Here is a 72,089-nt window from a genome sequence, read left to right as displayed (position 1 = left end):
GGATGCTCAATATCACTAACCATCAGAGAGATGCAAATGAAAACCACAATGGGATACCACCTAACACCAGTCAGAATGGCCATCATCAACAAATCAACAAACAACAAATGCTGGCGAGGATGTGGGAAAAGGGAACCCTAGTGCACTGTTCATGGGAATGCTGACTGGTGCAGCCACTAAGGAAAACAGTATGGAATTTCCTCAGAAAACTAAAAATGGAACTGTCTTTTGATCCAGGAATTCCAAAGTATCCTGAAACACCAATTCAGAAGAACCTGTGCACCCCTATGTTCATAGCAGCACTATTCACAATAGCTAAGTGCTGAAAACAGCCTAAGTGCCCATCAGTGGATGAGTGGATCAAAAAATTGTGGTACATTTACACAGTGGAAAACTATGCAGCAGAAAGAAAGAACTCCTATCGTTTATGACAACATGGATTTACTGCAGTTTTATGCTTAGCGAAATATGCCAAACAATGAAAGATAAATACCATATTATCTCACCTAATACAGGAACCTAACGAACAAAACAAACAAATGAGCAAAATAGAACCAGAAGCATGTAAAAAAGGAACAGATTGACAGTGACCAAAGGGGAGAGGGGAAGGGGAGAAGGGGGAAAAGAAGGGGAAGGGTTTAGTCAAGGAACTAGTATAAATGACCCATGGGTGGGGATTGGCTGTGGAAGGGGGGCACAGGAAAGGAGAGAGTAATGGGGTAAAAATGGGAGAATTGTAGTAGAACAACAATAAGCATAATCAAAATAAAAATGAACTCAGGAAATAGTTTAAAAAACTAAAACTAAAAAAAAATCGTGGTGAAATTTGGCCACAATTTTTATCTTCTTTTTATTATTTTTTTATTTTTCCTCCTTTACAAGGCTTTTATCTGTGTCCTTGTTACATAGCTAGTGTTTTGATTCTTCTTTTGTATTGCTATTTTTGTCTTTGTATGAATGCACAACTGTGTACCTATTCTGTTCTTGATAGGTATTGGATTGCTTCCAGTTTTAGATATTATTATGAATAGTGCAGATATGAACAGGTCTACAATAGCACATAAACATTTGTCCAAAGAATGCACATAGGTATGGAATTGTTAAATTTAAGTTAGGCTTATCTTCATATTTACCAAATCAAAAAGATTTTACCACTTTATATTACTATAGACAATATATGAAAGTTGATAATTTTATTATAGTGTTTCAATATCTAAGTATGACATATAACTTTACTTTTTTATATCTCCTTTAATATCTTCCTAAAAAATTATAGTTAATTCTAATGTATTTGCTAATCTGTGTTCTCACATATTCTTCAATCTTTACCATGTTTAGCCCCAATTAGAGGATATGATAGGGAACTTTCAAGCCTATATCTACATTATTATTCCATTAATAATAAGGGTGTGAAAAGAAGTGAGGAGCCACTGTTTTATATATTTCCTGTAAGACACACTATGTATAGATGAAGGAAAGAAACTGTATTTATGTCTTTGGGACAGGTTGTGGACATAAAAATAACAATCTACCCATTAAATCGTATTATGCATACAAGTTATAAAACAATCCGGAAGGTAAAGTAGAAGAGTATAGAAAGGGGACAGGAAGGAAAACAAATAGTGGATTTGCTTCCACTCACATGACATAAAAGTAGTAACCATATTGAAGGACAACGCAATTAAAAAAATCACAGACAAACATCTCTGATTAATATAGATGGAAAAATTCTAAACAAAATACTAGCAAATCAAATAACAATACATTAAAAAGATAGTATATCCCTATCAAGTGGGGTTCATTCCAGGGATGCAAGGATGGTTCAGCACATACAAATCAATTTATGTGATACACCACATTCACAAAATAAAGGATAAAAAATCATATGATCAGATCAATGGATGCAGAAAAATCATTTTGACAAGATACAACATCTATTTATTATTGAAACACTCAATATAATAGGTAGAGAAAAAAAGTACCTTAACATAACAAAGGCCATACATATACAAACGCTTAGTTAATATGTTCAATGGTGAAAATCTAAAAGCTTTTTCCCTAGGATAAGAAACAAGACAATGATGCCTATTCTCACCACTGTTATTCAACACAATACTAGAGTGTTAGAGCAATCAGGCAAGATAAAGAAATAAAAAACATCCAAATTAGGAATGAAGAACTAAATTGTCGCTTTTTGCAGGTGACACGATTCTATATATGGAGAACCATAGACTCCACCCCAAAACCATTAGGAACAATAAGCAAATACAGTAAAGTTGCAGGTTAATCAACATACAAAAATCCATTGCATTTCTATATATTAATAATTAAATATTAGAAAAAAAAGAAGATAATTTCATTTATAATTGCAACAAAAAGAATAAAATACCTAGGAATAAACTTACCAAAATATGTGAAGGACCTATCCACTGAAAACTACAAGACATTGTTGAAAGAAATTGAAGAAGAAAAAATAGAAAGCTGTTTTGTTTTTAGGAATTAGAAGAATCAACATAGTTAAAATGGCCATATTACCTCAAGGAATATACAGATTTAATGCAATCTCCATTAAAATCCCAATGGCATTTTTCAAAGACATAGAAATGGGCAAAAGGGATGGGGTGTGACATCTGTAATAGTATAAACAATAAAAATAAAGTTAAATAAATCTTTAAAATGTAAATAAAATAAATAAATGATGGAGGAATAAAAATTTTTTTAAATATGGAGCCACAAAAGACTTAACAGTCAAAACAATGCTGAGTCAGCACAAAGCTGAGGTATCACACTCCCAATTTCAAATTATACTACAAAGCAATGATAATCAAAACAGTGTGGCACTGGCACAAAAACAAACACACAGAGCAATGAAACAGACTTGACAGCCCAGAAATAAAGCCATATATATATATATGGGCAATTAATTAGCAACAGAAGACCCCAAAACATACAAAGGACAAATGAAAGTCTCTTCAAAACGTGGTGTTGGGAAAATTCAAAAGTTACATGCTGAAGTGTGAATCTAGACTGCTATTTGATATTATAGTCAAACTTTGGTCTTGAACATTTCCCATCTTGAACAATTTGTTCTCAATCAAGTTGTTCACAGGAAAAATGTCTTCATTGTCAAACAAAACTTCAGTTCTTGACCCAACAACACTTTCATGCTGATACCTGTATTTCTGAAAGGAAAAGAAATGTTGCAACTTTTGAATAAATCAGTTCTGGAACTGCCTTCCAGAACAAATTAAATTCAAGAATCGAGGTTCCACTGTATATACAAAAATTAACCCCAACAAATTAAAGATAAATATAAGACCTGCAATAATAAAATAGAACAAAATATGACTACTTATACTTATCTTATGGACATTGGTCTCACAGAGGCTTTTACGAATTTGACCCCAAAAGGCAAGGAAAGTAAAAGCAAAAATAATTGAATGGGACTACATTAAACTAAAAAGCTTCTGAACAGCAAAAGAAACAATCAACAAAACAAAAAAGGCAACTAACCAACTGAGAAAAGATATTTAAAACAATACCTTGATAAGGGGCTAAGATACAAAATGCAGGATGGGGCAAAAGTAGATTTGCAATTTTGAGTATGTAAAACACAGATTTTATTCTTGTATTATTATTTACTAATTATTGTATTTTTTCCATATAAACAACTGTAAATCTTCCTTTGCTGTATGTAAGAAACTCATACAACTCAATAACAAAAACAAACAAATAATCCTATTAAAAAAATGGGTGGAGGACCTGAACAGACACTTTTTCCCAATAAATCATACAAGTGAATAACAGATATATTAAAATGTGCTCACGAGTTATAAGGGAAATACAAGTCAAAACCTAAATGTGACACCAACCCACACCATTTAGAATGGCTATTATCAATAAGACAAGAAATTACACATGTTGGAGACGATGTGAGAAAAAGGGGACCCTCATACACTGGTGGTGGGAATATAAACTGGTAAAACCACAATGGTAAACAATATGGAGTTTCAAAAAATTAAGAGTGGAGCTCCCATATGACTCAGCAATCCCTCTTCTGGATATCTACACAAAACTTTTGAAAACAGTTACTCCTGTGTTCACTGCAGTATTATTCATTATAGCCAAAACATGGAAACAACCTAAGTGTCCTTTGATAGATGATTGGATGAGGAAGATGTGGTACACATATACAATGAAATACTACTTATCCATAAGAAAGGATAAAATACTTATATTCATGACAGCATGGATGGCTTTTGAGTGAATCATGCTAAGCAAAATAACTAAGATGGAAAAGAACAAGAAACATATATCACTCATGTGTGGGTTATAAAACAGAAACCAACAAACAAAATAAACAAAACAAACAAACTCATACACACAGACAGCAGTATGGTTCCCAGAGGTGGTGGGAGGAGGTGGGGGAGAGGAAAGGGGATCAAATGTATGGTGACAAAGGGAGACTAGACCTTGGGTATTGAGCACACATTGCAGTATATAGATAATGTATTATAGAATTGTATATTTGAAACTTACATAATGTGATTAACCAATGTCACCCTAATAAATTTAATTAAAAAGTGATAGCCATCCAGTTACGTTACTAATTCAGAAGGATATTATATCAAGAAGTTTTGTCTGTATTACAGATCAGCATCTGTTCTTAGCACAGCTGTATTACTGGAAGGCTGTTTTTCTCTTTGGTCTAGTAAACACAATCATTTCTACAGTTCTACCTCAGCCTTCTAAAAGTTTCATGAGATGGAACCAATAGTGGATGTGCAAATACAAATCCTCTTCTATTCCAGCGCAACCCCAATGAATAAATAAGAGTGAGTCAATGCAGTTGTTAACTCTAAGTACATATAGTTAATCTTTAAAGGGCAATGTCTCCCACCATTGCATCTAGTTTGAAGTAGCAGTACATTAGGTAATAATTGGAAGCTCTAGTTTGAAACCTATTCATTTGGCAAATGTTCTAAACCTTATTCAGAGGATTTCCATAAAAACAGCTTTATGAAATATTGATTGTTGTTGGCTCCACTGGACCAAGGACCCTGAGCTCTCCTAATGTGCTATATGATTTGGTCAGACCATTTAGTTTCTGGGTGCCTCACTTTTCCTTGTCTATGAATAAGTGATAATATTTTCTCTAGCTAGAAAATAGAATTGCTACTAAAACTCAAGATTAAAATAATGTACATGAGAACCCTTCAAATATCATACATTATTTTATAAATTAAGTTGATAATTTATTGTACTTAAATTTTGTTATTATAAATAATCTATTGGTGAGTAAAATAATAGGGTATACATTCCAAATATTTTTTATTGGCCTGTAGTTTTTTTTCTTTGTTGTGTCTTGACCTGGTTTTGGAATTAGGGTAATACTGGCTTCATAGAATGAGTTTGGGAGTCTTCCCTCTTCTTGGATTTTTTGGAATAGTCTGAGGAGGAAAGGAGTTAGTTTTTTCCTAAATGTTTTGTAGAATTCACTTGTGAAGCCATCTGGTCCAGGGCTTTTGTGTGCCTTGAGTTTTTTGATTACTGCTTCAATTTCACTAGCTATTATTGGTCTATTCAGGCTTTCTGCTTCCTCTTGATTCAGTTTTGGAAGATTATATGCTTCCAGGAATTTGTCTATTTCCTCTGGGTTGTCAAATTTCTTGCCATACTGTTGTTTGTAATAATTTCTTACAATCCTTTGTATTTCTGTGGTCTCGGTTGTGATTTCTCCTCTTTCATTTCTGATTTTATTTATTTGGGTCCTCTCTCTTTTTTTCTTGATGAGCCTGGTTAAAGGCTTGTCAATTTTGTTTATCTTTTCAAAGAACCAGCTCCTACTTTTGTTGATCTTTTGAATTGTTAGTTTAGTCTCTACATCATTTAATTCTGCTCTGATCTTGATAATTTCCTTCCTTCTACTAGCTCTGGGCTTTGCTTGTTGTTATTTTTTAAAACATATGATTATATACACTAAAATTTGTAGATCCAAAATGTACTGTTGGATAAATGTTGATAAATGTGTACAATCCCTTAAAACCCCAATAAATATATTAAACATTTCTATCATTCTAGAATATTCTCTAAGACCCAGGAAATCTACTCTCCATTATATATCCAAGAGAAATGAAGCTATTTATCTGAAAAAAGCTCCACAAGAGTTTCATATAAGTGTTATTCATAATAGCTAAAACTATAAACAATCAAGTTTTCAATAACTAAATAATATATAATTCAATCATGGCATGTTTATATGATAAGCACTCTTCAGTAACTAAAAGGGATCTAAACACCAATACAGGTAACAACATGAATGAATCTCTTAAACGTTGAAAGAAACCAAACACACAGAAATGATTCATTACAGCTAAGTCTTGAGATTCTAAAAATTAAATAGTGATGATGTACAACACTACAGCAGAAATATTGATGCACAGAAATAAAAGTTCTGAATTTCAGAAAGAAAGGGAGAAGATATTCGAGCATTACTATTTCTGCTTATATTTTTCTCTAAACATAGAGGTCTTCTTCTCTGTTTTAATGTGTTGTATTTTATGACTTAGGTATACAGTGTTTTTCTTGTGATAATTATTAATATGCTTGAGACTATAAGATATAAGAAAAGTTGTGTTAAATGCATCTTGAAAGCAAAGAACAAATAATCTGCAAACAAAATGAATAAGTCAATTTATATCATCTGAACTTTTTCAAGTGTCTACAATATGCAATAAAAAAACTTATTTAGTGGCTGCTACATGAATTTTGAATATTAGTAATTTTATAGGGTTTTCAGTACACAACAGTCACCATTAAGATACAAGATATAAGGGTATCTTGGGAATAGTTTCCATATATACACACTTTCATTGTGACATGATACATATTTTGTTAGATTTTACTTGATACAGTGTCTGAAATTTCTTGGTAATTTTTATGGAATGTGATGTGCCAATAAATGTGGAGAAAACGTTGCTTATTATTAGCTTGGTAGATTAATGATTCCTCTCTCTAACTTCTATGCTCCATTTAATGCCAAAAGTTCATGAAGAGTCTCTGACAAAGATGGTGACCCTGGTAGGGAATTATTAAAAATGTTCTGAGCAAAATAAAAAGTTGTTACGCTGCTTCCACATTTAAAAAGTTGCAATTGCATTTGTGCAACTTTGTGGATTGTTTAATAAGTTGATAACGTTTGTACCTAACATACAAACAATGTTGCTGCTTGGCCATAATTTGGTTAACTGAATGAGCTCTGACTTGTTCAGTGGAGATCCCAGAATCTTTGTATTTGAAGGTATGCAAATGAAGATCACAAAACTGAAGGTTTGCAAAGGGTCATCTAAGAACCCTCTTATTGGAGAAACTTACATACATGGTACTACTGTTTTTCAGGTTAGAACCTGCTTCTCTCTCTGCTGTTCTTTCTTTTTAATTTTTATTATATTTTTTATTTTTATTGCTAGTCTTAGCAGAAGTGCAAGTAAATGCTGATGGTGGTAGCTGACATCGCCACTTTTATTTTTTACTGTGGAGACATTAAATGTAAGAGAAATCTTACACTGATATAAAGAGAGTGGTTTTGGTCCATCAATAGATGAGTAGATAAAACAACTATGAGACATTTACACAGTGGAATACTACTCATAGATAGACAACAGGATGAAAGCTATGGGCATCCTTGTGATGCTTGTGCTCAGTTTCAGAAGTTGAATTTCTCCATCTCCCTTAGATTTTCCCTCCTAGAATCTGAGGAGACCTTAGTGTTAGTAATGCAAGTTTTGGCTCCAAAGACAATGATGAGAGCTTTCCTTTCAAAGGTGGGATGATCTGAATGACATTTCTTATACTTTTCTGTAAATATTCCTTTGTTGATAATGAGCAATAAAAAATGAGAGTTTTTATGGAGGGATTTGCAGGATCTTATTACAGGCATCAAATATATAAAGTAATGCTGATAAAAAGTTTACAAAATTAACCCACACCAACATAGGATATTGTATGAATTTAAATAGTACTATCATAGTACTTAATATCATAACATGCTGAGGTGAATTATAGATGTTAGATCTTTGTGTTTCATAAGAGTCACAAATTCAAAAATAATAACATCAATATATTTACAGATTTCCCCATAAAGAATTATAGATAAAATATAATATATCAGTTAAATTTTAATTCTAGGAAACAACAAATATATGTTTTTAGTATAATTATATCCAAATACTTTGGGGATATCATTATACTAAAATAATTTTTATATGAAATCCATATTTAATTGGCTCTCCTGTGTTTTTATTTGTGAAACATAAGACTCTATATCCTTTCCTTCAAGTTCTCCTAGGCAGGCCTTTTTTTTCCTTTTGATGATCTATCTACTGATCCCTGGGATTTTATTATTCTGATTGGAATATTGGGTAAGAAGAGACTAAATAATTAGTGAAAGAGAATACATTCATTTAGAGTAGAAAAAACATGAGAATCCTTTCTGAAGGACCACACAGAGAAGTAAGAATAAGAGGAGCAGGTAGAGATGAAGTGCAATGATAGACTGAAGCTTTGTCAGAGAGAGAAGACAGTTTAAGTAGTAGGTGACATATTATGAAAGGGGTTTAAGATATAATTGGGTGAAATTTTTTAGAAACTTCTGTCCTTTGTTATACAGCATTATTCCTCTTTTGTTGTCTCATCAATAAGCTTCAGGAAATACATTCCTAGAGGTGTTTTTTCTTTTTGTTTTTGGTGGGGGAGGAGGGTTAGGGTATTGGTTTCAGTTTCTTAAAAGTTTTGACATCAAGCCAATTTAATTTAGATTACGTCAAAGTACAATTCACATTGATTATTCTCAGAACATGGGAAGTAGCTTGTCAAAGGCCAAAAATGCTTCCATACAGCTTTCAATAAAATTGGAAAATAGCAATTTAGTATTGATAAATGGTTTGAAGTAGTTTGTGAAGAAAAAAAATTCTGTTTAAGAGCCATAAAACAGACAAATGTCAATTTCTAAATGTAGGAAGTCATTTCACTGAAAGATCCTTTGGGGTGTGTTACATCTAGTTCTTACAGACATACATGTCAGTTCAATAGTTCTGCTTCAGAGAGTCCCATTAAGTTCTTGAGTTACAGGCTCACGTCTGACTACCCCTAATTATAACTAAAAAATTAGCAATAGATAACGACGTCATTTCATTCCCCACCAACATATATATCATTGCAATAGAGTTTTGAATTCCTGCTTTTGCGAGGACACTTAAAGTTTCAAAGAAGATTGTAAACTAAGAAAATGACCAACAGTAGAGCCACTCTTTTAAGGCTACGATTATAAATCAACATGTCATAGTGGATTAAACAAAAGTAGAATTTGTGAACAGTAAGAGTAAATTGATTTAACCATAAGAGGCTCAATTTTAAAAGAGATAAAAAAGTATCAAGAATAACAAAATATACATTCATACACCCACACATCCACAATTTTTTGAGGTTAACATTGCCACTTTAGATAGCTTTTTCATAAAATATGTAAACTATAATATTGAACAACCTTTGGCTATCATCCCCAGGGACTATTTCAATATTTTGCTATGTATCTTTCCAATCTACACTTTGCTTCCATATGTAACTGGCAAATTGGACAAGCATAAATATGTGGGATTTAATCATAAAGTAATGTAATGTGTCTCTCCTGTTCCTTTAAACTCTGACTCTTTACGAGCCAAAAATTTGTGTATCTCTGGCATTTCTTGCTTCCCTTGACTAATAATCATGTAGATATTTAGAGGCACTAAATATTGTCTTAATTTGGTAATTAATTATTTGAGTCCCATGGGATCATTAAAGTCCTGCTTAATAGTCAAAACCATAAACTATTTAATGTCAAACTTCAACCCACCTCTAGCTTGGGACAAGTGCGTGAATGAAGTCCAAGTTTGTAATGGAACAGGTGTGATCTTCTTCTTCTCTCTTTCTCTGCCTTGAATTTACACAGGGCTTTCTCCTTGGCTTCTTGACCTTGTTTCTGAGGCCTCCAGAGCTGAAGAAGTTCAGGTAGCGAAGATAGGTAACAGGATGAAGAAAGTTCTGACTTAACTGATAAAGTCCTGTGTCAGTCAAAGTCTTGGCAGGAAACAATTGTACATCCAAAGTAATGATTGCCAAGAGTTTAATGAAGAGAATGTTTTTGAAAAAAAGCTGCAACACACCATGACTGTTAAGGTGAAAGCCACTACTATTTCTGAGATTTCCCATCAGTAGCTTTCGCTTTAAGTGGAGGAACACAAGCACTGTTAACCCAAAGCTTAGCTTGGAGGACACCAGAGGATAAATAAACCAAGTTCTTTTTCTTCCTCCATGATGTAAATATGTACACTTACAACAATAATTCTTAAGGATTCCAGTGACTCTGCATATTTGCTGATATTGGTATTGTCATTCTTTTGGAATCTGAATTTTTAGGCAAATAATCTAATGATACCAAATTATGGTTTTAACTTGCATTTCCTTTGTAAGTATATTTGTTGAGAACACTGTCTTATTATTATTGGCCATTTGGATTTTCTCTTATGAAGTTCTTATCCATACACTTGCCCATTTTTATTTGTCATTTTTAAAAATTCATTTTAAGGTATGTTTTTTTGGGTTTTTTTTTTTAAGTATATTTTATTGATTATATTGTTACAATAGTTCCAATTATTTTCCCCTTTGCTCCCCTCCGCCCAACACCCCCCTTCCCCAACAATCCCCTCTCCAAGTCCATGCCCATGGGTCATACACACAAGCTCTCCTGCCTCACCCTTTCATATATTCTTCTTCTTCTTTTTTAAAAATAATTAATTAATTAGCTAAATATTTTAACAATAAAAAATAAGAATCCCTCCCTCTCAGACTTAAGACCCTTTACAATCTTATAAAGGACAATGGACGAAGGTCTCGAGCTCCTCTAGCTGCTTCAAGTTGGACATGGTCGTCGTCCTGCCTACCTGTGGGTCAAGAAATCCCTAATAAGAGTAGGGGTGTGGAAGGGAGGGTGGCCTTCCCACAAGGGGAAGGATCGTGCAGACTCCAGGTTGGTTGGCTGTCTCTGGACAACGGCATGCTTGGTTTAACAGGCCGGCATCCTTGTTGTATTCTGGGGGCAACAGGGTTAAAGGATATCATTCAATCCGTAACCACTAGATGACAAAAGACAGGTATTAATTTTTCAATGTCCCACATTAGGGACAAGAAGGGCTTCTTTGGAGGAAGGTATGCCAGGTACATCTCACCTGTCCAAAACCCTTTTGCCCATTACACTTAGTTTGGACTGAGGGAAATATTTTAGGTTTCCCCACTCTCAGGCCTCTGGGCTCTTTCTGTCCAAGCCATTAGGATAGAAAAGAGAAACCAGTTTTAAAATGAAGCCCACAGACCACCCCGTTCTTCACCAACCCAGCCACTTAGTTCAGCCAAACCATTGAGTCTCAGGAGGCAGCAATGCAGACAGGATTAAGTGAGGCCTATACGTAGAGACAATCACTCAGGTAATGAGATCGTAGGCTTATGCCCTTTGAAAACAGAAAACACATGTTAATTTACATAACATAACCCACATACAAGTCTCTAAATCTGTAGGACTGTCTTATCGGAAAGACATCCAGTTGCAAAGCATTTGACATTCTTCTTGCCTGTAAATTAAACATCTTTGATAATGCCACAGACATAGTTTAACTTTCAAATGAAAACAAATTTTAAATGAAAAGAAACTTTAAAGACGGTTAGTTGCACTACTTTATAGTCTACCACTGGGCATTGTGATCTTCTTTGAATCGTGATTTTTCTCCCTAAGATTACCCTCCTTGTTATTAAAGGGACGGCATTAAGTCCATTTTTAATTTATCCTGTTCATTTGCATAAACACAACAAGAGCAGAAAATGATCACTTATGATCTTTAGTTCTGCTTTGCTGGAACTTACGCAAGGAACATTTAGGGTGACCTTCAGTCTCCCCTTCAAGGCACAGAAGCAGATCCACATACCTGGCATTCAGCCTTGCCTGTAAACACCTGTCTTTTCCAGGTCCTCCTGGTTTTTCATTGTGCCTTAAGGTCCCTTCTAGTCATCTTTCAGGAAAACAACCTTCATTCCTTCCCTGGAAAGATTGCTATGGACCGCTCATCCATCCAAGGTACCAGGCCTTTTATCTCGTGGACTTTTATTACCTTTGAAAGTCAGTCCCAGTTGCTCAGGGCTTTTTGGTAACAACCAAAGCCCAAGCATGTCTCCTTTAGGCATGACATTCCATTCAAAGTCTTAGTTAAAAAAGAGAGAAAAAAAAAAACCTCTATTAACAACTGGTCTTATTAGTTTTATGCAAAGAAAGTTAGGTCATTACTTACTTCTTTAGAATGCCAAATTCTGGAGGGATCAGATAGGGAGAAAAATATACAGTGTGAAGGAAAATCCTTGTCTTTCTAATATTCACTGAACTTGCATTTCTATTCTTTATATTTTTATTTTTTCCCCCCACTAAAAAATTTTCTGTTTGTTTGTTTTTCCATTACAGTTCTCACTTTTTTCCCCCTCTTGCTTCCCTGCACTCTGCCCCACCCTTCTTCCACATTCAGTCTCCACCCAGTTGTCCATGTCCATGGGTCATTTATACATGTTCTTTGACTAGACCCTTCCCCTTCTTACCCCTTCTCTCCCTCCCATCTCCCCCTTTGGTACTGTTAGTTTGTTCCTTGTTTACATACCTGTGGTTCAATTTTGCTCATTTGTTTGTGTTGTTCATTAGTTTCCTGTAACAGGTGATAGCATAAGGTAATTTTCTTTTGTTGCCTGGCTTATTTCGTTAAGCATAATTCTCTCTAGTTCCAATCATGTTGTTGCAAATGGTAGAAGTTCCTTCTTTCTTTCAGTACTTATTCATTGTCATTTTCCCCCTTTGTACTCGTGTTCCTCTCTGTCTCTCTCTGTTTCTTCATCTTCTTAAAGCAGACCCTTTAGCATCTCTTGCAATGCCGGTTTGGTGGAGATGTATTCTTTTAGCCTTATTTTGTCTTGGAAACTCCTTATTTCACCTTCCATTTTGAATGAGAGCCTTGCTGGGTAGAGTATTCTTGGTTGTAGGCCTTTGTTTTTCATTACTTGGAATATATTTCGATATTCCCTTCTGGCTTGTAGTGTTTCTGCTGAGAAATCTGATGATAGCCTTATTGGAGCTCCCTTGTATGTTATTAGTTGTTTCTCTCTTGCTGCTTTTAGGCTTCTCTCTTTGTCTTTGAATGTTGGCATTTTAATTATGATGTGTCTTGAAGTGGGCCTGTTGGGGTTCATCTTCATTGGGACCCTCTGTGCTTCCTGGACTTGCGTGACTCTTTCTCTCCTCATGTTAGGGAAGTTTTCTGTCATTAGTTTTTCAAAGAGATTTTCTATTCCTTGCTCTTCTTCTTCTCCTTCTGGAATTCCTATGATACGGATATTATTACGTTTCATGTTGTCCTGCAGCTATCTTAGAGCCTCTTCAGTCTTGTTCAGTCTTTTTTCATTTTGTTGCACTGTCTGTGAGTTTTTGTCTACATTGTCCTCCAGCTCGCTGATCCAATCTTCTGCTTCCTCTAGCCTGTTTTTAATTCCTTCTACTGTGTTCTTCAATTCAGAGGTCGTATTCTTCATTTCCTCCTGGCCCTTATTGATAGCTTCCATGTCCTTTTTGATGCTGGTATAATTCTCAGTAAGTTCCTTATAGTTCTTCTGGAGTTCACTGTAGCTTTTCTGGAGTTCTTTGTAGTTTCTGCTGAGCTCATTGAGCTTCTCCATAATCCGTGCTTTCAATTCCATATCTGATAGTTGGCTCCCCTCTATTTCATTTAGCATTCTTTCTGGGGACTCTACCTTTCCTTTCGATGGGGGTTGTTTCTCTGTCTTCCCATTTTTGTGACTCCTATTGTTTGTTGGTGCTTCTTAGAATGATCTGCACTTCCTGGATCTGCCCCTGGTGGCGTCAGATCCTGTTCCAGTCTGGGCCTAGGCAGCCTGTTGCAGACTTCCAGGGATCTACTGCCTTTGTCTGACTCCTTTAGTTGTTAATCTGTTCAATCTGTGATTAGCTATCAGCTTAAGGACCGTGGGTGTGGCAGCTTAATTCCTGTAGGCAGGGCCTTTGCTTCCCCTCAGGCTGACGCCACTTGGCCGGGAATGGTCTGCCTGCAGTGTGGGGATGAGTCAGCACTGGGACCCGGCCGGCCGCTTCCCCAGCTCTCCCCTCATAGCCACCACACCAAACTCTCCCCAAGCATCTCCAGTCCTCTCTGTCTTCCCTCTGCTTGTGCCCAGGGTAAGTGGGGGAAGAATATTTTCATATGTGATCCACTTAAGAGCTCTTTTTCTCCAGCTGTTTCTCTCCGGCTAGTAAGAAATCCTGTGGCTTTTCGCTTTTCTCAGCTGGATACTATTTTACTTTCCACTCTGTTGCTGTAGGCTGGGAAGCTCAGCTGGGGGTTTAGACCCTGCCCTTCTCAGGGGTAACCCCCGGCTGCTGAGCTGTTTCTCAGTCCCTTCAGCTGCCACCCGTGTGAGCCCAGCCAGCCCTTCCGGGTCTCCGCACTCCCTACCGGTCACGTTGTGATGTAGTGGCCTTTTCTGTCTCTCCGTGGTTATAAGACTTCTCTCCAGCTGGTGTTCGGTTGGTTATTCCAGATGATTTCTCCAAAATTACATTGTAAATCCAGACTAGTTCTGGGAGGAAGTTAGTGTAGCTTCCACTTACTCCTCCGCCATCTTGTTTCTTGAGGTATGTTTTATATATTCCAGTTTGAGTCTTTTGTTGGATACGTGAATTACAGTATCTTCTCCCAGTTTGTGAACTATCTCCTCATTTAAGGATGTCTTTTGAGTGATTAAAAAGAAATTTTAATTTTAATAAAGACAAAGAATAATTTATTTTTTTTATGATTGGTTGTTTTGGGTATTGTTTATGAAACCTTTTGCCTACACTGAAATTATGAAAATATTATCCTAGTTTTTTCTAGAGGATTTATTATTTATGTATCACATCAAGGCCTCTATCCATCTTTTGCTGTTAGAACACACTTCTGGTTTTCTGACTAAACAGAACTTGGAGCTCTTTTGGTGCCTTTTGCAGATTTTGGGTTGGAGGCTGCTGTGGCACCTTGCTGGGATATATATATGAGAACCAAAAGGAAAACAAGGACCTCACTGCCCCTCTAGTCCTCAATTCCTAAGGTTTTACAATGCCTTGCCTTCTTTTCACTTTTCTGTGTCTTTCTGTGCTTGTGTGTTAGGTCGAGAGGTTTTAGTTGTAAGAGTCAGAGCCTAGGAAGAATGGGGCTACTTCATTACAGCCAGAACCAGAAGTCTTTTTCAAGGCTTTTTGTATTGGCCAAAACCTCTAGTATAATATCTAAAATAAATCAAGATAGTTGACATTCTTGTTTTGTTCCTGGACCTGGAGAAATTGTTCAATACATTATTAGTATGTTCTTTTTGTAGAAGTTTTTGTCTCACTGAGGAAATTTTCTTATATTCCACTTTGCTGGGAGTTTTTACAATAAACTGGTGTTAAAATCTATCCAATGATTTTTTTGCTTTCAATGAAAGAACCATATAGTTTTTATTCTTTATTTTACTAAGAAAGTGAATTACTTAGATTGATTTTCAAGTGCTAAATCAAACTTGCATTTTTGGAATAAAGCATATGTTGCCATGGTGTGTTATTCTTTTCTATAGAGTTGAGCTTTATATTATAATATTTCATTAAAGACTTTTGGTTTTATGATTATGAGAAAGATAGCTTCTTAAATGTATTCATTGGATTCTTAATTTTGTATCTGGTATTTTTTCTGTTTCAGAAGTTCTGTTTCCTTTCAAATCTAACTCCCTGCATATTATTACCATTTCTCTTTCAAAATTACCATATTCTTATTTTAAAATGTGTTATAATTTCAATATTTAGTGTTCCTGCTGTTCTGCTTATTTTATCTGTTGCTTCTTCTAGTTTTCATTCATGCAGTTTTATCTACTGTTGATCATTTTGATTTTGTAACTGACATTATATTATAAATTTATTTGTAGAAATAGTTTGAGAATAAAAAAGTTATAATCCTTTGTACAGGACTTATATTTACTTCTGCTAAGTGTGTAGGGACACCAGTATTCTGAGATTACTTCAATCAGTTCCCAGGAATTGAGACTATTTAAATCTTTTCTTTAAAAATAAAAAGTCTCTGTGAAAACCAATCTAGTTCTGTTTCTAGTTTAATCTTTTCCTGTATTGCAGTCCAGAAAGGTCCTGATCCATAGTGTTAGAGTTACCAAGACTTCCATGTATTTTGAACCCTGGAATCCAAGGATTTTTTTCATCCACCAAGAAATTATCAGAAGTGCTTCTCACATTCTCACCATGTCAGATACTGCCAGCAGAAAAGCTACCCCAGGTGCTGGTTTACCTTTTTGGATTTCTGTCTTCCATTGGATATGGCGTCAGTATAATAGTCGTTATCTTATTACTACTCAAGTATATTCATAGATCTTTCTACACTTATATCTATCTATCTTATATTACCCATCAACTATCTAATTATTATAGTTCTTAGTGGGAAGATTGATCCAAATTATTTAATCTACTATTAAATAGAAAACTTGATATTCTCATTTTGGTTCAATGGTTAATAATTTTTGAATGCAAGAAATATGTTTTTTTTTCTTTTTACCTCTTTTTTTACAATAAACAGTTATTACACATGTAATAAGAAATATTTAAAATATAAGTTGTAAAATATTAGAAGGGGAGAGATAATGTTTGAAAAGTAGGTTATATAAAAAGTAATGGAAAAAGTATAACATGAAAGTCATAGGACTCAGAGTAATTATAAGTCATATAAAAAAACTGAGGCCAGATTCATCATTTCCCATATACTGCAGTGTCCTGGTCTTAGAAATATTCACTTTAACTCAAGCAATAATTTTTTCTCAGTGTATTATTTATGAAATGTAATGTGCCCAGAAGACAGCAGAAAAGTCTTGAGTTAGCAGTTGTGATGAAGAAGACTTGGACAAAAAGGGAAAGCTTAACTGAGACCATCTGTGATTTAGAAAAGATATGATAATGGTCTCCAGATATTTGAAAATTTGTTATGCTGAAAAAGAGTTAATTTAGTGTATGTGGCTTAAAAAGGCAAAATACAGAAAGTTAAATAAAAATAGGTAGGGATGTTTTTCAAATAATCAAGAAGTTTACCAGTGCTATATAGTATGGATAGCCTTACAAAACATAGCATTACCTACCATTGGAAGTGTTAAACAAAAGGGTGGATGACTACTTCTCAAGCTTTCCTTAAATGAGTATACCCATTACAAATATAGTATATTGGTGTGTGTTTTCTTTTAATATCTAGGATTTTTCTGGCAGCAACATATTGTTGGAGTGAAAGTTTAAGATCAAATAAGCTAAATAATCTAAACACTAAATTATGTCATACTATAAAAATAGAGAGGACATGGAAACCAAAAGGACTTTCTGAAAAAGAGTCAAATTTGTTTGGTCATATTCTAGATGTAAAAGATGAAGTAGAAGTGTGTAATCAAAAATGCCTTTTTAATGTGTCTTAATACTAAGGAAAATGTAGGATTAAATGGAATGATATTATATGAAATCTCACATTATAAATTGTATACGATTTATATTACTGTTGCTCTTTTACAGTTGTCTCAATTTCCCCCCATTATTCTCCATTGCCCCGCCGGCCCTTGCTCCCACAGTCAATCCCCACACTGTTGTCTCTGTCCATAGGTCATTTATACATGCTCCTTGATTAGACTCTTCCCTTCCTTTCTCCCCTTCTCCCCCTCCCCCTTGTCCCCTGGTCACTGTTAGTCTTTCCTTGTTTCCATGCATCTGGTCCTATTTTGCTCATGTTCTGTTTTGTTTATTAGGCTCCTCTTATAGGTGAGATCATATGGTATTTGTCTTTTGCCACCTGGCTTATTTCAGTTAACATACCACCCTAGTCCCATCCATGCTGCCATGAAAGAGGAATTCCATCTTTCTTTCTCCTGAGTAGTATTTCATTGTGTAAGTGCACCACAGTTTTTTGATCCACTCATCTACAGATGGGCACTTAGGCTTTTTCCAGCTCTTGGCTATTGTAAATAGTGCTGCTATGAACATTGGGGTGCTTAGGTTCCTTTGTCTTGGTGTTTCAGGATTCTTCAGGTGCTAAATAATTCCAGTAATGGAATCACTGCATCAAAAGGCAGTTCCATTTTTAGTTTTTTAAGGAAATTCCATACTGTTTTCCACAGTGGCTGCACCAGTCTGCATTCCCACCAAGCGTGCACTAGGGTTCCTGTTTCTCCACATCCTTGCCAGCACTTATTGTTTGTTGGTTTGTTAGTGATGGCCATTCTGACTGGTCTGATGTGGTATCTCATTGTGGTATTTGCATCTCTCTGATGCCTGTGACGTTGAGCATCATTAAAAAAGATCATATATTATAATCAAGTGAGATTCATCCCAGGGATGCAATGATGGTATGATATTCATAAATCAAAAAATGTAATACACCATATAAACAAAATGAAACCAAAAATCACATGATAATATCAATAGAGGCTGAAAGGCATTTGATAGAGTGTAGCATCCATTTATGACAAAAACACTCAGCAAGTGGGAATAGAGGGATCATACCTCAGCATAATGAAGGCCATATACAAGGAACCAACAGCCAACATCCTACTCATTGGGCAAAAAGTAAAAGCTTTCCCCCTAATATCAGGAACAAGACAAGGATGTCCACTTTCACCAATTTTATTCAACATAGTATTGGAAGTTCTAGCCACAGCAATCAGACAAGGAAAAGAAATAAAAGGCATCCAAATTGGAAAGGAAGGAGTAAAACTGTCATTACTGTAAATGGCATGATAATGTATATACATAGAAAACCCTATAGGCTCCACCAAAAAACTACTTGACCTAAAAAGTGAGTTTGGCAAAATAGCAGATACAAAGTTAATATTCAGAAATCAAAGATATTTTTGTACATCAACAATGAAATATCAGAAACAGAAACTAGGAAAAAATTCCATTTACCATAGCAACAAGAAAAATAAAGTACCTAGGAATAAACTTAACCAAGGAGGTAAACTACCGGTACGCAGAAAGTGACAGAACACTGAAGAAATAAATTAAGGAAGATACAAATAAATAGAAGCACATACTGTGTTTATTTATGGATTGCACACAATATTTAAATATTTATTTGTTATTAGATAAGTTTTTGTATAAATTTCACTCTGTGCTTTCTAAAATTATTTTTTTCCCTGAGAAGTTATTTGTTCTTAAAAAGGTTTTTTACCTCTTATAATCTGTCTTGCTAAAAAATCGCAACAACCCATGTGTGAATAATAGAAATTTTTCACTATTTCTGCCTAATTCAATTTTCAGCCTCCCAAGTTTTAGGTAAATTCAGGCTCATTATCAGTCCTGGATTATTGCTGAGATAATAGTATTACTTTAGTATGGAATTCTTATAAAATGGTATAATACTCATGTTTTGTAAGATAGTTATTTTTTATTATAACTTGTATTATTTGTGTAACTCTATACAAGAAATTTGAGTTATACCAGGAAACAGGGTCATGTAATTCACAATTTGTTTGATTTCCTGCATGTTTTTGTGGTAGATACTCAAGGATGTTCACATTTGAATCACTAGAACCTTGAAATATTTATCTTACATGGCAAAAGGGACTCTGCACAGCTGATTAAGTAAAGGACCCAGATATGGGGTGATTATCTCAGATTATCCAGGTCCAGTACATCATGTGAGTCTAATATGGTCTTCTTCTCACATTTACCACAACCCTGGATTTTCTTACTCACTTTATTAGTTTGGGGTGTAGGGAAAAAATGGCACCAAGTTCAATGACCCCTGGCTTTTACAGAGAGTTTTCTTTTTCTCACAGAATAAGTCCAGAGTTAGGCATCCCAAGGTAGGTCCTGCTGCTCCAGTTAGTCATCTACCTACATTCGTATTAACTTTCTGTTCAGTCATTCTTAGCAGGTGTTCTTTATTCTTATTGCTGCAAGGTGGCTTCTTCTTCTCTGGATATTTGATCCTTATTCCAAGTAGAAAGGAGAGAAAGAGATAAGTGAGCAGACAACCAAATGGTATCTTTACAAAGCTTTGTCAGAGGCCCTACTCAGACTCTTTAGATTTTATGTCATTGCCCAGACAAGTTCATATGGCCTCCCTACTTGCAAGGCAGCTAAGAATATGAGATTCTTAGCCAGGTACATTGCTACCCTGAACAAATTTGGGACTCTGTTGGTAAGGAGCAAGGGCTGTGTGTTGGAACTTGTTAGTGCTTTTTGCTTCCACTGATACACATTTAGAAAGTGCCAAGCCTAAAGCTGGAGCTGAAAGGGCATTCCTATCCTGTGAAAGAGTAATAAAAAGCAAGCTATATATAGAGTAAGAGCATGAGATCTATGATTGGATACATGAATGCTAAGAATTAAAATGTAAAGAAAAATTGCTTGGCAAAGGGATCTATGATTAGGATTTTTTTCATCAGCATATTTTTCAAATCTGGTCAATCTCTAATTTTTCATTCCATTTATTCTTCCTGACCTTTCCTTATATAAATTTTCCAAAATTTAAGTTCATGACCATCTTTTGGTTCTTTGATGTAAGTTGTCTATGAAACTTTTACTGATAATTTCAAATACCTATAGATTAATGTTTAGTATATTGCCTAGGGTTAACATGGCCATGGTTGATCTAAATTCCCTCAGATGCTTTTCAAAACTCTTTGCTAAGTAGAAGTAATGTCCTTTAACCTTTTCTAAATAAGAGGTCAGTAACACTAGGCTTATAGGCCAAATTCAGCCCACCCCCTAATTTTGTGAATATAGTTTTATTAGAAAACTTATTTATAATCACCTGTTACAGCTTTTGTGATACATTGACAGATTTGAGCAGTTGCAAGAGACTTATGTCCCACAGAGCATTCTATCTAATTCTACAGAAAATGTTTTGGCTAACTCCTAACCTCAATTAATCATTGTTATTTTATAAGGGGTCAAAGTGAATAGATGATATATTATCATTAGAGATTGAAGTAACCCATCCACTATAAAATGTGGTTTCCTGGGTGTTTATTTCCCATCTTCTTGTGACTCTTCAACTAGGAACATTGCATCATTTAAGTTTTGTAGAAATGACTTGGTACTTTGATTTCTCCCTCTTACCAAGCATTAGTAGATCAGCAGATGAATACCTAGGATTATTAATCTTGAATAACAACTTGAAGAAAAGGTAAAAAAAAAATCTGAGACAGAGGAGTAGAGAGTATTACCAAATGTTTCTATTTAACAGAAACAAAAATTCAGGCAAGTATATTGACTAATCCTAGGATTGCTGTAACTTCAGAACTCTATAAGAAGTTGTTGAGTCCAAAATGTTTTCCCAATTGAATTGCCCTCATTCTAACAAAATAGTTTAAGCATGATGTTATACATTCCAAAAGAAGGGAGGGCATAAAGTACTTAGAGTAAAGAAGGCACTTTTCAGAAGATATTGAACTGAATCATGAAAGATGAGAGGAATCTTACCAGGGAGACAAAACAAGGAAAGGTATCTCAGGTAGGAGGAAGAGAACATTTATTAAATATTGTGTCAGGCACTTAAATGAATGCTATTTTACAGTGGTTTGCTGTGGCTGCCATACCAAGGTACTGCAGACTGGGTGGCTTATACAACAGCAATTTATTTTCTCACAATTCTGGAGATCAAGTTGCTGGCAGGATTAGTTTAATCTCATGCCTGTCTTGGCTTCTAGATGGCCGTCTTTTCACTGTGTCTCCCTATTGCCTTTCTCTCTGTACATCTCTGTCCTAATTTTCTCATCTAATAAAGGATACTAGCTCATATTGGATTAGAGACAATGCTAATTACCTCTTTAAACTTAATTACCTCTTAAAGTTCCTATTTCCAAATAGAGTCACATTCAGAGGTACTGGGGATTCGGACTTCAGCATATGAATTTCTGGGTAGCTCATTCAACTCATAACATGTATTGATAGATTTAGAAGTTTTTAATTCAACTGTAGGATAAAATGTTGCAACAGGAGGACTGGTGAGATATATGACTATAAACGGAGTCAGATTATCAGAGTTGCATTTTAGAAAAATAAGTGTTTTATGGTAGCAGAGAAGTCATTAAGTGGGTGGTATTAGATGTAGGAAGACCAGGAAGTTAACTTTGCAATAGCCCATGCCATTAAAGTTAGACATCTAAACAAAGACAGTTGAACATTATACAGAAGGGAGGGTGGCATATTTCTGGGATACTTTAACTTTTCTGACCCTGTGAAATGCAGTGAAGAGAGGAAAAAGGAAGCTCGGGCTGCGGAGTTGATCGTGGGCCCTATTAATGGAGACAGAAATAGAGATGATTTAAGTTTGGGAATGATTTAATTTGAGGTACTTGTGATGATTAAAGTTAGGTGTCAATGTGACTGGGTACAGGGACCTCAGATATTTGGTTAAAAATTATTTCAGGTGTGTCTGCAAGTGTATTTCTGGATGATGTTAACCTTTGACGTAGTAGGCTGAATAAAGCGGATTGCCCTTCCTGGTGTGGTCAGGCCTCATCCAACCCATTGAAGGCCTGAAAAGAACAAAATGCTGAGCATTAGATAATTCACTATTTCTGCCTGATGGTCTGTGAAGTGGGACATTGGTGTTCTTCTGCCTCCAGGTTCATACTGGAACTTACATCATTCACTTTCCTGTTGTCAGGCCTTCAAATTACAGCTCTTGGGACTTCTCAGCTTCCATAATTGCATGAGCCAATTTCTCATAAAGGAATACCTTGGAGATATTGTGGATTTGGTTCCAGATCACTGCAATAAAGCAAAACTTTCTATAAAGAAAATAACATGAATTTGTTGATTTTGCAGTGCATGTAAGTTATTTTTACACTATGCTATAGTCTATTAAGTGTGCAGCAAACAGCATTGTCTAAAATTTTACATACTTTAATTTTAAAAATGTTTTAGCAAAACTATGCTATTTATCTGATTCTTTCTTTTTTAATATTTTTTAAATATATATTTTTAATGTGTCTTATTGATTATAATGTTACATTTGTCCCAATTTCCCTTCCCTCTTCTCCCCTCCACCCATGGCCCCCCTCCCTCCAGTTGTCCCCCCCTTTTAGACCATGTCCATTAGTTGTGCAACCTCTCTCTGTCTATTCCATTCCCTCCTACCATGCTCCTTAATTCCTATATCATCTCCCCCCTCTTCCCCTTCCCCCTCCCTGCTGACCTCCCTCCAATATGCTCTCCATACCTATAGTTCTTTTTCCACTCTCGTTGCCTATTTAGTTTGCCTTTGTTTCAATTCCCTAGCTTCTGTTGTTGGTTCTTGTGATGCAGTTTTCATTTTACTGTTCATAGTTTTGATCCTCCTTTTTCTAAACCAGTCCCTTTAACATCTCATATAATAGTGGTTTGGATCTGATGAACTCCTTCAGTTTTATTTTGTCCTGGAAACACTTTCTCTGCCCTTCTATTCTGAATGACAAGTTCGCTGGATAAAGTATTCGTGGTTGTAGGTTTTGGATTTTCATTACTTTGAATATTTCTTGCCAGTCCCTTCTTGCCTGCAGGGTCTCCCTTGAGAAGTCAGCTGATAGTCTAATTGGGACCCCTTTGTACATGATTCTTTTCTTCTCTCTTGCTGCTTTTAAGGTTATCTCTTTATCTTTAACTTTTGACATTTTGATTATAATGTGTCTTGGAGTGGTTCTCTCTGGGTCCAGTTTTTTTGGAATTCTCTGTGCTTCCTGGACCTGTAAATCTATTTCCTTCCCCAAGTTTGGGAAGTTCTGCTTTATTATATTTTCACTTAATTTTTCAATTTCTATTTCATCTTCTTCACCCTCTGGCAAACCAATGATTCTTATGTTGGGCCTTTTATAGCTGTCCCAGAGGTTTCTGATCCTCTCATCCTTGCTTCCCGTTTCCTCTCTCTGCACTGGTTGACTGTTTGTTCCTTCTCTTTGTTCTGGTTTGTTGATTTGAACTCTGGATTTTATTTCCTCACCATCTGTCTCATATGTGGTTTTGTTCCTTTCAGTATGAGTGTTTTTCGATTCTTTCTCATCTTTTTCCAGATCTTTTGTTAATTCTGTAAGCCACCTTATAACAATGGCCCTGAACTGAGCCTCTGACAGGTTTCTTATTTGTTCATCTGTCAGGTTCTTCATCTGTTGCCTGGTGAGCTGCGCCACTGGGATTTCTATAGTTGTCTGCCTCATTTTGACAGATGGGTTTTGTTTTCTTGGGCCGGCTGTAGGGGGCAGTGCCTGTGTACTCATCAGAACCCAGCAACCAGCGTCAATCCACAACCTTTCTCGCCGGCGCTTTGTCGTCACTGCCCAGCGACCAGTGGCGATCCACAACCTATTTCGCCGCCCTGTGGCACTTTGTGTGGGGGCGGGGGTCCAAGATGGATTCACACGGTTATTCCGCTAGGAGACCGGGATCTGTCCTCCTGCCCCCTGGGCCTCACTGTTCAAGGTGATGTGGTGGTTGCTTCTCCCAGCGTTGGGGTCGCGAGCCACCGGGGTTTGACTGCAGCTGGGATTGTCCTCCCTGCCGCTGTCCCTGGTGCGACCGCAAACAGTACCGCCGGATTTCACTCTTCCTACCTGCCCAGATTGCGCTGCTGGTTTATAACTTCATATGTTGGGCTTTCGTGTAGCTTTATTTTCTGGAATTTCTAGTTATCTTTTGTTTTGAAGTAGTTGTATTCCTCTCTAGTTGTAGAGGGAGACCGAGCGTGTCCGTCTAAGCCTCCATCTTGGTCGGAAGTCTATTTATCTGATTCTTAAGTGAATCATAGTCTTTTAGTTGTTGGAGAGTCTTGCCTCAATGTTGATAGCTGCTGACTGGTCAGGGTTGTGGCTCTTAAAGATTGAGGTAGCTGTGGCAATTTAAAAAATGCAGCAATGAAGGGTCCTGCACCAATTAGCTCTTTCTTTTATGAATGATTTCTGTGTCGTATGAGATACTCTTTGATACCATTTTACCTGCAGTAAAACTTCTTCCAAAATCGGGATAAAACCTCTCATGTCCTGCCCTGCTTTTTTAACCAAGCTTATGTATAATTCTAAATCCTTTATTGTCATTTCAGCAATCTTCACAGCACCTGCACCAGGAATAGATTTTATATCAAGAAACTACTCTCTTTGCTCATCCATAAGAAACAACTTTTCATCCATTAAAGTTTTATCTAATTCTAGTTCTCTTGCTATTTCTGCCACATCTGCAGTTACCTCCTTTACTGAAATCTTGGACTCCTCTAAGTCATCAATGTAGGTTGGAATCAACTTCTTCCAAACTCTTTTAATGTTGATATTATTATCTCTTCCTATGAATCACAAAAGTTCTGAATGGCATCTGTAATGGTGAATTTTTTTTGCAAAGGTTTTCAATTTACTTTTCCCAGACGAGTCAGAGAAATCACTCTCTATGGTAGTTATAGCCTTATAAAATGTATTAAAAAAAAAAAAAGACTTGAAAGTTGAAATTACTACTTGATCCATGAGCTGCAGAATGAATATTGTGTTAAGCAGTTATAAAGGCATAAAAACAACATTAATCCCATTCTACATATCCATCCAAGCTAATGGGTGACCAGGTGCATTGCTACTTAGAAGTAATATTTGGAAAGGAATTGTTATTTTTCTGAGAAGTAGGTCTCAGTGGTGGGCTTAGAGTATTTAGTAAACCATGTTGTAAATAGATGTGCTGTTAGTTATGTTTTGTTCCATTTACAGAGCACAAGAAAAGTAGATTTAGAGTTATTCTTAAGGAACTTAGGATTATCAGAATGGTAAATAAACATTGTCTTCAACTTAAAGTCACCACTTTAATTAGCCCCTAACAAGAGAGTCACTCTGTCCTTTGAAGATTTTTTAAAATCTTTTATTTATTGATTTGAGAGAAAGAGAAAAACATCAATTTGTTGTTCCAGTTATTTATGCATTCATTGGTTGATTCTTGTTTGTGTCCCGACTGGAGATTGAACCTGCAACTTGTCATATCAGGACAATGCTCTAACCAACTGAGCTACCTGGTCAGGGCCTCCTTGAAGCTAGCTTTGAAACCAGGCATTCGTTGACTCTCCTCTCTAGCTGTGAACATCCTGGATAGAATCTTCTTTTACTATAAGGCTGTTTTTACTACACTGAAAATCTGTTGTTCAGCGTACCTACCTTCATTAATTATCTTAGCTAGATCTTTTGGATAACTTGCTGCAACTTCTACATTAATGTTTGTTGCTTCACTTTGCACTTTTATGTTATGGAGCCAGCTTCTTTCCTTAAACCTCATAAACCAACTCATGTTAGCTTCAGACTTCCCTTTGGCAGCTTCCTTACTTCTGTCAGCCTTTACAGAATTGAAGAGAGTCAGAGCTTTCATCGGGAGCAGGCTTTGTCTAAGGGAATATGTGGCTGGTTTGATCTTCTCTCCAGATTATTAAAACTTTCTCCATATCAGCATTAAGGATGTTTCATTTTCTTATCAGTTGTGTATTTATTGGTATAGCACTTCTAAATTTTTTAAGAAGGTTTTTTTGTTTTTGTTTGTTTTTCTGGACTCAAAAATTGGCCATTTGGCACAAGAGACCTAGCTTTCTGCCTTTCTCAGCTTTTCACATGGTTCTCTCACTAATCTCAATCATTTCTAGCTTTTGACTTAAAGTGAGAGATGCGTGACATTGCCTTTCACCTGAACACTTAGAGATCATTGTAGGGTTATTAATTGGCCTAATTTCAATAATTGTTTCACAGACAACAGGGAGGCCTTAGGACAGAAAGAGAAATCAGTGGAGCAGTCAGGACACACAGAACATTCATCCATTAAGTTCACCATCTTTTGTGGGCATGGTTCATGAATCACCCAAATAATTAAACTATCATTCAAAATAAGTAGTACTATAACAGTTCACTAATACAGAGCATTATAAGAACAATGAGAAAGTTTGAAATATTTCCAGAATTGCCAAAATGTGATACAGACACTAAATGAGAAAATGCTATTGGAAAAATGGCACCAATAGAATTGCTCAACACAGGGTTGCCACAAACTCTCAGTCTGTAAAGAATGAAATATCTGCAAAGTGTAAGAAAGTGAAGCACAATAAGACAAAATATGCCTATAATAGATAAATAAAAATTTCTTTCTCTCTCTCCCTGTTTCTCCCTCTTTACTATTCATATTTTTAAAAGGGTGTGAGAAAGTTAGAAAGAAAAAGAGGAAGTTAACTTTTCTCTTAACTGTAAATAAGGTCTTAAATTTTTAAGAAGAAAAGTGTAAATTGATTATAGTCCAATACTGAATTTTTAATGTATTAATGCACATTTTAGATCATTTGTATCCTGCCAGTGTATCAAACCAAAGCCCATGGATGGGCTTTAATCTATGAATTAATTAATTATTGACAGTAGTGTCAATAGTGGGTCATTTGAGACTTTTAAAGTTTATTTTGTAAAAATATAAATAGGTTTTTTTTCTAATGTGTGGTTGGTTCAACGGTGCTTTGTTATGTCAAAGAAGTTTAGAGTCAGAACTTATACTATTTTAAGGACATGCATTTTTTAAAAGATTTTATTTATTTATCATTTTTAGACAGAGGGAAAGGGAGGGAGAAAGAGAAGGAGAAAAACATCAATGTGTGGTTGCCTTCCACACACCCCAAACTGGGGACCTGTCTGGAGACCTGGCCTGCAACCCAGGCATGTGCCCTGACTAGTGCTTAATCACTGAGCCACACCAGCCAGGGCAGAACTTGCAGTTTCATTTATTTCTGTTCCTACTGAAGCAGGTTTTCTAATTTGATTTTTAAATAGCAAACTTTTAGGATTTTGATGTAACTTTTTAAGGAATACAGTCACCAGTGACTTCAGTATCCAGAGTAAGGAATGGTCCAAAGTGGTGATAGGGTCTTAGGAAGTTAATGATTGCAGAATTGAACTTTTGCTTTTTATTTGAACAACTCTAGAAGTGACCCTTCCCTCTTGTATCTCCCACTTTCACCTTGTTGCACTTTACTTACTATACTTCCAACTTTATGGCTTTGGACTCTACTACACATACATAAACAAATCTCTGATAATTAACAGAACAACATGATGTTGAAAAATCTGAACAATGCATACCAAAGCTACATATAAGTAAGTATATCATAAATATTTCTTTTTGTAACAGAGTTTATTAATGTCTTAATGCTGCTGTATTATAGATTGTACATGGAAATGATTTTGTGAGCATAAATAGAGGTACAATATGTCAGAAGTTAAAAGCACATGATTCAGTATCAGACAGACTTGTCTCTGAGCCATGTCTGGGCTATATATTAGCCATTTGGCCTCAGGAAAGTAGCTTTTAACTGCTTAACTATGGTATCTTAGTCAATAAAACATAATAAGGAAGTAGCCAACTGCTACATTTGTTGTGATAATTAAATTTCATAATGTAGGTGCAGTGTTGGCACATATTAAACATTCAATAAATGTCAGCTTTTTTTAATATAGTCCTTTCTCTCCAAATCACTGATCCCCTGTCTTTAAAATAATTGTTACCTACATGGATATTAACAAAAATGAAACAATTGAATTCTTGCCAGGAAATATCTTCAATAGGTGAACATCACTTGCTATTTTTTATTTAGTTAATAATTTTTATTAATTGTGTGCAAATGTACTTGCTTAAGATAGTTGAAAAAGAACCTAAATTGGTAAGAGCCTACTATGATAACATTTTGTACTGTTTTATAGCATTTTGGGGTAGTAACCCTCTTCTAAACGTAGACTTATATCCAGTCTGGCTCAATATTATAATAAATTCCAAATTAATCAATTTTAAATGGAGATTTTAATCTTATTTTATTTCATGGGCTGTTATTGCCACCATCCAGTTGGAATGTCAGTTCTGCTTAGTAGCTCTGCTCTTTGATAACAAAAAAATGCTTTTCAAAGCTGAGACCTGGAAAGCCTTTTTATTCCATTTCCCTTTTCCAAGACAACCCAAGCTTTTACTAGGCTAGAAAAAGCTTAAAAGATTCTCACTAGTCCACTGCATCTTTTGTAATATAAACCACATTAATCCCAAGGGAAAGAGCACCTTTTTCCAGCAACCGTGAAGCTTCTAGATAACAGTCTAGTTCCTGAACACCTGCATGCCTCTCCGGAGCATGGACTCCATAGTGAGGCTTACTAATGCTCTTTCTTCAGTCAGGGCAGAAGTGAGCCTGGCAAGGGATCAGAATGGACCTCTTCAGTGTGGTAGTCAAGAAAGAGCCCCAAGTGCATATGGAGACCTGTTCTGTGGAGTCGAGAAATCCATTGTTGTAAAGCGTCTTCCTATATGCTTCCTTTTCTTGTTGCTTTTTGAATAAACTGTTTTTTCACGATTAAAGTAGTCATTAAAATGGTGCTAGGAAAGGAACTGTTTAGTAGGCTCCAGTTCAGGATCTAATTTGCTACATTTCAAAGTTTTAGCAGAAAGTTGGGAGCAAGATCTGGTGAGTACCTGGTGGGAAAACTACTGGGAAACCTGACCCCTGAGAAATGAATCCTGACTTTCCTCACCAGAGCTCCCCTCTGTAAGTGTACTCCCAGCTCTATATCCTTGATGGATGCTTAAATTTGTTTCTGTACTAGCAACTTTCCAGTACTCCTAAGTTAGGGAACATGGGAGTCCTGAATGCTCACTGAATCACTTCAGCATTAGTTTGTACCAGAGCTAACGATTTGTAAGTGACAAGGTACCTCATATAAGCCCGGAATATAGGATGTTTTTTTAAAAAACTACTCTATTGAGGTATAAATGATACACAAAGAGCATATTTAATGTAGATGACTTGGTAAGTTTGGAGATAAGTGTATATTCACCAAACCATTACCACATCTAAGCCATAAACATATCCATCAACTCTAAAGGTTTTCTTCTGCCCTATTTATTATTATTATTACTATTTTTGTGATAAGAACACAGCATAAGATCCACCTTCTTAGAAAAGTTTTATGTATGCTATAAAATATCATTAACTGTGAGCTCAATGCTGTACAGTATATCTCTAGGACTTATTCATCTTTCACAACTAAAACTGTATACTTAGACCTTCTCTGCTGATTTAAGTTATTTCAGAATCTCAACTGTCATTCAATTTAATATGCATTCACTGAGGACATGTCAAGAGCAGAGGTCTGAAGGATACAATGGTGAAGAAGGCAAGCTTTTGGTTTCCCTTTTGCAATCAACAGAGAAATTACAAAAGTCCATGTAACTACACACAAACAACTTTCCTTTTGTTAACTATCCCCCTATTCAAGATGTAATAAATATCTAATGATGAGTGCTCCTTAGCTGAGTCTCTGACTTAAGATATATTCACAGATGCTTGACCCATATTTTGTTTTACACTTAACATTGCCTACCCATTAAAATACTAATGTGTCCTTGTAATTAACTGAAGACCACTTTAGTATCCCTGCATATTATGAGACAGGGGGCTACTTTTTTGTCTAATATAATCAAATATAAACTATTGCTTGGACATCAGGCTATGGGAATGACATCATGAAGCAACGAGATGTTTAAAACATCATTCACTCAAAACAAATTTGATTTGCAATTAAGCATGTGTTGAGCCATAACATAATAGCTAAAATATAAGCAGAGAGTAGTTCGTACAAATTGGAAATGTTGACCAAGCTATAAACTTGACTAGAATGACAATGTTTTCTTTGGATAACTGAGAGACATGGAGGATTCTTAAGGATATTTGTTTAAGTTCACCCCATGAATAATTAAGTACAACCTAAAAAAAGCTGCTTTCACCATGTATATTTTAAAACTGGAAATTAACCACTGAGAATGAAAATGAATTATTTCTAACAGTTTCTAAGTAAGTTCATGTGGGAGTAACCTGAAAGTCCATAGTAAAACATCAGGTGAATGTTGTCTGATTTAGCGTGGAGGAAGACCAGTGTCATCTAGGATTCCTTCCCTGGCCGTCCCTTCACCCACTGGGGTCCTTACCACACCAACCTCAGGAGTTAACGGAACCCTATCTGACAACCTCTGCTTAGAATTAAATAAATATTTGTGACTGAACAGATAAATATAGTATTATCTGGCAAAGTATTCTGTGTGTAACCACTTCTAGAAATGATATAAAAGGGATTTCTCACATGATTTCACAAAAAATACTTTACAGGCTAGAAGGGACTGGCAAGAAATATTCAAAGTAATAAAAAACAAGGACCTACAACCTAGATTACTCTATCCAGCAAAGCTATCATTTAGAATGGAAGGGCAGATGAAGTGCTTCCCAGACAAATTAAAACTAGAGGAGCCCATAATCACCAAGCCATTATTATATAAAATGTTAAAGGGAACTATCTAAGAAAAAGAAGATCAAAACTATGAACATTAAAATCACAACAAATTTACAACTATCAACAGCTGAATCTAAAAAACAAACTAAGTGAAAATGCGGAACAAGAACAGAATCATAGATATGGAGATCATTTGAAGGGTTATCAGTTGGGAGTGGGGAAGGAGAGAATGAGGGAAAAGATGCAGTGATTAAGAATTACAAATTGGTAGGTACAAAATAGACAGGGGGATATTAAGAATAGCATAGGAAATGGAGTAGCCAAAGGACATACATGCATGACCCATGGACATGAACTAAGAGAGAGGGGACTGCTGAAAGGAATGGGGGTACTGGGAGAAGGGGATAAAGGGGAAAAGTGGGACAACTGTAATAGCATAATCAATAAAATATATTAAAAAAATAAAAAACCATTCACGATGCATTATAGGACTAATATAATGGTAAAATGGCAAGTCCCTAACATGAATTATTGGGCAACTTACATCTTTTCCCCTCCCATACACTCCAATAACATTTCATAATTTTTTTTTTATTTATTTTGGTTTTTCAATTACAACATTTCATAATTAACCTATGCAGTGCATCCTTATGGTCAAGACAGTCTATGTGCAAATACCACTTTGGCCACACCCTGTCTGCTTTATCCTGGGCATATTATCCAATCACTGTGTACCTCAGTCTCCTCATTTGTGTAAAGAATGCGTAATTACTACATCCAGCTCATATGACCATTGGGAAGAATTTAATATAATAATGAATATGGGGCTCAGATCCTGGCATAGAAAACACTCAATAAGTATATATGTTCATTCACATATGATATCTAGATTTGATGGTTCACTATATTTTTAAATCAGCTCTTTCTCCTCACATCCTCATTTCGGTGAATTAAGACCAATATCTTTCTAAGTGCTAACTGAGGCTTGTAAACTTAAGCTTTATCAACTTCTTAATTTGCATTGCCAGCCTTTCTTTTTTCAGCCTATATGAGCAGTTGTTGAATTCTGGCACTTCTTTTATCCACCATCATGTGGTTGAAATATCTTCCTTCCATTTCATCTGTTCTCACAACAACCACGTGTTACACCTCTAGGTGGATGTGATGTTGTCCTCGCAAAGGAGGCCCTTACCCTTCTCACTCCAATCCTGCCCACATAGAACTTCCAGGTTAATCTTCCAAAAGTTTTATTTGCCCTGGGATTTGTATTTGTAGTGACAAACTGAGTATGGTTTTTATTTATGTATTTATTTAACAAATATCAAATGTTATAATCAAGGCAATGTTTTAATCACTAGGGATATAGCAGCAAGTCCCTTAGGAAGCTTAAATTCTGGTGAAAATACTAGTACTAAAAGTAATAATTTCTTTCTTTATTTTTTATTTTATTTTATTTTATTTTTATTTATTTATCTTTTATTTTTTGGTTTTTCAGTTACAGTTGTCCCATTTTCCCCCCATTTCTCTCCTCCACCCAGCCCACCCCTTCTCCCACAATCCTATCCCTCCCCATTGTCCGTGTCCACGAGTCATTTATACATGTTCTTTGACTAAACCCTTCCCTTACTTATCCCCCTTCTCTCCCTCCCCCCTCCCCCCTATTGACTGCTATTCTGCTCTTTGTTCTATTTAGTTCTTTTGCTTGTGTTGTTCTTCAGTTTCCTGTATTAGGTGATATTATATGGTATTTTTCTTTCTTTGCCTGGCTTCTTTCACTAAGCATAATTCTCTCTAGTTCCATCCATGTTGTTGCAAATGGCAGGAGTTCCTTCTTTCTTTCTGCTACATAGTATTCCATTGTGTAAGTGTACCACAGTTTTTGGATCCGCTCATCTACAGATGGGCATTTAGGCTGTTTCCATCACTTAGCTATTGTAAACAGGGCTGCTATGAACATAGGGGTGCATAGGTTCTTTCGAATTAGTGTTTTAGGATTTTTTGGGTATAGTCCTAGCAGTGGAATTGCTGTTCAAAAGGCAGTTCCATTTTTAGGTTTTTGAGATAATTCCATACTGTTTTCCACAGTGGCTGCACCAGTCTGCATTCCCACCTTCAGTGCAGTAGGGTTCCCGTTTCTCCACATCCTCGCCAGCACTAGTAATAATTTCTTTAAAAAGAACATACTGTAGTTATACAAAATAGGAAACTCCAGTTAAGGCTTACTATTATTAATTGTTTTTGTTTTATGCCTAGATATTGCCAACCATAATTATTAATATTACATATATATTACTTATAAACTTTAGACAATCTTGAAAATTAGGTATGATGCTCATTTTACAAATTAGTTCACTGGGGCCTAGATAAAGTAAATTGATCAAACACCGTGCGGTTACTGAGAATTGATTCATCATATGAGTCTAAGTCTACCTGATAAAAAACCAAACAGTTTTTATTAGGAACTAGTGGCCTGTCTTCTGTGTCTTAATTAATGGCTGAATAGTTTCTTTAATATTAAGACACCATCAGCCCCCACTAAATCATTTTTAACTTGATTGCCCACTTTTTCAGTACTCATTTTCTACTTTAAGATATATACCACTGCTCTTCCACAAATCACACGTCACTTCTCTCTGTACAATGTCATCTCAAGTTTCCCAGATCTAGAATTCTAATTCGTTCTCTCTCCCCACCGCTTTCCCTCTCTTTTTCCTGTTTCCTTACCCTCCTCACCTTTTCTTTCATAGTATGCAAGATCCAAGAAGCTTTTTAGATCTCTCCACCATAATCAAATTGTCCCTAACAGAAATTACTGATTTTTTTGTACTTAAGTGTGATACTAATAAACGTGAAGCTACCTTTTTATTATAGAATTTTAATAAGTCTTCAACCATCTTCAATTAAGTAAATTCACTCTTTGATATCTGTATTACTCTGTATGATAAAAATATTTATCATAATGCTTTGCATAGTGTATGAGTCCAATATATTGAGTGGAAACTTGGGGGAGAAAACAAATGCTCCCTTAATTTGTATGAGGAAGTTGCTGCCGACCATTCCATATTTACTTAGATGAACCTAACTGGCAAAAGCTTTAAAATCTATAAAGGATTAATAACAACTATGGCAGAATTATAGTTAGTAAATGCAAAAACTAAATATGAACTTGATTGACTTAGAGGAGAAATAATGGAAAAATACATGTGATTGTATGAATTCTTAAAATGACATCAGATATTGGTTTGAAACCTACTTTTTGTTTTCTTCAACAGCTTCTTTTCCAGGGTCTGATTATTATGGGATTTCCAATCACTTGCTCAGTAAAAACTACTAGAACCTTAGGACTTACCTATGGAGTCCCCTTTGAGATAACAGTAGTTCCATCTTAATTCAGTTTCATTTTCTGTGTTTTCAGTTATCTGTGCTCAACTGTGGTCCAAAAATATTAAATAACACATTTCAGATACAAAATGTAAGTTTTAAGTTGAGCGTTTTTCTGGGCAGTGTAATAAAATCTCGAGCTGTCGCCCTCCTTTCTGCCTGGGATGTTAATCATCCTGCTGTACCGCATATTTACACTGTAGACACTACCCACACCCTAGTCAGCAGCCTTCTTGGCTATCACATCGACTGTCACAGTACTTGTGTTCCAGTACCACTTATTTACTTAATACTGACCTAAAAGCTATGCACATAACTTGTATCACATTATATTGTTATAATTGTTCTATTTTATAATCAGTTGTTGTTGTTAGTCTCTTACTGTGCCTAGTTTATGTATTAGCCTTTATTGTAGGTATGTATGTATGGGAAAAAACAAATACATATGTAGGGTTTGGTACTACTGTATATGATTTCAGGAATCCAGTGGGGGTATTGGAATATACTCCTTGTGGTTAAAGGAGGACTTCTGTAATTACAATGTTGAATGTTGAAAAACAATAAAATACACTTCGATTTTTTATAACTTTATGGACTGGAATGTTTTGAAATATGGAATTTTTCAAGAGCAGTCTTTTCTGATACAGTGATATAAGAAAACCTTAGGTCAGAAACATCAACTTCACAAAAAAATGTCTTAAGGGAGGCCCAGATATAATATCTGGAAGTATTTTATTTCTTTCTGTAGCCCTGGTGTCTGCCATAGCACCGTGAATCCATTTCCAGCATTTTACTTGGCTATGAGCTTCTTAGAGTGACAAGAGAGTGATTCATAATATACAGTAAGGCTTCCAGGAAGCTCTTTTATTTTAAGCTGCAGGGCAAGTCAAAGAAGCTTCTTGCTTTCTCTCAGGAACTACTTATCTTCAGTCTTTCAATTAAAGGTCAAAAAATGAAAGGAGACACCCTGGTTGTCTGTCCTAGTGTTTTGTTCCCATTTTAAGAGAATCTATTCTTTATATAGTTGTCTCTCAATCTGTTCAAGAGTTGAGTATTTATTTCTCTGTTTCTGATTAAATGTGTGAGAAATTTTATCAGAAGTTCTGAAAGTCTTTGTGAATTAAACACACACACACACACTTGGAGAACTATAATCACTTTTAAATAGGAAAAAAAGTGACTCCTACCTTAAGAATAATATTTCAAAGTCTTTACAAAAGGCAATTGAAGGCAAAATTTTATGAGTCAACCCAAAATATCTTTTAGGAAGTTAAAATCATGCTTCTGAGTGTCTTACTCTGTATAACTAAGAGAGGCTAAATAAGTTTATCCAATGAAAACAAAAACAGTTAACAATTATTGGAAGCTTACAATGTGCCACACCTGACATGAATTGCTATTTTTAATCTTCATAGCAAACCCATGACATAGCTCTGTTAGTACTCCTATCCTACGGTTGAGAACTCTGAAGTAAAAAGTCAATTATCTAGTTTCAAAGAGCTAGAAAAGGACATTGTAGAGACTTGACTGCATCAGGTCTGATTTTCCCTCCACCACTATGCATTACCATTCTACAAGTTAGGAGAGGACATGGAAAATTAAGACTTCTAGCTTTAAAAATTGTTTTGTAGTCTGAAATATTTTAGTGATTCCCTCTTCATTTGCTTTATATATATTCTGAAGTACGATATTTCTATGAGCACAATATTCTTAGTTCTTGAAAAGACATTTGGGAAATATCAAATGCACCCCTTAATCCACAATCAAATCACACTTATTGAACATCTTGTGACCAACCCATGGTGGATGTTCAACAAACACTGTTGAATGAATGTGTGAAACTGTAATTTATTTAATCAACTTCTATTATTCCTTTTCAAGTGTAAACCACTGCGCTAGGTGCTTCTACATATCTTATTTAAATCTCAGAAAGAAAGGTTGATGTTAATTCTTCTTTAAATACTTGATAGAATTCACAGTTGAAACCATCTCATCCTGGTGTTATTTGTAGGGAGGTTTTTGATTAATGGTTCAATTTCCATACTAGTAATAAATCTATTCAGATTTTCTGTTTCTTCATGACTATTGGTCTTGGTAGGTTGTATTTCTAGGAATATCCATTTTCTAGGTTATCCAATATGTTGACATGTAATTATTCAGAGTAGTATCTTATGATCTTTTTAAAGTTCTAAAGTCTCTTTTTAAATTTCTGACTTCATATATTTGTGTCTTCCCTCTTTTTTTCAGTCTAGCTAAGGGTTTATCAATTTTGTTCAAAAAATGAACTCTTAGTTTTATTTTATTTTTTCCTATTTTTTATTTTATTCACTTCTGCTCTGTTATTTTCTCCCCTGCTAGCTTTGGATTTAGTTTATTTTCATTTTCTAGCTCTCTGAAGTGTAAGTTAGGTTTCATTTTGTTTTGTTTTTTGAGATCCTCCTTATTTTTAATGTAGGCATTTATTGCTCTGTACTTACTGTTTTTAGCTACATTCCATGAATTTGGTATATTGTATTTTATTTTCTCTTGTCTTGAGGAGTTTTCTAGTCTCCCTTTGATTTCTTATTTGACACCATGACTGCTCCAGAATACTTGCTTTCATTTTCACGTATTTGTGAATTTTCCAGTTTTGCTTCTGCCTCAGTTATTTTTAGTTTTATTATATTGTGATTCAGAAAAGGTACTTGACATGATCTCAGTCTTCTTAAATATGTTAAGATTTGTTTTGTGACAGAAACATGCTGGCTCCATGACAAAGATCCACATGCAGTTGAGAAGTTTGTGTATTATACTGTTGTTAGGCGGAACGTTCTTTATATTAGGTCTATTTTAATTAAAATATTATCAAATTCTCCATTTTTTGTTTATCTTCTGTCTAGACATTATCACTATTATTGAGAGTGGGATACTGAAGTCTCCTACCATTATCGTGTTGTAGTCTACTTCTCTTTCATTTTGCCAATGTTTGCTTTCAATATGTAGGCGTTCTGGTGTTGGATGTGTACATATTGTTATATTTTCCTGGTGGGTTGATCCTTTTTTCATTCTAAAATATTCATTTTTTGTCTTACATAACAGTTTTTATTTTAAAGTCTATTTGGTTTGATGTACATATAGCCACCCCTTCTCTCCTTTGGTTACCATTTGCAGAAAATAAATTTTTCATCCTTTCACTGAATCTATGTATGTCCTGAATTCTAAACTGAGTGTATTAGAGACAGCATATAGTTGAGTCTTTTTAAAATTTTTATTCAGTTTAATCTCTTTATTTAAAGTAATTATTTTTATTGTTTATTCTATTCCATCAGTTGTCCTGATGTTTTTCTCTTTTGCCAACCTCCACCCAGCCCACCCCTCTAGCTCACAGTCAATCCTCTCTCTTCATTATCCATGTCCATGAATCATTCATAATTTTTTTTTTTATTAGTCTCTTCCCCTTCCTTCCACCATCCCCACCTCTCTCTTCCCTTCCTACAGCCATGAGGCTTTTCCATGTTCCATGTCTCTGGTTCTGTTTTTCTCAGTTTATTTTATTCATTAGATTCCAGTTATAAGTGAGGTCATACGGTATTTGCCTTTCGCCAACTGCTTTATTTCACTTAGCATAATAGTCTCCAGTTTCATCCATGCTGTCACAAAAGGTAGAACTTCCTTCTTCCTTTCTGCTGTGTAGTACAGTAGTCCCTTGCTATATTGTGGTTCACTTATCGTGGCCTCACTGTGTCACGGAATTTTTAAAAATATTATATTTAATTATTTATCACGGATTTTTTGCTTTATCATGGGATTTTGCGGTACTGTATAGGTATGTTGTTAAAGTTACATAGGTTTAAGAGTGTAGAATAAATGTAAGGTTCTTACTTTGTGAGGGGGTCTGGAATATAACACCCATGATAAGTGAGGGAATACTGTATTCTATTGTGTAAATGTACCACAGTGTTTTAATCCATTCATCTATTGATGGGCACTTGGGCTGTTTCTAGCATTTGGCTATTATAAATAACACTGTTATGAACATAGGGGTGCATAAGTTCTTTTGAATTGGTATTTCAGGATTCTTAGTAATATTACCAGCAGTGGAAATCACTGGGCCAAAAAGCAGCTCCATTTTTACTTTTCTGAGGTAATTCCATACTGTTTTCCATTGTGGCTGCACCAGTTTGCATTCACACCAACACTACACTAGAGTTCCATTTTCTCCGCATCCTCGCCAACACTTGTTGTTTTTTGATTTATTTATGATAGCATTTAACAGGTGTTAGGTGATATGTCATTGTGGTTTTAATTTGCATCTCTCTGATGACTAGTGATGTTGAACATTCTTTTATATGCCTTTGGGCCCTCTGTATGTCTTCCTTGGAGAAGTGTCTATTAAGGTCCTTTGTCCATTTTTTAAGTATCTTTTATTGATTATGCTGTTACAGTTGTCCCGATTTTTTTCACTTTGCTCCCCTCTTCCCAGTACCCCCCTCCCTTCTAGCAATCCCACCCCCCTTAGTTCATGTCCATGGGTCATGTATGTAAGTTCTTTGGCTTAACCCTTTCCTATACTATTCTTAACAACCCATGTCTATTTTGTACCTACCAATTATGCTTCTTAATCCATGCACCATTTCCACATTTCTCTTCTTTCCCAGCTGATAGCCCTCCAAATGATCTCCATACCAATGATTCTGTTCCTGTTCTGGTTGTTTGCTTGGTTTGTTTTTATTTTTTAGGTTCTGTTCTTAATAGTTCTGATTTGTTGTCATTTTAATGTTCATAGTTTTTATCTTCTTTTCCTTAGATAGTTCCTTTTAACGTTTTATATAATGATGTCTTGGTGATGATGAACTCCTTTAACTTTACCTTGTCTGGGCAGCACTTTATCTGCCCTTCCATTCTAAATGATAGCTTTGCTGGATAGAGTAATCTAGGTTGTAGGTCCTTGCTTTTTATTACTTTGAATACTTCTTGCCTGTAAAGTTTCTTTGAAAAATCAGCTGATGGTCTTATAGACACCGCTTCATAGGTAACTCTTCTTTTGCTGCTTTTAAGATCCTCTCTTTATCTTTAAACTTTGGCACTTTAATTATGATGTGTCTTGGTGTGGCCCTCTTTGGGTCTAGCTTCTCTGGAACTCTCTATGCTTCCTGGACTTGTCTGTCTACTTCTTTCACTAAATTAGGAAAGTTTTTCTTCATTATTTTTTCATATAAGTTTTCAATCTCTTGCTCTTCCTCGTCTCCTTCTGACACCCTTATGATCTGGATGTTGGCACGTTTAAAGTTTTCCCAGAGGTTCCTAAGCCTTTTCCCCTTTTTTTCAATTTTTGTTTCTTTGTTCTTTATTTCTTCCTTATGTTCTAAATCCCCCCTGGCTGGTTTGGCTCAGTGGATTGAGCATCGGCCTGCGAGCTAAGTGTCGCTGGTTCGATCTTCCAGTCAGGGCACATCACAGAAGGAAAACTCTGATTCCAAAAAACCTCCGCTGCCTTGCGGCATACCTCCTCAGGGGAAAGGCTAAGGGAGTAAACCCCGACAGAAAATCCGGAGCCGGAGTCCCTAAGGCGGTTTGACGTTGTAGTCAACACCGGCAACTCCTGCGGTGCACCTGAAACCAAGCTGTATTGACTCTGTCTTTCCCCTTGGATCCTTCAGCTGCGAAGAGAGGGGGGGTCTGCTGCATGGGCAACAGCAGACCCTCCATATCACCCTGCCCAGGCTTTGTAGCTTCACTGGAAAGGAAACTCCAGTGTCATCGCAAGATGTCGACTTAACACGGGAGGAGACAGTTACCGGTTATAAGCTCATCCGATTGGCGAAGGAAACGAGCGCCAGGGGTCTCCTCTGATGGTGGGAGAGGTCATCGCACCTCACTGGACATCTACCGCCCGCCTCAAGCTGGGCAGCCCCCAGCCAATTAGGTGCCGTCTCGCCATGGCTCACCTGCCCCACTGGGTGCGTGGGGATCAGAGAGGTGTCTCTTGAAAAGTGGGCCACAAAACACTCGCACCAGGCAATTCCAAGCAAACAACAAGAAAGAAGCCTCCAGCTCTTCGCCTCGCTAGCTGGAACATCAGGACCATGTGTCCCGGACTTACTGCAGACCTTCCGTGGATCAAGGGTGCCAGGAAAACCGCCGTCATCGACAGGGAACTGGCACGACTAAACATCGAAATTGCGGCTCTAAAGGAGACCCGGTTGGCCGACAACGGAACTATCAGAGAAACCAACTACACCTTCTACTGGCAAGGGAAGTCTCCGGACCAACCAAGACAGCACGGTGTTGGGTTCGCTGTGAAGAACACGCTTGTTAACTCCATAGAGCCACCCACAGGAGGCACAGAGAGATTACTTACCCTCCGATTGTCAACAACTTTCGGCCCAGTCAGCATTCTTAGCGCGTACACCCCAACCCTCTGCGCCACCACTGAAGAGAAAGAACAGTTCTACCATGCACTGGACGAAGCGTTATCCAAGATCCCCAGAAGTAACGCTCTTTATCTCCTTGGAGACTTCAACGCAAGAGTAGGAGCCGACCACATGGCCTGGCCCACCTGCCTCGGAAACTTTGGGAGAGGAAAGATCAATGAGAATGGTCAGCGACTGCTTGAGCTTTTGTGTCACCACGGCCTGTGCGTGACAAACACATTCTTCAAGTGCAAAGAGATCCACCAGGTGTCATGGAGGCACCCCCGCTCCCGCCACTGGCACCAGCTTGACCTCGTCATCACCAGAAGAACGGATATTGGCAGCACCCTCCTCACCCGCAGCTACCACAGTGCAGACTGCGACACGGACCATGCCCTCGTGGTAAGCAAGGTGCGCATAATGCCGAAGAGGTTGCACCACTCCAAGATGAAGGGTCGCCCACGCATCAACACCAGTTGTGCCAGCAACCCAGTTAAGACCCAGCAATTCATCAACAGGATGGAAGATGCACTCGGCGAGGGAATGGCGGCAGGCGACATTATTGAATCCAATTGGTCACGTCTCCGCGACGCCATATACAACTCCACCATTATTGCTTACGGTTACGGGAAGAAAGAGCGGAAGAACGCTGACTGGTACGAGGCTCACTGGGAAGAAATGGAACCCGTGATCGAGGCTAAGAGGAAGGCCCTACTGGCTTACAAGGCCACGCCCACTCCCAGTACACTTCAAGCTCTACGGGCTGCCAGGAACAAAGTCCAGAAGACCGCCCGCCACTGTGCCAACACCTATTGGCTAAACCTGTGCAGAAGCATTCAGGAAGCCGCCGATATAGGCAACGCACGAGGAATGTATGAGGGTATCAAGAAGGCAACAGGCCCAATCCCCTCCAAGATCGCCCCCCTTAAGTCCAAGACAGGTGAGGTCATCACTGACCAGGAACAGCAAATGCGGCGGTGGACCGAGCACTACCTCGAGCTGTACGCGATGAGGAACACCGTAACAGACACTGCTCTTAACGCCATCCCAGACCTACCAGTCATGGAGGAGCTAGACACCCCACCTACTGCGGCAGAGCTTGGCAAAGCCATCGACCGCCTCGCTTGCGGGAAAGCACCAGGAAGCGACGGAATCCCTCCAGAAATCCTAAAGAGCGGGAAACCAGTCCTGCTACAGCCGCTCCACCATCTACTCTGTCTCTGCTGGAAGGAGGGTTATATCCCCCAGGATATGAGAGACGCCAACATTATCACCATGTACAAGAACAAAGGAGACCGCAGCGACTACAACAACTACCGGGGCATCTCTCTCCTCAGTGTCGTCGGCAAAGTATTTGCCCGGGTCGCTCTTGCCCGCCTGCAGACCCTTGCTTCCCGCGTCTACCCAGAGTCCCAGTGTGGCTTCAGAGCTGGCCGATCAACAGTGGACATGATCTGCTCCCTATGCCAGCTGCAGGAGAAGTGTCACGAGCAGCATAAACCACTCTACCTCACCTTTATCGACCTCACGAAGGCGTTTGATCTGGTCAGTCGAAGCGGACTCTTCAGCTTGCTACGGAAGATTGGCTGTCCACCACATCTACTTGCTGTGGTCATGTCCTTTCACGACAACATGCACAGCACGGTGTCCTACAACGGTGCAACCTCTGAGGCCTTCCCAGTCAGCAGTGGAGTAAAGCAGGACTGCGTCCTCGCGCCTACGCTGTTCGGAATCTTCTTCTCCGTGCTCCTCCAATACGCCTTTAAGGACTGCAGCGAGGGTGTCTTCATTCACACCAGATCCGATGGCAAGCTCTACAACCTGGCCCGTCTACGAGCCAAGACCAAAGTCAAAGAGGTGCTCATCCGTGAGATGCTCTTCGCCGACGACGCAGCCTTGACATCACACTCCGAAGAGGGACTCCAGCAGCTAGTCACTTGCCTTTCCCACGCATGCAAGGAGTTCGGACTAGCCATCAGCCTGACGAAGATGAACGTTATGGTTCAAGGCACGGGGACTCCCCCATGCATCACCATCGATGGATACACCCTGGAGGTTGTCAACGACTTCACTTACCTCGGGTCCACCATCTCGAGCTCTCTGTCAGTTGACTTGGAGGTCAACCGGAGAATCGCCAGGGCAGCCACAGTTATGGCCAAACTGAACCGGCGAGTGTGGAACAATTCCAGCCTCACTGAGAAAACCAGACTGCGCATCTACCAAGCCTGCGTACTCAGCACTCTCCTCTATGGCAGCGAGACGTGGACCACCTATGCAAGGCACGAAAGGAAACTCAACAGCTTCCACATGAGGTGCCTGCGACGCGTCCTGCATGTCGCCTGGCAGGATAAGGTTCCCAACACCGAGGTGCTGAAGCGAGCCAACATGAGCAGTTTGCATGCAGTTCTTAGTGAGAGACGCCTCAGGTGGCTCGGCCATGTCAAAAGAATGGATGCAGGCCGTATTCTCAAAGACCTCCTCTACGGCGAGCTAGCAGAAGGCAAGAGGATGACAGGGCGCCCAAAACTGCGGTTCAAAGACATCTGCAAAAAGGATATGACACAATGCTCCATCAATCTCAACACATGGGAAGTTCAAGCAGACGACCGCCTAGCCTGGAGGCTCACGGTCAGACAAGGTACGTCACGTGCAGAGGCTGCGCGCAATGAGGAGGCGGTCCAGAAAAGATCGAGGGGGAAGCAGCGTCAACAGCAGCAACAACAGCCATCTGCCTTCACCTGTAACAAGTGCGGCAGGGATTGTCACTCCCGAGTTGGACTGCACAGCCATTCTCGGCGGTGCAGATAGACTCTCAAGAAGCTACGCCATCATCTCTCGAGACGGACGGCTGCCGATGAGATGTTCTAAATCATTGATTTGAACCCTGGCTCTCTTCCCTTCACCATTGGTTTTATGTGGATTTTTCTTCATTTCACTTAGTATAGCCTTCACTTCTTCCCTTATGCATTTGCCATACTTAATCATGTCTGTCAAGTCTATGAGCATCATTATCACCAGTTCTTTGAACTCTTCCTCTGTTAGGTTGGCTACTTCCCTGTTGCTTAGTTCTCCCACTAGAGCCTTGATCTGCCCCCTCTTTTGGGCCATACTTCTCTGTCTCCTCAACTTTACTGCCTCCTGTGTTTGCTTCTCTGGTAGAGCTGTCACGCCTGTTATGTTGTAAGGGACAGAGCTTTCTGACTAGTTTCTTCATGACTGCAGGTACCATGCATGAGGTATTTCCTCTTCCACTTATAAAATCTTCTTACTCTCCATTGTGAAGTGACTTCTGTGCTCCTTGACTTCCCAACTTAATATCAGCTAAGATTCCATTGATTGTTCATGTTATTTGTCCATAGATTAGCTGAGAAACCTAATTGGGGGCCTGAGCAAGTGTACTGAGCTTCCACTTACTTGGCTGCCATTTCTCCTTCTCCACATTTAAAATAATTATTGATAGGTAAGAATTTACTACTGCATATAGATAGTTGTTTTCTGTTAGTTTTATATTTCTTTTTCTCCATTTTCCTCTTTATCTGTCTTCTTGTGTTTAATTTTTTTTTTTTTTTACTGATATTCTTTGATTTCTGTTTTCCTTTGTGTAACTTCTATAGGCATTTTTTTGTGGTTAGCTTGAGGCTTACATAACATATCTTATACTTGTAACAGTCTATTTAATCTGATAACTTAAGTTCAAACACCTATAAGAATTATCTGTGCATTAAACAAAGCAGGAACCCCTCTCAGTCTTCACAAACTTGACACATGTAAAGATTCCCATCAATCATCCCTGTTTGCAATTCTGGGGTTCTCTACCAACTTTTTTTCCTCTCCAGTGATAAGCATGCAACTGTGGATTTTGTTCATTTGCTCTGTGCTGAGTGAGGGGGAGGTAGCTATGGAATCTAGTTCAAAACACCATCTGTGTTCTTTCCCAGGAGGCCAGACTATTCCATACCCATCAGAGCTCCAAGATTGGCAAGCCAGATGCCAGTTTTTTGGGTATCCCTGGAGACGTCGAGTGTTATATGAATGGTTCAACTTTTTCCCCTCCTTGGGGGAAACTGAGAGATGGGTTTTTATACAATCATTCTGTGCTGAGCAGGGGGTGGGGGTAATATCTATAGTGTCTACTATACCAAGCCACCATTTCTTTTTTTCCCCCAGGTGTACCCATTAGAGCTTCAAGAATGGCAAAACTTTTTTGGACAGCTTGGGAGATTTTAGAGTGCTGGATGAATGGATCACCTCTTTTTTTCTTAGGGGTAAGCTGTGAACTTCAATTTTTTAAAAAATGTTCTTGCTTCATGCTAAGTAGGGTAAGGACCTATGGTGTCTACCAGCCCAGGACTCCATCTCTATTTTTCCCCAGGTGACTAGACAATGCTGGACTCATCAAAGTTCCAAGACTGCTGAGTCAGAAGACAATCTTCTAGGGATACCCCTCAGAAAAGTGAGGAAGGGAGCTAGGAAGTCTCTTTTTGAATATAAGGCACTGTACTTGTGGCAAGGACTTAAGCGAGAAGGTTTCCCAATCTTATTACTGCCTTTGATGAGTCTGGTCTTACATCCTTCTGGGGTATAAGAGCCTTACTGTTAGTTTCTGGATTTTTCACATAGGAAATTTATTTGTGAATTGTTGCTGAATTTGTGTGTTTTTGGTCAAGAGGAAGGTCCAGGGTTTTCTGCTCTTCCATATTGCTAATATTACTATCATTAAAGTTTTCTCATGGTTACAATTTTGGATATATTGAGGCAATACCAAGGTGTTGCATAAATCCAGAGCACATCATTACAATAGAATGCAGTGCAGATGGTGCCCTCTATAATCGTACAATTCTGTTGCCCTTCTGTTAGTATATTTCATAGGCTGAATGAAGGTGTGGATTAGGATGGCAGGGAAAGGTCACATAAGGACGAACTAGGTGGCTAAGTTAAGCCTTGTCTTTATTATCTCATTGCGGTTTGATTTGTATTTATCTAATGTCTAAGGATATTGAGCTTGTTTTCATGTACTTATAGAATATTTGTATATATTCTTTAAAGATATGTTTATTTAAATTCTTGGCCAATTAAAAATTTGGTTTATTTATTTTTAATTGTTGAGCCCTTGTATATTTTTTATTGTGTGAGTTTGTTATATATCCTGGATAACAATATTTTACTATATATATATATATATATAATTTGCAAATGCTATTTTGATGATGAGCTTTATAGTACAAAAGTTTTTAATTTTGATGAAATGCAATTTATCTCTTTTTCCTTTATTTGTTATGATTTTGGTATTACACCTAAGAAATCATTGTCTAAGCCAAGATAACAAAGATTTATTTACATTTATGTTTTCTTCTATGAAAATAATAGTTTAAGTTGTTATATTTAGTTAAAAATCCATTTAAGTTAATTTTTGTTTATTAGAGGCAAAAGGTCTAATTTTATTTCTTTGCATTTTTATATCCAGTTATACTGATAGTATTTATTTAAAATAATTTGCATTCCCCATTGAATTGACTAGTCTCCTTTTTAAGAAAATTAATTAACTGTAAATATGTAAATGTAAAGTTTATTTATGGACTGTCAATTCTATTCCAGTAGTCTACATCTCTCTTTATGTCAGCATTATACTATCTTGATTACTATAGCTTATAGTGAGATTTAAAATTGGAAGTTTGAATCATCATGCCATTTCTTCTTTTTCAAGATTGCCTTGGCTACTCTGGGACCTTTGCATTTCCAAATAAATTTGCAGTTTTAAATTTCTCCAAAATAACAGATTGGATTTTAATAATGATTGTATTTAATATGTAGATTTATTTGGAGAGTATAGCCATGTTGTAAATATTGTCTTCTAATTGGTGAGCATGGAATGTATTTCATTTTTTAGGTCTCCTTGAATTACTTGCATCAATTTTTTATAGTTTTCATTGTAAAGGTCTTACACTTATTTTGTTAAGACTACAATTCCATTTACAATAATATTGAAATATAAAATAATTTGGAATATGTTTAACAAAATGTTAATAATGTATGGAAGTTTTTGTAGATTGATCTTGTAAACTGTGAGCTGCTAAACTCGTTTATTAGTTCTGGTATATATATATATATATATATATATATATATATATATATATATATATATATATATTTTTTAAATTTTTGTGGCTTCTTTGGATTTTCTATATAAAAGATCTTGTCATCCAGGAATAGACATAATCTTACGTTTTTCCTATTTGGATATCTGGATTTTTTTTTTTTTTTTTTTTTTTGGTCATGTCTGATAGTCCTGGCTAGTAACTCAACCACAATGTTGAATAAAAGTGACTGGAGCAGGTATACTTGTTCTCAATCCTAGTTCAGAAGCATTCTGTCTTTTACTATAGTGTATGCTCTTAGATGTTAGTTTTCATAGATATCTTCTATCGTGTTGAGGAGGTTTCTTCCTATTCCTGGTTTCTTGTGTGATTTTATCATAAAAGGACTCGATTTTGCAAGTTTTCTTTCTTTGTTTATTCAGATGAGCATGTGTCCTTTTGTCATTGATTCTATTGATATGGTTAAGTACACTGATGGATTTTTGGATATTAAACAATTCTGAATTCAATGGAAAAATCCCACTTGGTCATGGAATATAATCTTCTTTATATTTTATAGGTTTTAGTTTCCTAATATTTTATTCAGGGCTTTTGAGTTTCTTTTCTTATTATGTCTTTGCCTGGTTGTGTACTACCATGAAACTGACCTCAAACTTCATAGACCAGATTATGAAGTTCTCTCCCCAGACCCTCTCATTTGCTAACAATATGTATTAACTTTTTTTCAATATTTGGTAGAATTTACCAACTAAGTCACTTGGCCCTGGATTTCTCTGTGCAGAAAGTTTTTTAATTAATTCAGTTTCTTATTATAAATGTATTCAAATTATCTATTTTTATGGAATTAGTCTTGGTAGTTTGTATTCTAGGAATTTATTTATTTCATCTAAGTTATCTAGTTGTTTGGCACATGATTTCTCATAATAATACCTTATCTATGACTCAGAGGATACAAATAAATAGAATAATTTTAGATATGTATAATTGTTATAAAATACTTGGCTTCTATTACCTACATGGAAAATCTCAACACTTTTTTCTTCTTCTTGACATTGAGGTATCTCTAACATTTGTTTTCATGCCAATCTTATTTTCTTCCATTTCTTAATAGGAGATCTTAAGTAGAAAATATTTGGCACTGAAGTTAAATTTAAAAAAGCTATAAAGGAGATACAAAAGTTGATTTTTAAATCTCTTTGTAATCTTGGTACTTAACACTGGGACCTAAAAACAATACTCAATTAATTTATGGATATATTGTGATAAACACATGAGTAAGTACTTTCTAATGTAGATTTTCTTTTATAAGGGTGAATTATCAAAATTGCCCCTGAATGACTGAGATGAAATATCCCTTCATCTTACCTGATTTTAACTTGTACCGGGGATTCCTGTGAGATAGTCCCTAAAATACATCACACTATTTTTCACTGACAGTAACAAGGTACACTGTACTTCCGTATCTGCAGATTGTTTGTAAAATTAAGATATTAATATATACCTTCATGGAAAAGTATGATGATTAAGTGAAATTTAACCTGTAAAAGTGATGTGAAAACTGTAAAGTAATCCACAAACATTAGTCCTTTTTTAAAAGAAATGAACCTAAGAAGAAGGTCAAGATGGAGGCAGCCAAGGTGGGGTTTCTGGGAGTCGAATGGCCGCAAAGGGCAACGCGGAATGTGGTGCCGCTGGGTGCATGGGCAGCTTCCCATATTATGAAGGACATGCTCCCGGGGCCCTATCCCAAGACCCCAGAAGAAAGGGCCGCCGCCAAGAAGTATAATATGCGGGCAGAAGACTACGAGCCGTTCCCGTTGATGGCATGGGGTATGGTGACTACCCGAAGCCCCCTGCCCGCTCACAGCACGAGAGCGATCCATGGTATGACTGGGATCACCCAGACCTGAGATTGAACTGGGCTGAACCAATTCACTGGGACCTAGATATGTATATCAGGAACCGTTTGGACACATCTCCCACGCCTGTTTCTTGGGATATCATGTGTAAGCACCTCTTCAGCTTCGTGGCCTTCATGGTTTTCATGTTTTGGGTCGGGGATATTTATCCCTCCTACCAGCCAGTGAGGCCAAAGCAGTATCCTTACAATAATCTGTACCTGGAACGAGGCGGCAATTCCACCAAAGAGCCTGAGCCGGTGGTTCACTGTGAAATCTGAGGAGGCTGCCTGGACTTTGTGCCTCCTGACAGAGTCCCTCATTTTTAGAAACTTAACCTTCATGAAATCCCTAATAAAACATAGTGCCGCAAAAAAGAAAGAAAAAGAAAGAAAGAAGGAAGAAAGGAAGGAAAGAAAGAAATGAACCTGAGGAAAATGTAGGTAAAATAAACAAATTATGCATTTAGAGGAAAAAAATTGCTTTACGTGCTTAGGGGGAAAAAAGTATTTCCCCCCTACAGGAGTATTTTATATGGAAGTTTTAAGCAAAATAATTTTTAAATACATATGTAGTGGAGAACAAAGTGTTCAGATGATGAAGAGGAGAACACAGGAATTGGAAGAAATGATGTTAGATGTATCGTATTCCTCTATAGAAGAGATATGGGGTATATCTAGCTGTAGTCATATTCCATCCATCCCTGGGAAACCCCTGTGATGATGTACAAACCAAAGAATCAAATGAGGTACCTACATTTTAAAAAAGGACACTGGGTAGATGACAATCACACCCATTTCTTCTTTTTTGTTGTGCCTACTGTTGGCCAACATTTCCAGCAGTGACTACATTTCCCTTGCAGTGAAATGTAGTCATGTAATAGAGTTGTGATTAGGGAATTGAATACATTCTCTCTCTGTTCTCTTATCTGCCAGCTAGCTATAGTGACCCCAAAATATGCTTGGGCTTTGTAGTTCATCATTGAAGTCAGTGCCAGTGGTCTCTGAGTGGCTGCATGTGGGCACATAATACATTATATTTTTGTACTGTAAATAAAATAAAATTACAATAACATGCCAAGAACTCTGAGAAGCTCTATGATAATGAAAACTGTTTCTTTTCTATTTTCAGACCATTATTATCCAACTTACTGATATATAAAATGTTTTCAAATTATGGGGAGGGGAAATAATATCCATTAACATCCAGTGGACTGTAATTTGTGAAATTTTGTGTCAGAATTAATAGCTCTGTGGCCTACTCCATGTTCAGCTAGATATGCTAGAAAAAGCTGAAGTAAATAATAAATGTAGGACAGAAATTGAGGACTTTAATGTATTAACATTAAACTAAGCAAGCAAAGGGAAAAAAAGGCAAAAGAAGTTTTTCTTCCTTTTAATATTGTTAGAACTCAAATTTTCCTATAATGCAGACTTCTTAAGTTTGAAAGTAACCAACACTAACACATTATTTTTCTCTTTATTTTTAGTGTTTTTTCTGTAATAAATTACATAACTAATTTATTGGAAGAGTGCAATTAAATTTTTTAAATAAATTCATTGAGTTGTGCAACCATCACCATAATGCAGTTTTAAAACATTTCCATTACCCCAAAATGCTTTTATGCCCATTTGAAGTGAATCCCTGTTCCTACCGTCAGTCTCAGACAACCATGGATCATCTTTGCCTTTCTTGAAGCTTTGACATATACAGAATATATATATTATTTCATCTGTCTTCTTTTATTTAGAATAATGGTTTTAAAGTCCATTCATATTGTACCACATATATCAGTAGTTTGTTCTTTCATAATAATGAATAATAGCCCATTGTACTTACATGCACTTTCTTATAATTTTACCAGTTAATGGACATTTGAATGTTTCAATTTTTTAAGTATTATGAATAATTTTGCTATAAACATTTGTACACAAGATTTTTTGTGGACATAACATTTGTATTTCTCTTGGGTAGATATATGAGAGTAGGATTTTTCAGTGATAAATTGACAAAGTATTTTCCAAAGTAACTTTACTATTTTACATTCCCACCAGCAATGCAAGAGCAATATTCTCCACATTTTTAACAACATCTTTTTATTTTCTATCTTTTGGATTATATACAGGTGGAAACATAATGACATCTCATTTGAGTTAAAAATAGTGTTTTTTGTGTTCATATTTTTGAGTTGTAAGAGCTCTTTATGCAATCTGGATATAAGTCCATTATTGGCTATATGATTGAAAAATAGAATCTTAAAACCCTGCTTGTCTTTTAATAAATTAAGTTTATTGAGGAGATATTGGTTAATAAAATTATATAGATTTCAATTTTACAATTCTATAAAACACCATTTATATATTTCATTTTATGTTTACCACCCAAAGTCAGATCTCCTTATAGCACCATATATTTGACCCCCATTATCCTTCACTATCTCCCCCAACTCCTTTCCCTCTGATAACCACTGTACTGTTGTCTATGTCTATGACATTGTTTGTTTATTTGTTGCTTTCAGTTTTGTATCCCACATATGAGTGAAATAATATGGTTCTTGACTTTTTTCATCTGACTTATTTCACTTAGCATGATAGTCTCATGATCCATCCATCTTTTCACAAATGGCAGTATTTGGCAGTTTGATAGAATACACTATTCTTATGACTATTATTCCATTGTGTGTGTGTGTGTGTGTGTGTGTGTGTATAAAATATCTTTATACAATCATATATCAAAGGGTACTTTGATTGTTTCCCTGTCTTGGCCACCATGAATAATGCAGCAAGAACATATATAGCTATTCTTGCTGGGTCATTTGGTAGCTCTATTCTTATTTTTTTGAGGAGCCTCCATACTGTTTTCTATAGTGACTGTACCAGTTTACATTCCCACTAGAAGTAAAAGAGGGTTCCTTTTCTCCACAACCTTTCCAACACTTGTTATTACTTGTTGGTAATAGGCATTCTAAGAGGTGTGAAGTGGTATCTCATTATAGTTTTGATTTGCATTTCCCTAATAGCTAGTGCAAGTTGAGCATCTTTTCATATATCTATTGGCCATGTGTATGTCTTCCTGAAAGAAGTGTTTGTTCAGGTCCTCTGTCAATTGTTAAATTAAATTTGTTGCTGCTGTTGTTGAATTGTGTGAGTTCTTTATGTATTTTTTATATTAACCCCTTGTTGGAGCTGTTGTTTGCAAATAACTTCTCCCATTTGATTGCTTGCCTTCATGTTTTATTAATGGTTTCTTTTGTGTGCAGAGCTTTTTAATTTGATATAGTGCCATTAGTTTATATTTGCTTTTACTTTCCTTGCCTTTGAGATTAAATTCATAAAATCCTTTCTAAGACCGAGGTCCATAAGTTTAATACCTATAGTTTCTTCTATGTAACATATTGTTTCAGGTTTTATTTAATTCTTTGATCCATTTTGAGTTAATTTTTGTATATGGCAACAAATAGCAGTCTAGTGTCATTCTTTTGCATGTGGCTTTCCAGTTTTCCCAGTACCACTTATTGAAGAGGCTTTCTTTTCTTCATTATATGTTTTTGTCTCCATCGACAAAAATTATTTGCCCATACACATGTGGATAGACTTTCTTGTTTAGAAGACCCTACGGCTATCAATTCTGTTCCATTAGTCTGTGTGCCTGTTTTTCTTCCAATACCATGCTATTTTGATTATTGTTGCTTTGCAGTATAATTTGAAGCTAGGGGGTGTGATACCTAAATCTTTGCTTTTTCTCAGAATTACTTTGATTATTTGGGGCTTTTTGTGGTTCCATACGAATCTAATGTTTTGTTTTGTTTTTTAATGTCATTGGTGTTTTGATAGAGATTGCATTAAATCTGTGTATTTCTTTGAGTAATATGGTGATTTTAACTATGTTGATTCTTTCAATCCATAAACACAGAATATCTTCCCATTTATTTGAGTCTTCTTCAATTCTTATTAATAATGTCTTATAGTTTTCACTGTATAGATCTTTCACATCCTTTATGTTTCTTCCTAGGTGTTTCATTCTTTTTGTTGCAGTTGCAAATGGAATTGATTTTTAAAAATTCTTTCTCTGAAATTTCATTGTTAATATATAGGAGTACAATGGATTTTTTTGTACATTGATTTGGATCCTGAAAATTTACTCTATTTGTTTACTGTTTCTAGTAGGGTTTTTGTATGTGTGCATTTTTCTATACGTAGAATCATGTTGTCTGCAAAAAGTAACAATTTTACTTCTTTATTCTTAATTTGGATGACTTCTATTTTTTCTCTTGCCTGATTTTTCTTGCTAGGACTTCCCATTCTATGTTGAATAGCAGTGATGAGAGTGGGCATCCTTGTGTTGTTCCTAACCTTAAAGGAAAAGCTTTCAGTTTTTCACTACCAAGTATGATATTGGCTGAGGGTTTGTTTAATATGGCCTTTATTATGTTGAGAAACTTTCCTTTTATACCTATTTTATTGAGTGCTTTAATCATAAATGGATGTTTTGTCTTTTCAAGTGCTTTTTCTTCATCTGTTGATATGATTGTATGATTTTTATCCTTTATTTTGTTAATGTGATATATCACCTAAATTGATTTGTATGTGTTGAACTAGCCTGTGTCCCTGGAATGAACCCCACTTGATAGTAATGTCGTCGTCGTCGGCAGCCGTCCGTCTCGAGAGACGATGGTGTAGCTTCTTAAGAGTCTATCTGCACCGCCGAGAATGGCTGTGCAGTCCGACTCGGGAGTGACATAGTATCTGTCTCCTCCCGTGTTGAATCGACATCTTGCGATGACGCTGAAGCTACAGAGCCTGGGCAGGGTAACATGGAGGGTCTGCTGTTGCCCATGCAGCAGACCCCCCCTCTCTTCGCAGCTGAAGGGTCCAAGGGAAAGACGGAGTCGATACAGCTTGGGTTCAGGTGCGCCGCAGGAGTTGCCGATGTTGACTACAACGTCAAACCGCCTTAGGGACTCCGGCTCCGGATTTTCTGTCGGGGTTTACTCCCTTAGCCTTTCCCCTGAAGAGGTATGCCGCAAGGCAGCGGAGGTTTTTTGGAGTCAGAGTTTTCCTTCTCTGATAGTAATGTATTACCCTTTAAATATATTGTATTCATTTTGCTAATATTTTGTTTAGGAATTTTGCATCCATAGTTATCATAGATATTGGACAGTAATTTCCTTTTCTTACGTTGTCCTTGCCAGGTTTTGGTACAGGATAATGTTGTCTCATAAAATATGTTAAGAAGGATTGCTTCTTCTTCAATTGTTTGAAAGAGTTGGAGAAGCATATGTGTTAAACCTTCTTTGAATGTTTGATAGAATACACTAGAGAAGCCTCTGGTCCTGGACTTTTCCTTTTGGGGAGGTTTTTAATGGTTATTTCAATTTACTCACTGTTGATCGGTCTATTTAGATTTTCCAGTTCTTTGTGACTCAGTCTAGGAAGGTTACACATTTTTAAGCACTTGCACATTTCTTCTAGGTTATAAATTTGGTGGCATATAAGTCTTTCATAGTATTCTTGTGTGATCCTTTGTATTTCTGTGGTGTCTATCATAACGTCTCCTCTTTCATTTTTTTGTTTATTTTAGTCTTTTCTCTTTTTCCTTAGTGAGTCTAGATTCAGGTTTGTCAATTTCATTAATCTTTTAAAAGAACCAGGTCTTTGTTGAATTAATTTTTGTATTGTCTTTCTGTTCTTCATTTCATTTAATTCTACTCTAATGTTACCCTCCCCCCTTTTTATTAAATAGATTAGGGTGACACTGGTTAACATAATTATACAGATTTCAGACACAATTCTGCAACACATCATCTGCACACTTTAATGTGGAATCTGATGAACAAAATGAACTAACAGTTAAATATATACAGACACACAGAGCAGGCTGACAGCGTTGGATGGGAACTGGGAGAATGGGGGGACAGAAGTATTGAGCAAAGAAGAAAAAAAGAGAAAATAACTAATGGGTATGGACAACAGTGTGGTAATTAATTGCTGGAGGAGAGGATATAGGGGGAGATGGAGGAAGATATAGACAGGACACATGGTGATTGAAGGCGAATTCTGCTATAATTTTTATTATTTCCTTCGTTCTGCTCACTTTGGGCTGCATTTGCTCTTCTTGCTAGTTCTTTAAGATGTAATGATAGGTTGTTTATTTCAGATTTTTCTTATTTCTTGAGATAAGCCTATAATGAATGATTAAACATTCCTCTTATTACTGCTTTTGCTGCATCCCAAACGTTTTCATATGTTGCATTGTCATTTACATTTGTCTCTACATGTCTTTTTATCCCCTTTTATTTCTTCTTTGACTCAGCTGTTTCTTAGTTGCATGTTGTTTAGTCTCCACATATTTGTGGTTTTCTGCTTTCTTTTGCAGTTGATTTTCAATTACAAAGCATTATGGTCAGAGAATGTGCTTGATATGATCTCAGTCTTATTAAAGCTTTTAAGGTTAGTTTTGTTTTTCATCATATGGCCTATCTTTGAGAATGTACCATGTACACTAGAGAAAAATGTATATTCTGGTGTTCTAATGAAAAGCTCTGTAAATGTCAATTATGTCAATTTGGCCTAATGTGTCACTTAAGGCCAATATTTACTTATTTATTTTCTGTTTGGATGATCTATCCATGCAGTACATAGGGTATTTAGATCTTTTACTATACTTGTGTTTTTGTCAGTTTCTCCCTTTAGTTCTATTAGTAGCTTCTTTAGATATTTTAGTGCTTCCTCATTGGTTACATATATATTGAGAATGGTTGTGTTTTCTTAATGTATTGTCCCCTTTATCATTTTAAAATGCCCATCTTTGTCTCTTGTTATCTTTTTTATCTTGAAATCTATTTTGTCAGATGTAAATATGGTTACACCAGCTTTTCTCTGGATGCCTTTTACATGGAGAATCATTTCTCTCCCTTTCACTCTGAGTCTGTATTTGTCCTTACAGCTGAGATGCATTTTTGAGGGCAGGATATGTTGGGTTTTGTTTTTTGATCCAATCTGCTACTCTGTGCCTTTTTATTGGTTCAGTCTATTTACATTTAGGATGATTACTGATGTATGAGGATATCCTACAGCCATTTTATCCTTTGTTTTCTGGTAACTCAGTATCTCCATTGTTTCTTTTCCCATATATTTTTGTCTGTTGTTTTACTTTGGTAGTATTTTGTGATTGCTTTTCTCTGTTTCCCTTGCTTGCCTTTTAACTTTGTGATTGGCATATTTTGAAGTTCCTAAATATTAAACTTTAATTAATTTCAATTTATTGATTATTTAATTTAATGTAATTTGGTGTCATATTTCAGAATTCTTGACCTAACCCATACTCATTAGTTTTCTTCTATGTTTTCTTCTACATATTTATCATTCTAACTGTTATTTTAGGTCTGTACTTCATGTTGAGTTAATATTTGTATATTGGTGAGGGTATCTATATTCATATTTTTGCATATGGATATCCAACTGTTCCAGAATCGTTGTTGAAAATACTATTTTCCAGCTCATTTAATTGCTTTTGAATATTTGTAAAAAATAATTACTATAAATAAGGGATGATTTCCAGATGCTCCATTTCATTATATGTATGCCCATCATTACAGAAGTACCACACTGCTTTGATCACTAGGGAGTAAGGAGTCTAACTTCTTCAAATTTGTTCTTCTTTTTCAAAGCTATTTTAGTTATTTGAGGTCAGTATCTAGATAATAAAAACATGATGTTATTTTAATAGGGATTACACTTGAGTGTATAAGATTACTTTGGAGAGAATATTTATCACTGCAATGTTTAAACTTCCAACTCATGAACATGAAATATTTATTGATGTATTTCTATATTTTCCAATTTTTCTTCACATATTTTATAGTTTTCCATGTATACATATTCTGTTAAAATTTCTCTAAGTATTTTAAAATTTACTTTGGATGTAATTTCTTTCATAATATTATTTTCTAATTATTTATTGGCAGTATATAAAAATACACTTGATTTTCTATGTTGCAGCTTTCCCAAGCCCACTTTTCTTTTTTTGCATTTTTAAAATTTATTGTTTTTCTATTACAGTTATCCCACTTTTTCCTCCATTGCTCCCCCCACCCACCCCTTCTCCCACAGTCAATCCCTAACCCATTGTCCATGTTCATGGGTTATTTATACTAGTTCCTTGACTATACCCTTCCCCTAGTTACACCCATCTGTCCCACCCACCTCCCTCCTGGTCACTGTTAGTCTGTTCCTTGTTTTCATGCCTCTGATTGAATTTTGCTCATTTGTTTGTGTTGTTCATTAGTTTCCTGTACTAGGTGATATCATATGGTGTTTGTCTTTAACCCTGACTTTTTTCACTAAGCATAATTCTCTCTACTTCCATCCATGTTGTCACAAATAGTAGGATTTCTTTCCTTCTTTCTGCTGCATAGTATTCTATTGTGTAAATGTACCACAGTTTTTTAGTCCACTCATCTACAGATCTGCACTTAGGCTGTTTCCAGCACTTGACTATTATAAATAGCACTACTATGAACATAAGGGTGCATAGGTTCTTTTGAATTGGTGTTTCAGAATTCTTCAGGTATAATCCTAGCAGTAAAATTGCTGGATCAAAAGGCAGTTCCATTTTTAGTTTTTTGAGGAAATTCCATACTGTTTTCCATAGTGGCTGCACCAGTCTGCATTCAGCCAGCAGAGTGCTAGGGTTCCCTTGTCTCCACATCCTCACCAACATTTGTTGTTTGTTGATTTGTTCTAATGGCCATTCTCACTGGTGTGAAGTAGTGTCTCATTGTGGTTTTAATTTGCATCCCTCTGATGGCTAGTGATGTTGAACATCCTGTCATATGCCTATGGACTCTCTGTATGTCCTCTTTGGAGAAGTGTTTGTTCAGGTCCTTGCCCATTTTTTAACTGAATTGTCTATCTTCTTGCTGTCAAGTCATATAAGTTCTTTATATATTTTGGAGATCAAACCCTTGTCTGAGGTATCATTGCCAAATATATTATACCATATGGTTGGTTCCCTTTTCATCTTGTTGATTTTTTTTTGCTGAGCAGAACTCTTTAGTTTTATGTAGTCCCATTTGTTTATCCTTTCCTTTATTTCCCTAGCCTTAAGGGGATATATTGGTAAAAATATTGCTATGTAGGATATCTGAAATTTTCTTGCCTGTGTTTTCCTATAGGACTTTTATAGTGTCATGGCTTACATTTAAGTCTTGTATCCATCTTGAGTTTATTTTGGTGTATGGTGTAAGTTGGTGATCTAGTTTCAATTTTGTGCATGTCCCTGTCCAGTTCTCCCAGCACCATTTGTTGAAGAGGCTTTTTTCACTCCATCATATGTTCCTTCCCTCTTGGACAAATATTAGTTGTCCATATAGACCTAGATTTATTTCTGGGCTCTCTGTTCTGTTCCATTGATCTATATGTCTCTTCTTATGCCAGTATCAGACTGCTTTGATTACAGTGGCTTAGTACTATAGTTTGATACCAGGCATTGTGATTCTTCCTTCTGTGTTCTTTTTCCTCAAGATTGCTGTGGCTATTCGGGCTCTTTTTTGGTTCCATATAAATTTTTGAAGTATTTGTTCTAGGTCTGTGAAATATGTCACTGGTATTTAATAGGGATTGCATTGAATCTATAAATTGCTTTGGGTAGTATGAACATTTTAATGATGTTGAATCTTCTCATCCATAAACATGGTATGTGCTTCCATTTATTTGTATCCTCCTTAATTTCTTTCTTCAGTGTTATCTAGTTCTCTGAGTACAGGTCTTTAACCTCCTTGGTTGAGTTTATTCCTAGGTATATTATGTTTCTTATTGCTATAGTAAATGGGATTATTTTCCTAGTTTCTAGCTTTGATATTTTATTATTGGAGTACAAAAATTACTTCAATTTCTGAACATTGACTTTGTACCTTGCTATTTTGCCATATTCACTTATTAGGTCAAGTAGTTTTTTCATGGAGTGTATAGGGTTTTCTATGTACACTATCATATCATTTGCAAATAATGACAGTTTTACTTCCTCTTTTCAAATTTGGATGCCTTTTATTACCTTTTTTATCTGATTGCTATGGCTAGAACTTCAAGGACTTTGTTGAATAGGAATGGAGATAGTGGACATCCTTGTCTTGTTCCTGATCTCAGGGGGAATGCTTTCAGTTTTTGCCCATTGAGTATGATATATGGCCTTTATTATGTTGAGGTATGCTCCTTCTTTTACCATTATGCTCAGTGTTTTCATTATAAAGAGGTGTTTTACTTTATCAAATGCTTTTTCAGCATCGATCGATATGATCATGTTATTTTTGTCTTTAATTTTGTTTATGTAGTGAATTACATTTATTGATTAGCAAATATTAAACCATCCTTGAATCCCTGGGATAAATCCCACGTGATTATGGTATGTGATCTTTTTAATGTGTTGCTGGATTTGGTTTGCCAATATTTTGTTGAGGATTTTAGCATCTATGTTCATCAGAGATATTGGCCTGTAGTTCTCTTTCTTTGTTGTGTCTTGACCTAGTTTTCAAATTAGAGTAATACTGGCTTCATAGAAAGAGTTTGGGAGTCTTCCCATTTCTTGGGTTTTTAGGGATAGTTTGAGAAGGATAAAAGTTAGTTCTTCCCTAAATGTTTTGTAAAATTGGCCTGTGAAGCCATCCAATCCAGGACTTTTGTGTGCTGGGAGTTTTTTTGTTACTGCTTCAATTTCACTAGTTGTTATCAGTCTGTTCCAGCTTTCTCCTGCTACTTGATTCAGTTTTGGAAGATTATATGTTTCCAAAAATTTGTCTATTTCATCTAGGTTGTCAAATTTCTTGTCATTAACTTGTTAATAGTAATTTCATACAATCCTTTATATTTCTGTAGCCCTGGCTGGTTTGGCTCAGTGGATTGAGCGTCGGCCTGCGAGCTAAGTGTCGCTGGTTCGATCTTCCAGTCAGGGCACATCAGAGAAGGAAAACTCTGACTCCAAAAAACCTCCGCTGCCTTGCGGCATACCTCTTCAGGGGAAAGGCTAAGGGAGTAAACCCCGACAGAAAATCCGGAGCCGGAGTCCCTAAGGCGGTTTGACGTTGTAGTCAACACCGGCAACTCCTGCGGCGCACCTGAAGCCAAGCTGTATTGACTCCGTCTTTCCCTTGGACCCTTCAGCTGCGAAGAGAGGGGGGATCTGCTGCATGGGCAACAGCAGACCCTCCATATCACCCTGCCCAGGCTCTGTAGCTTCAGCTTCACTGGAGAGGACACTCCAGTGTCATCACAAGATGTCGATTCAACACGGGAGGAGACAGATACCGTGTCACTCCCGAGTCGGACTGCACAGCCATTCTCGGTGGTGCAGATAGACTCTTAAGAAGCTACACCATCGTCTCTCGAGACGGACGGCTGCCGCCGCCGCCGCCGATGACGACGGTTTTGATTTCTCCTCCTTTGTTTCTTATTTTGTTTATTTAGGTCCTCTTTTTTTCTTGATGAGCCTGGCTAAAGTCTTGTTGAGTTTGTTTATCTTTTCAATGAACCAGCTCCTCATTTTGCTGATCTTTTGAATTGTTTGTTTAGTCTCTATCTCATTTAATTCTGCTCTGATCTTGATGATTACTTTCCTTCTACTCTCTCTGGGCTTTGTTTGTTGTTGTTCCTCTAGTTCTCGTAGCTGCAGGGTTAGATTTTTTATTTGAGATTCTTCTATCCTTTTTAGGTATTGCCTTGAGTTTTCCTTTCAGGACTGCTTTCACTGTGTCCATAGGTTTTGGGCTGATATGTGTTCATTATCATTTGTTTCCGTAAACATTTTTGACTTCTTCCTTGATGTCATTTTTATCCCAATCATTATTTAATAGCATGTTATTCATTCTCCATGAGTTTGAATGTCTTTGAGTTAATTTCCAGTTTCAAGCCATGGTGATCTGAGAAGATGCTTGATATAATTTGAATTTTCTTGAATTTTTTGAGGTTTGTTTTGTGTCCTACCATGTGGTCTATCTTTGAAAATGTTCCTTGTGCACTTGAAAAGAATGTATATTTTGCTTCTCTGGGGTGAGAAGTTTTATATATATCAACTAAGTCCATTTGATCTAGAGTGTTGTTCAATCCCTCAGTATCCTTGGGGTTTCTTTGAAGATCTCTCCATTGTTGACAATGAGGTGTTACAGTCCCCTGCCATGAGTGTGTTGCTGTTGATATCCTTCTTGTAGTCTTCCAAGATTTTCCTTATATATTTGGGTGCTCCTATGTTGGGTGCATATATGTTTACCAGGGTTACATCTTCCTGATGGATTGTTCCCTTAAGTACTATGAAATGTCCTTCTTTGTCTTTTTATGGCCTTTTTTGTGAATTCTATTTTGTCTGATATAAGTATTGCTACCCCAGTTTTTTTTTTTCATATTCTTTTGCTTGAAATATTTTTTCCATCCCTTCACTTTTAGTCTGTGCAGATATTTTGTTTTTAGGTGGGTCTCTTGTAGACAGCATATATGTGGGTCATGTTTTCATATCTGTTCTGCTACCCCATCTCTTTTGATTGGAGCATTTCGTCCACTTACATTTAAGATTATTATTGACAGGTATTGATTAATTGTGACTCTTTCCCTTTATACCTGTGTTCCTCTCCCTCTCTTTTTTTCTTCTTATTCTTAAAGCATTCCCATTAGAATCTCTTGCAATACTGGTTTGGTGGAGATGTATTATTTTAATCTTCCTTTGTCTGGGAAACTCTTTATTCACCTTTCATTTTGAAAAATAGTCTTGCTGGGTAGAGTAGTCTTGGTTATAGGCCTTTGTTTTCTATTGCTTGAAGTATTTTTTGCCATTCCCTTCCAGCTTGTAGAGTTTCTGTTGAGAAATCAGCTGATAGCCTTATCAGAGCTCCTTTGTATGTTATTTACTGTGTTTCTCTTGCTGCCTTTAGAATTCTCTCTTTGTCTTTGAATGTTGTCATTTTAATTATGTTGTGCCTTGGAGTGGGCCTCCTTTGGTGTGTCTTCATTGGGACCCTCTGTGCTTCCTATATTTGTGAGATTTCTTCTCTCCTCACGTTCAGGAATTTTCTGTCATTATTTTTTCAACCAGGTTTTCTACCCCTTGCTCCTCTTCTTCTCCTTCTGGTGTCCCTATGATATAAAAATTATTATGTTTCATGTTGTACTGAAGTTCTCTTAAACTCTCTTCATTCCTCGTCAGTCTCTTTTCATTTTGTTGTACTCTCTGGGAATTTTTTTCTGAGTTGTCCTCTAGATCACTGATCTGATCATCTGCTTCATTTAACCTGGTTTTGATTTCTTCTACTGTGTTCTTCAGTTCAGAAATTGTATTCTTCATTTCTTTCTGGCTTTTATTGATAGTTTCTATGTCCTTTTTCATGCTGGTATAGTTCTCAGTAAGTTCCTTGTAACTTCCCTTGAGTTCTTTGTAGTTTCACTGGAGTTCACTGTAGTTTTCTCTGTGTTTGTTGAGTTCATTGATCTTCCTTATTACCGTTGTTTTGAATTTCATGTCTAATAGTTTGCTTGCTTCTATTTCATCTATCCCTGCTTCTGGAAATTCCTCCTTTCCTTTCGATGGGGTGTTGTTTCTTCATCTCCCCACTTTATGTGCCTCTTCTTGTTTGTTTCTGCTTCATAGATTGATCTGCTTTAACTGCCTGCTTTCACGTTGTGACTTTCTTGTGGTAGGAGTTCTCTGCAATTCAGTGGTGCAGACTTCTTGCTCTCCTGAACTTGATGCTCTTGGGATGCCCTTTATGCCTTTATTTGGGCTATCTGGTAGAATTTTGGTTTTTGCTTGCTGTTGTATTGCTCTTTGGTGGGTCCTCCCCTCCAACTAGCTGACTGAGAATCACTCTCCCCACATCATTTTACAAACAGCTGTTGAGCTGCTGCTAAAACAAAGCCACCTGCCAGGCAAGAATTCCACACCCACTAAGATGTCTTCCACTTTCACAATTTCAATTGCTAATGAGCCAGTATTAATAAGGATGTAGTGAGATGGAGGCTACTATAAGAAAGGAAAAATAAGTAGGAGTTTACTAACTGAAAGAAAAATGAGTTTTGAGATGGGAGGGGGAGGAGCAATAATAGTAGTGAGTAGTGACAAGGCAATGAAAGGAATAAAGTAAAATTTATATCATATATTAAAAAGAGAGTGATGATGGTGGAATTAATTAAGAGAAAAGAAATGTGTAGTATTAGGTTCAAATAGAAATTATAAAATACATGTATATATATGGTGTATGAAAGAACAAACACACACACACACACACACACATGCACACACAGAAAATAAAATAAGAAAAATGAATAGGGGAAAAAAAGCCCCAAATTTGAGAAAAATTTCACCACAGCACTAATAGTAACTATGAGCTAAGATTAATGTCGGTGGGATGGGAGTAAGAGGTAAAAAAGAAAGAAAGAAAAGCTTAAGAGATGTCTGGAGGAAAGGAAAGTGATTTGAGGATGACAGAGGGAGCAGGAATACTTAGAGTGAGGGATGAAAACCAGGCTAAGACAGGGAAATTTTCAAATATAATGTGAAAGAAGGAAAAGGATGGAGGAAGGTACAGATGGATTAGGAGAGAGGAACAATAAGATATGAGATTTGAAATACCAGAATAGTGAAAGTCTATGAAAAATGTTGCAGGAATATAACAGATTGGTCATGGTGGGGATATAGTAAGTGTATTTTGTGAGTGAAAAAAGAAGAGGTTGGAGAGGTAAGAAAAATTTAGTGCTGATTGGAAATGAGTGGTTGTAAGAGAAAATATAGAATTTAAAACAAAGATAGAGGAGGAAATCAAATGGTAAAATTGATTGAGAAAGGGGAGGAGCAAAATATGAGATATAAAATAAACTATAATGTAAAGACTATTTACTTATAATGCAAAGACTGGGAGGACAAAGAATTACTAGTTAAAGGATATGTATGAGAAGGTCACAGTGGAATTCATCATTGTAGTGTCTGTATTTTATTTCACTTTCTTCTCTTTCTGGAACCACCCTGTTGACTTCAGCCTGTGTCCAAGTTTGCATCTAGGCAGCCTAATCTTAACTATCAGTGCTCTTCTGCCAGGGTTTTTTTTCTTTTGCTGTTTACTCTAGTCACTCTGTAAACCACAGTGAGGCTTAAGTACCATGGGGTTGGGCCAAGTACTTTCTTCTGGCGGGGCTACTGCATCCTCTCTGGCTGTTGCCAATGGGAGGGGAGCAATCTCCCCAAATGGTTTCTCCCACAGCACTCAAGGGGACAAGTGTGCACATGAACTCCCACTAAGAATCTTGTGGCTCCTTCAGCTGTTCCTCCCAGGTCATCAAAAACAAAAAACAAACAAACAACAACAAAAAAAACCCATTGCTTTATGCACTTAGAGCCAGACCCCTCCTGGCTTACTCTCAGCTCTGCCTGCAGGCTCAGCCGGAGTTTCAGCCCCCAAACCTCTCAGGGAAAACTTTCTGGGTGCTGTAAAATCTCTCTGCTCTCAAAGCTACTGTCCGCAGGTGCCAAGGCAGTAACCCCTCTCTTCTGTGACCTGCACCTAACAGTTTGCTAGGAAGCAGCCCCCTGCATCTGCCCAAAGGCACAAAACTCAACTCCTGGCAGTGTCCACTGGTCATACATATGATTTCTCAACAATTCAGCCAAAAGTCCAGACCCAGGAGAAGGCCAGCACACCTTTTCATTGAGTCCCTCCCAGTTATCTCTGGACAGCACGCCCCGGCTGGGAGCACAGTCTCCAGGCCTCTTCACTTCCTCGACCTTTGCTCTTACAAATAGCATCAGGTCTTTTCTGAATACAATTTTACTTCTTCCTTACAATATGAATGCTTTTACATTTTACTTTAGTTTGTCTTATTGCAATAGCTAGGTATAAATTACTAAAAACAAGCGGTGAGTGTGGACATGCCATGTCTATATTATGGGGAGGGCATTCAGTCAGCTAACATTAAGAGGGAAGTTAGTTTTATGTTTTTTAAAGGCACCCTTTCCAGGTTGAGGAAGTTCCCTTTTATTCCTAATTTGTTGAGATATCTTATTATGAATAGTAATTGAAATTTATTTTTTATCCACTCATCTATTGTTGGACACTTAGACTGCTTCCATATCTTGGTATTGTAAATATTGCAGCAATAAATATATGGATGTATATGTCTTCTTAATTTATTATTTTGGATTTCTTTGAATAAATACCCACAAAGAGACTTGCTTGGTCCTTTTTTGTCTGTTGTTACAACCTTTGTTTTAAAGTCTATTTTTGTCTAAGTGTTGCTAACTCAGCTGTTGTTTTTTTGTTCCCATTTACATGAAATATTTTTTTTCCATTCCTTTACTTTCTCTGTGTGTGTCTTTCAATGGATATGAAATGAGTCTCTTGTAGACAATATATGTAAGGGTCTTGTTTTGTTATCCATTTAGCCACTATATGTCTTTCTCATTGCAGTATTTGCATTTAAAGTAATTATTAATAGATATGTATTTATTGCCATTTTTATTCATATTTTAAAAATTATTTTCTTCTTCCTAAAGAGGATCCTTTAATATTTCTTGTAATACTGGTTTCATAGTGATGAACTCCTTTAGTGTTTTCCTGTCTGAGAAGCCCTTTATCTGCGTTGCTGAGTTTAAATGATAACTTTCCTGGGTAGAGTAATCTTGGTTGTAGGTCCTTGCTTTTCATCACTTTGAATATTTTGTGCCAATTCCTTATGAACTGCAAAGTTTCTGTTGAGAAAGCAGCTGACAGTCCTATGGGAGCTCTCTTATAAGTTAATTGCTTTTTTCTTTTCTTTTTTTGGTGCTGCTTTTCATTTTCTCTATTTCTTTTTAACATTTGGCCTTAAATTGTGATGTATTTTGGTGTGGGCCTCTTTGGGTTCACCTCATTTGGGACTCTGTACTTACTGAACTTTTATGTTTATGTCTATTTTGTTCACCAAGTTAGGGAAATTTTTGTCATTTTTTTAAATACGTTTTCAATTTCTTTCTTTCTCTTATCTTCTTTTGACACCCCTATATAGATGTTAATGTTGGTATACTGGAAGTTGTCCCAGAAACTCCTTAAACTATCCTCAGTTTTTTTGTTTTTTGTTTTTCAATTGTCTCTCTCTCTTTTTTCTTTCTTTCTTTTTTTTTTTTTTTTGCTGTTCTGATTGGTGTTTTCTGCTTCCTTAACTTCCAAATCTCTGATTTGATCCTCTCCTTTATCTACTCTACTGTTAATTCCCTGTAATGTGTTCTTCATTTTAGTTACTGTATTCTTCATTTCTGACTGGTTCTTTTGGTTTTCCATTTTCATTTTTATGTTTTCTGTGTCTTTGTTGAAGTCTGACTAAGTTCTTCTACGCTTCCCCTAAGTTCATTAACCATCCTTATAACAAGTGTTTTGAACTGTGCATGTGGTATAATATTGCTGGTCTCTATTTTTTTTTAATACATTTTCTGGAGTTTTGTTATTTCATTTTGGACATTTTTTGTCTCCTCATTTTGGCCGCTTCCCTATATTTATTTCTGTGTATTAGGTAGAGCCGCTATGTTTTCCATTCTTGGTAGAGAGACTTGATGTAATAAATGTTCTGTAGGGCCCAGTGATGCAGCCTCCCTAATCAGCCAAGTTGGGCAATCCAGGTGTGCCTCCCCACCCTTGTGTGGGCTATGTGCACTCTCCTGTTGTAGCTGAGCCTTGATTGCTGTTGGCATTTCAATGGGATGGATTTACCTCATAGGCTGGTCAATGCAAGGACTGGCCTTGACCACTGTGGAGGATCTGCTATGCCAGGGCTGACCTCATGGAGCAGAACTTACTTCAGTGGGGCTCAAGTACCCACTGAGTCCACTCCTGAGTGTATTGCTCATTGAGTGGTTGGGTGGTGCTTTGGTGTATTCTAAAGCTATCCACTGGGTGTGCTGGCTCTGGATCCTCCTGGGAGGTGTAGCCCAAGGTCAGCGATTGCTGCCTATGCTTTGTTTGGGCCACCTGGTATGAGCTATAAAGCTATTTTAAGATGACTTCCACTTGTGTTTGGCTTGGAGGTGCTCAGAAGTTGAACTGTGAACCAACACTAGCTGCCAACAGTGCCGGGCCTGAGGCCACTTAGCAAGAGATACGGGATTTGCAAAGGCAAGATCCTGCTTGTTTGAGAGATTTTAGGAAAGTCAGCAGTATGTATGAAAAAGCCACTGGTAATGTTTGGGTGGGCCTGTAAATTGGGTGGGGTTGGGTCTCAAGGAATAACCAGGATGTGGCAGACAGATATGACCCACCTGCTGGCTCTGTGGTGGTAGGACTCAGCAAAGGAACAATGGCCTCCATCAGCACTTCTGTCTGGGAGAAAGCTACTTCTCCAGTTCTCACTTTGATGCCAGATAATTCAGTTCCTCCCCATGTGTCCCTGGTGTCTTTTGAGCTGATGCCATAGTGCTGGAGTTCAGAGCAATTGAATTTGAGCAATTCCATGTGCAGGCCCTTTAACAGGAAGACTTGGACTCTGAGGGCTCTCTGTCTCACTCAGCCACAGTCTCTGCTAATTTTCATAGCTGGAAGTTGTGAGCACTTCTCTTCCCACATTGAAAACCAGGGCTGGGGGTCTGGTGTGGGGCTGGGACCACTGGCCTCTTACAGGGAACCTGCATAACCCTGATATCCCTCCTGACTTTGAACTTTAGGATCAGCCAATTTCATATCTCCACTCCTCCTACCAATCTAGATGTGACTTCTTCTTGTTAGCCTTACTTATAGGACTTCTGTTCAGCTAGATTTCATGTGGTTCTGAATGATATTTGCTCTGTAGCTAAGTTTTAATTTTGATATGGTTTTGGGAGGTTCTAAGTACCACACTTACCTACTATTTAGTTCTCATATTAAATTCTTAAGGTGAAAGCTTAAGATTTTGCTAAGAGATCTTTATTTCTTTCTTTATTTTTTAATATAAACATCAAAGGACATGGATTTCCTTTTAAGCACTGCTTTAGCTACATCCTACAAATTCTAATGTTTTTGTTTTTCTTCAATTTAAAATGTTTTCTAATGTTTCATGTAATTTCTTTTATTTATGGGTGATTTGTAATTGAATGATTTGTATAAATTTTATAAAAATTAAATTTGTTTTGAAGGAAGAAAATATTTTATGTAGACAATGCTATTTATTTTCTGACAACCAATTCATAATACATAAAAAAAGAATTCTTATGGTTTTGATGGTAATGCACAAATACAGAAATCAAAAGGGCATCCAGGTGGTCATGTACAACAATAATTGTTTTGTTTGAATGGCAGTGTGTTTAAATTTTTCAATGTGGACACTTTTACACTGGCCACATTCTCTAGAATGCCTTATTTTCCACACTGCCTATCACATTATAATAAGTTGGCTTCACCCATTACTTTTGCTTGAATGGTCTCTATACTCATATGAGTTTGAGACTCCTGATACTGTAGTTCAAAAATCTGAAATAGTGAATGTTCTTTTGATATTAACCAATGGCTATTTCTTCAGAAAAAAATTATTTTTTATTCTGAAAGAGCTTTATAGCTTTAACACAGTAGTATCACTGTCTTTTTACTATACATATTTAGAAATTAAAGTCCAGTTAGCCTATTTTAAAAATCACTAGGAAATAATGCTATTAATTTAGAAGGAGAAGAGCTGAAGAAGAGATTTCTCATAGCTCATAGGCCTTCAGAGATCCTTCTTTTCTACATTATAATATCTCTGTGCAGTTTCTTTGAAACTCAAGTTCTGAATTCTTCCAAAGAAAATTTTCACTTGAACTTTCCGTCTGTAGAAGATGCATTTCACTATCAGCCACTACTGTGAAGCCTGCTTTACACTCAACCTCCAATCAAACTGATTTATAATACTGAGAAAAACTCACTTATTCAGCACTGACATCACAATATTAAAATATGTCAAACTATACAACAGAAAATAGAAGAAAATTGGATCACCAAGAAATAGATAATATAGATATTTATCTTGGTTTATTGAGGTATAATATTCACACAGCAAAATTCACTGTTTTTGGATGTACTCTTTATGAATTTTGACAAAGTCATAAGTCATGGAACCACCACTCTGCTCAAGATATAGAATATTTTAATCGCTGCAAAGTTTCCTTACATTTTTTCATGGTCAGCTCCATCCTCTTCCCCCAGACTGTGACAACCACTGATCTGATTATTATTACCGCAGGTTTGTTTTATTCAGAATTTCATATAAACAGAACATAGAGTGTGCATCCTTTTAGGTCTGGTGTAGTTTATTGAACATAATGCTTTTTATTTCACATAAAGTTTTTGTGAAAAATCAATATCTTGTGAATTTTTATTGTTGCTTTTGACAATCAGGAATAAAGTTTCTAAGAACTTTTATGTGTAAGCTTTTGTGCAGAGATATGACTTTGTTTCAAAGTGGCTATAGCATTTTACATTTTCATTGGCATGAGCATTCCAGTTACTCTGCATCCTTGCTATCATTTTACATAATCATCCTTTTAAAAAAATTGATTCCTTCTAATAGATACGTAATAATATCTTATGGAAATTTGATTTTTATTTGTCTAATGACTAATTATGTCAACTGAATTATTTCATGTTCTTCTTTGTCATCCTGTATACATCTCTTGGGAAAGGGTATGTCAAAATCTTATGTTCATTTTTTATTGTTTTCTTTTTCTTTATATTGATTTTGAGAGTTCTTTATATATTCTGGTTTTAGAGTACTTTGTTCCAGTCTGTGACTTGACTTTTTATTTTCTCTTAAGAACATTTTGACAAAAAATTTGAAGTTTTTAATTTTGATGAAGTCTAATTTAATTTTTTATATATAAATTTGTGTTCTTTGCATCATATCTAAGAAATATTTGATCATCCCAGGTCATAACAGTTTTCTTCTGTAAGTTTTATAATTTTAGGTTGCAAACTTAAGTCCATGATTCATTCTGAGTTGAATTTTCATATGCTGTGACATAAAGGCTCCTTTTATTTTCTTATTTAATTTTTAGCACATAAACATCCAAATGATTTAGCACCCTTTCTTGAGAAAACCATCCTTGCTCAACTAAATTCTTTTGGATCCTTTGTGTAAAATAATAGACTGTACATGTTTGGATCTGTTTGGTTCCATGGCAGGACTCTCTTATTTGGTTCCAACTACTAACATTTTAAAATTCAAGTAAAGGTACATATATTTTTAAAGAACTAAAATTACACCACAGTTTGTTTTTATCTATTGTTACTATTATTATATTATGAATGTCTTTATTTTACTAAATATTATTTGAAAACATATTTTAATATTAAATGTATTTTTATGTAAGAGTTCTATGTTGCAGATGGTATTTTATCTTAACTAAAACCAAATGAGAGGTAAGTGTTCTTAAACAATTAGAAATAATATAGAAATGTAAATTCTAGCATCAGTAGTATATACACACAAAATAGAGCCATTTAGAATTGAAGATTGTTATAGACAGGTCTAATAAGATTATGTAGATATGAAAAACACCTGAAAAAACAACCACATTTGTTTTTTATCATAATACATTTAGAGTCTCACTTGGTTATGCAAAAAGCAAACAAACTAAAACCAAAACAAAGACACCTCATTAGCAACAGCTGCAGCAATGAGCATGAGAGTAAGCCATGCATTCTCAGCCTGCCTACAGTGATGAGAGGACAAGCCAAGTTAGGTGGGCTGCTTGTCAACGTCTACATACATTCCTGCGAGCTAGAAAGAAAGGCTGTCGCTGTCCAGCCAGTCACTTTGCCCACAGCAGAGGAAAAATATTATAGCAAAGGCAGGGCTGAAAAGAAAACCTTTTAGATTTACCAGAATATTAGAAAGCATCTCAGCCTTGCCTGATTTCCTTGTTCGGCATTGTCACATCCTCCTTTTCTGTTTGTACTTCTGTTGAAAGTAGCATTTTTACTGAACGAAAGGATCAAACAAAAACACCAATATGGGGTAACTCCCTATCCTAAAGCACATCTCCCATACACTCTGATCACAGACTCTCTGCATTAGCATTCTGTACAGGAGTAAAAGTAAAGCTATTCATAATGCAGAAGAGAAAACTTCTCCAAGGTTTTAATGAGTTACTGTCGTCAGGTGTTTGAAATTGTTCTGTTGATAGTATAATACTACATGTGTTTTATGAGTGACAGTTAAATCTAAATACAGAAGAAAATTATCTGGCCTTTTATAATATGATACTGTACATTTTGAAAATCTGAACACATCTAGAAATTACAGTTAAAATGAACTGACTGCAACTTGATTTAGAGTGACTTGCTTTGAGTCTCCAAACATCTTAGAAATTCTTCCCTATGTGTCCACATTAGTTAAAAAGTTGAATGCAGCTATAGAATGAATGGAAAAGACACAGAGAAAACTAAGTTCACCATAGGCCAATATAGAACTATATTCATTCAATTACTTTAAAAAATTTTTTAACTCAAGAAAACCTGGGTAATTACCAAAGGTGTTGCAGAAACAACTACATCAGGAAATCATTGAGAGCCCAAAGGGCAATAAATCAGCAAAGAGGGGGATTTGAAATGTGGTGAGTTTGAAATTAAACTGTGGAAACTTGCAAATCAAGGTCTCACTATAGAAAACCAAGGGGTCTATGCAATATATTATACTTAGAACTTTGTTCCTGAAAATTCAGTTTTACAATTGTATTAGACATGCTTAGAAATGTTTTCATGAATTGGGGATTGTTTGAGATTTATCCACTTGTGTTTTCTTCATATTTAACAGAAAACTTGACTTGAAAAAGTGTCACTCCTAAATATGCAAAGGAAAATAGCTATGCATACAAATCACAAATTCATGGTATTTCTTGAACCTATAATGGAATACCAACTGCAGTAATTAGTGTAATGATATTACATATCACTAACATAATCA

General features: G+C 36.5%; 1 pseudogene; it reads left to right on the top strand.

Annotated features, from left to right (window-relative positions):
• The first annotated feature begins 48,909 nt into the window (after positions 1-48,909).
• On the top strand, positions 48,910-49,466 carry LOC150016435 (NADH dehydrogenase [ubiquinone] 1 beta subcomplex subunit 8, mitochondrial pseudogene; annotated as a pseudogene).
• Positions 49,467-72,089: the final 22,623 nt, after the last annotated feature.

The sequence above is a fragment of the Furipterus horrens genome, unplaced genomic scaffold (assembly GCF_987537825.1).
Source record: "Furipterus horrens unplaced genomic scaffold, mFurHor1.1.pri manual_scaffold_3, whole genome shotgun sequence".
Lineage (NCBI taxonomy): Eukaryota > Metazoa > Chordata > Mammalia > Chiroptera > Furipteridae > Furipterus > Furipterus horrens.
This window is presented reverse-complemented; position numbering and strand designations above follow the sequence as displayed.